Here is a 72,089-nt window from a genome sequence, read left to right as displayed (position 1 = left end):
CTCGTTTCCCGACACGGGTCTGCCTTGAATATTAGTTTTGGACTTGCATCCCCTAACCCAATGGTTTCCTTTCCTATACTTAGGACAGGTTCCTGGGGAGCAAACTGATTGCCCGCTTATAGCACTCCTGTTATCAGGGCAATCACTTTTAAAATGACCCAGACTACCACATTTAAAACACCTTTTATTTCCTCATCTCTGTGAAAGTATTCCCTGGATGGTTGTTCTCTGCAACGCTGCAGCCATTGCTAGACCCTGATTATAGGAGGGGCCAATTTCAGAACAGAGATGAATATAACCAGCCAAGTCTGTCTTCCCCCTGTGAGGTCTGATGTCCTCCCGGCAGGCTGCGTTAACATTTTCATAGGCTAGCTGAGTAACCAGCGGATTTTCTGCCTGAGAATTTCCAAAAATTCTATTAGCTGTTTTTAACAATCTGTCCACAAAATCCTGAAAAAGCTCATCAGGAGCCTGTTTGACACCTGTTAAGTTTCCTGCTAATATCTCCCTTTGATGGTAAAAGATTCCAAGCACGGTGGGCAGCCATCGCAATCTGCGCATACCCAATCTGATTAGTATTTCCTTCATATACACCTTCTCCCAGTAACATATCTGCATTCCATTCTGGATGGCCTGCCTGAGTATTTATGGTGGCAGTTCTTTTGCTAGCCTCATGCCATTCAGAACTCCAAAGCAAGAAATATCCTCCTGACAAAGTAGCCTTACACAAGGTTCTCCAATCCTGTGGAATTAAATTTGACTCTATCACAGTATCCAATAAAGCTTGTGTAAGAGGGTCTGTAGGGTCATATTGAGCTACAGCTGCCTTTAATTCTTTTATCACTTTAAATTCCAAAGTCTGATATTGTCTAATCACATTTTCCTGGTCTGCGATTTCAAGGACAGGAAAAGCTAAGAGTTCTGATGTATCCTGCCCTTCTCCACGAGCCTGGCTTATCGCTCTTTCTAGTGGCGATTGGCGTGTCTCAGGATCATTTTTCTCTCTAGTATTTGATACCCTTTTTAGCTCCTGTAATTCATTAGTCAATTTCTGCAATTTAATTTCAAACTCCAACTTTTGTAACTGTATATCTCTCTGGATCTCGTCTCCTGCCATCAAAGTCATAGGCGGAGCAGATGGCAAGATAGGGGCCCATTCTTCCCCATGAAATTCAGCTGTTCTCTTTTTAGGATGAGCTACCTTTTCTATAATTAGCTCATCAGCACTATCTCTGCATTTTTGTAACTTAGGGTGGGGAGTCAAACCCTTTCCCTTTCGCCGGAAGCAGCCCTAGGATGCTGCGGGGCACAAGTTTCTGCGCGAACTTTCCTATCCCATTTTCCCCTATCTATCTATCCCAAGCAGCCACTGTGTCGGGTCAGCACAATTTTACTTGCCTAACCATATCCCTCTGCACCCACAACAATAGTTTCAAAGGATAAAATTTTACACTAGCGCTAGCATTTGACTCCTAAAGTTGTTTACCGTGCGGAAACCATCTTCTTTTCACTTTTTCTGATGGCTTCGCCAGATAGGGTCACCTCAGGAAATTCTCCCGTATCAGGTCTGTCTGTGTTCAAGGCGGCCACATGTGAACCAGGGACCTGGAAGAGAATTCTGGGGGTGAACAGGAAGGGGACGAAAGAGAGATGAGTCAAGACGACAGTTGCCGATACTCACTTTACTATTATTTAGCCAATATATATAGTCTTTAGAAAACCACCCTGCCCCCCCCCAAATGGCCACGAATTCCTTGGATCTTCTTCTCAGCAGGGTTGCCTGCTTCCAGTCATGCAGGTTTTTGCTGGTCTCCAGGTGAGACTGCCCTGAGGCAGCCTTGGTAGTTAAGGTGAAAGTGGCTGTATTGTTCCCAAGGGAACAAGGGCCAGAGATAACACCAGGGGAAGGGTGGAGGCTGCAGGCCATGAAGGTCACAGCTAAATGCTGTGAGGGAAGGGACAGATGGAGAGAAGAAGGTTTATGGGACATATGGGGGAGGGGATCCAGGAAAGGGGAAATCATTTGGAATGTGAACAAAGAATATAGAAAATAAAAATATTAAAAATATATATAGTTTTTAAAAAAGAAACTTTCCCTAATTCAGCTGCTTTTATCCACTGGTTGGGTGCAAATATTTGCTTCTGACTCTTAGCTGCTTGATGGGTCTTCTGGAGTGCTGTCATGCTATGTCCATTTTTGTGAGCACTTCATAGCCTCAGTAATAATGTCAGGCCTTGTTATCTCCCCTTGAGCTGGAATTTGGGCCTGTCACTGGACCTTCTTTTTCTCAGGCTCCTCTCCATTCTTTCAGACAGGAAGAATAATGGGTCAGACTTGTGACTGTGAGATGGCCCCGCTCTCCCTCATTTGATGCCCTATCTTCCTGTTGGAGGTGGAGGTGTTAAATTGGGGAAGGCTGAAAGAAGCTGATGAACAGGGCATTCGTGTAGGAGGACTAGCAGTCTCAATTAATCTGGCCCCCAAGACCTCTCAAATACTGGATCACCAAACAGGAAGCCTACACCGGCAGCTATGAGGCCACCAACACACATACAGTAGAGGACTGCCAGGTTTGTGTTCATTCTGAGATGATATATCTAACCCTCAAGAGACTGGAGGCCCCAGGGAGGTTAGAGGTCATGTAGGGTAGGTGGTGGGGACATCCACATGGAGAGAAAGGGGTGGGGAGGAGGTATGGGATGTAGAACAATCTGAGGGTAGACAGGAAGGAGGGGAATAAAATATGGAGTGTAAAAATAAATAAAATAAGTAAAAATAAAAATCAAGCCAAGAATGATACCATATGATATAACAATATAAAATAGGAAAATCTCAGGGACTCAATTTCAAGATGAATAGATATGAGAAATTAATAATTGCTGAGAAGAAAATTAGACTTCCAATGTATATATATATATATATATATATATATATATATATATATATATGTGTGTGTGTGTGTGTGTGTGTGTGTGTGTGTGTGTGTGTGTGTGTTAAAGGAAAATAGGCCATTAACTTGAGAGAGAATAAGGAGAATAATGGGAGTGGTTGGAAAGAGATGAAGGAAATAACGTAATTAAAGCATTTACATGTAAAATCTCAAACAAAATTAAATGAATTAAAATGGTTCCTTGTATTATAAATAAAAATAAAGTTTATCATTTTAAAGTAATACCAAATATTAAGAAATATATATATCATAATGGAAAATCAACTATGGGAATAAAAATTCTTCTTATCCTTACTATTTGTTTATATTGTTCATTCAGAGAAAAATATGAGATATTAGGTGCTTAAAATTTAAAGTTGAAATTTGTAATACTAAAAATTATCAAGGGCTGGAGAGATCAGCAGTTAAAAGAATTGACTGCTCTTCCAAAGGTCTTGAGTTCAAATCCCAGCAACCACATGGTGGCTCACAACCATCCATTACGAGATCTGACACCCTCTTCTGGAGTGTCTAAAGATAGTTACAGTATACTTACATATAACAAATAAATTAAAAAAGACAATATTCCCCAAAACAAAACATAACAAAACAAAATATATAAAAATTATCAAATTGTCCTAGTAAATGAGTAATTATAATGATAGGTGAAGTACAATAAACAGTCAATTCAATAGATAACTTTAAATAACTTTGCACTAAGAAATAATCTTCATGTTACTTCTTATATGGGTTTTTTTCTTACAAGTATTTTCTTCAGTGCAACACTGACATCCTTATTCCTCAGGCTGTAGATCAAAGGGTTCAGCATGGGTACAACAGTATTGTAAAACACAGAGGTTACTTTCCCTTGGTCCATTGAACTCACTGATGAAGGCTGAAAGTACATGAATGCAGCAGAACCATAGAAGATAGCAACAACAGAGATGTGGGAACTGCAAGTACTGAAGGCTTTGGACCTGCCCTTCTTGGAGTGAATGCGGAGGATGCTGGTGAGGATGAAGATGTAGGAAGTAATAATGGTCAGCATTGGAACAAAGATATTCAGTGTACCAAAAAATAAAATCAATATTTCATTGATATAGGTATTAGAGGATGCAAGTTTCAAGAGGGGAAGAAGATCACAGAAATAATGATTAATCACATCTAATTTGCAGAACTGAATCTTAAACATGAAGCCTGTGTTTGCAGATGCACAGAACATAGCAAAAACATATACGCCTGAAACAAGACAACAGTACATCTGATAGGACATGATTACATTGTAAAGCAGGGGGTTACAGATGGCAACATAGCGGTCATATGCCATTACAGCTAATGTGTGACACTCTGCAGTCCCAAAAATGATGAAGAAGTAGAGTTGAGCCATGCATCCAGGGTAGGAGATGAGATTCTTCTCTGTCAGAAAGCTCACCAGCATTTTAGGCGTAACAATTGTAGACTGACAGAAGTCACTGAAGGATAGATTGCTGAGGAAATAGTACATGGGTGTGTGCAGGTGTGAACTGAGTCTGATCAGTGTGATCATACCCAGGTTCCCTGCCACTGTGATCAGATAGATGCCTGTGAAGAGGAGGAAGAGGGGCATCTGGAGTTCTGGCTTCTCTGAGAGCCCAGCCAAGAAGAACTCAGTCACTCTGCAGTGGTTTCCTGCTGCCATGTCCTCTATTCTGATCCTGCAGGAGTAAAACAATCATAAGCCTTTTTAAGTTTATTTTTCTTTTCCATGTATACAATGTACCTATATAAATAATTTCTGCTTTAATATACATTCATCATGTATATGATTACCTTAATTGGATCATCTTAGATAAATAAAATTTATTTATTTTATTTTAAAGATATGCTTAAAAGTTAAGGTTGTGCTTCATAAAATATACTCACACTAGATTTATGCTTTAAAATTTCTCATCACTGCAAAAGCAAGATCTCAAAATTAGTATTTAGAGTGAAAATAGTGAGGAAGATTGCAAGACTTGAGAAAGTAAGCTTTCCCTAAAAACAGTGAATTATTATCCAAAATCTAATTTCAATTGCAGATCTCCCAAGCTCTTATTTTTACACATTCCATTTTTTAATTCTTATGATATATAATATCTTTAACTACCCAAATTTGAAAGTCAACTAATATCTGGAGCATTCTTTGTATTAACTCCTGGACACATGATGCAACTAGGATTAAGTACTAAACACATGGTACTACTTGGAAGAGGATCTGTTTTGAGAACCAATTCTTGAATGGAACATTGTCAGTCAGTTGTGGTTACTTAGAGAGGTCATAAAGACAAGGTGCCCATATTCACTCCCATTATTTGCTAATGCAATGTATTTTTATAATTTATACTGTAAAGGAATCTCTCAGAAAGTCTTCAATATGATATTGCATTGTTAATTTGTATTGACATACTCTTAAATGGAAAATTGGATATTCCTTCATATTAAAATTAGGGAAACAGACTTTACTCAGTTGTTCCCTTTCCATTTAGATGTTTAGAACTAAGAAGTATTGTAATGAAGAAACACATTAACTAGTGGAAATTATTATCCTCTATCATTTTGGATTGATAACCAGGTTTATATTATGTTCACAAAGTACAATACTAACTGAATTAGAATTTAGTCATTAAAAAGTAAAGTGTTGAAATTTTCTTAAAATGAGAACATTTAACTCTTGCATAGATAACAACACAAACCTCAAGAAAGCTCACAGATTTAAGTAGACAATAAAATAGAAGAGCTTGGAGAGCTTGAGTAAATCATTTGCAGCTCTAGAAGAATTCAACTTCAAGATATTTTAGAAGTTCACACACAAACAAAGAAAAGTCAAAACATACCATGATTCTAAACATTAAATGGTAGGGGACAGACAGATTTTAGGAGCTATAAAATAATGTGAATATCAGTTAAAAACTCTGTTCTTACAATGACCCAACCAATGCAAACATGATTTTGCAGCAGCAATGGTTGGTTCAATAGTCCCTACTACATTGAGCATGTAAATAATTCATCATGTTTCAGTTTGATGGGGCAAATCTGAAAGGTACTCTTCCCCACTAATGTTTTTGCTACTAATAATCCTGACATGGTGCAGACATGGTTTAGAATTGTGTCCTTCTTAATATGACCCCTGTACTCCAATGTTTATTTCTAATTTAATGGTTACAGAGATGACACAATTGAAGCAAATAGGTTAAGAATAAAAAAGATGGCTGGGCAGTGATGTTGCACGCCTGTAATCCCAGCACTCTGGGAGGCAGAGGCAGGAGGATTTCTGAGTTCGAGGCCAGCCTGATCTACAGAGTGAGTTCCAGGACAGCCAGGGTTATACAGAGAAACCCTGTCTCAAAAAAACCAAATAAAAAAAAAAGAATAAAAAAGATGTTATTAATGGGGAAAGAGGAGGGTTTAGAATAAAAAATACTGTACAGAAGATGAAGAGGGTAATATCAGTCAGAATGTGCGTGTGTGTGTGTGTGTGTGTGTGTGTGTGTGTGTGTGTGTGTGTACATGTATAAAGTTGTTAAAAGTTTGGCAAAAGATAGAAATTAATTGACAAGTCATCTAAATGTAAAACTCCAGCCCTAGTCTCATACCTCAGGAATCACTGTGAAGAGGATTAGGAAGCATGTGAGGTCCAGAGATAGTGGGTGACTACAGGAAGGAGTGTATCTTAGCACAGCAGAGCGATGCTCCTAAGAATTACAACAATTGTGTCAGCAAACACAGGAGCTCTGTAATCCAAAGTAGACCAAGTGTCAGCATGGAGCAGGGAGATCCACACAAAGGTCACCTGAGCTGAGGAGCTTTTGGCATTCCATAACTGCTGAGAGATGGCATATGAATTTTCTCTCCAAATATACTGCCAGAGTAGTTTACAGTGTGACAGAGAGAAACCATATATTCAATAGGTACAGTATGTGGACAGAAAAATGGCTATAATGTGAAAACAGAAACAACATATAACAAAGGTGCTTTGAAAAAGAATGAGCATGGGTCTTGGGAGAGTTGGAGAATGGAGAGTGAATATATTCCAAGGATGTGTATAAGATTCTCATAGAATTATGTAAAAGATTTTAAAGTTTACACAATAAAAATGAGGTAACAACCTCACAAATGATTAAATAAATCTGCCAAAGAACTTAATGTGAAATGCCCAAAATATTTTCCACAGTGATACCATAATCTGTGCCATGCTCTAACATAAAATGAGAGTATTAGTGAAAAATAAACCTTATAGATAAAGACCTAAAAAGTCAGTATGGTAGTGTTAATAAGTATACAAACATATAATTATTATGATTAGGCATCAATGAAATAAAGTACACAAGAATTCCTTTTGAAAAGTTGTAGTCTTGCCACCTGTAGATGAAGAGCATCTAGATACATCAGATGTACTTTAAATATGTTTCTCATTTTTTCCAGGATAAAGGAGAACATTTTTATGCATAAAGATTGTGAAAAATATTCTGACAGCTTTATTCATTCGCTATTAAAGTTTTAATAAGAAGGAACCCAAATATTCAATTATATTTTTGTATACAAAATAATCCTAATTAGCACTTATAATGAAACAAATCACTGAGTCAAGCAATAGCATCTAATTCAAAAGTATGGTATTATTGGAATAGTCATGAAGTAGAATTTTCAGGCTGGTTGAATTTGCATAGTAATAATGTATATTGTCACAATCACTGTGAATTCATGTATGAAGATGTATCCTTGTGTCTACATTGCTCTCTTACAATCAACTACCATCTTGGGTAATATATTCTCTCTTTTGGTGTGGCTAGCTAGTAAGTTACCATAAACACATGCAAAAACATAGACTCTTCTCATTACTATTGGTTACACTCCAGAGCTCAATGGTCTGACTTGTTACTAAAGGCATCCTGTACTTGAAACATTGAGCACGAAAATATCAAGATATTTGGCTTGGACTGCAAGTTTCATTACTATTGAAGAGCTTTTATAGTGTTGCAGGCTACTATGGACACTAGTGAAGGAGACAACTGTTCAAAATTCATATAGATCTGTGAAACCTGTGACCTATATTAACATCTGGAGTAGAAGACATTCTCATCGCTACAGTGGTTTCATGAACATCATGGAAGTAGAGAAACATTTTCTTTATGTAAGATTAAACCTAATTCTGACACTAGTGTCAGACCAAAGACCTGTTGTATTTTTAAAATATTTCAAAATCAAAATATGTTAAATATTATACCGTGCCAAAACTTAGAATGACTATTTTGAAACATTACATGTACAGACATGGTTGCTTATTTTTTAATTTTATTGCATATTTATTTATGTGAATAAAGAAGTTTAAAACAGTTACCTCCAAAGTATTGAGCAAAGAACAGTAAAACCTGCACTAAATTTTTTAACTATATTTTACTTTCATTAATTTTTCAATCTTGGGTCACACCTGTTTTCAATAAACTATATTTTACTTTGCTGTTATACTGTTTTGTCTAGTCTCTGTATATCAAATTATGTATTTCAACTTTATGTTTGTCATATAAAACATTTCAATTGAGTTTCTAAAATTAAAAATTGAAATAGACATGACATAAAATATGAATAAACTTGCAGAAAATATTCAGAAGTAAATGTAATAAAATAAAAACAAACCACATATATTGTAGTTTTCTAGTATCCCTGAGAGAAAGGAAGGTCTGCAGAAGATGTCCTATTTAAAGTACCATAGCTGTAAACAAGTAGTTTCTATTTTATTTCAAGCCTCATGATTTTTAGTAGTATATCACCTGTCCACATTCTATACTCGGTTACATAAAGTTGGTGTCATTACCTTGTTCATTATTATGTTTGTAATATATATTTTATTGTAGATATACTGGGAGCTTCTATAACCATTTAAATATTCTTATAATTATTTATTTAGCTCTTAAAATGTGTTTAATATAGAACATTTAACTGTATGCCAAATGGTATTAATATAAATGATTTCTGGTAGCCTGTGGAAGTCTTAACTACCTAAAAAATTAAGAGCAAAACTGTAAAAGTATGGAACACAATCAAATAGAAAGACCTTATATTTAGTAAAATCATTTCAATACATTGCTTAAAAGATAGTTACCAACAACTTGCTACCCCTGTCCACATATCCTTCCATATATATATATAATCTGTATCTTAATTCCCATATCCCTCTAAATATTGTTGTATTTCACAAGAAATTACTATGAACTTAGTGTACTACAGTACTATAAACTAATCAGACACCTGCACTGCTTAAAAAAATCCACAATTAAATCTGCCTTACCAGCATATATTAATTAATAACTAGACTGCAAATATGTGATAACATTTTTGGACTAAATAAAACTAAGTGGAGATACAATAAAATTGTCTCATTTAATTACACTAAATAGAGAAGTGTAACAATCCTCACAGTACTGGTGCATAGTAAACAAATAATAGACTAAATTCACAACCATAAATTTTGAGTGTCATCAGTATTATCCAATGTGGCTAATATTCAATTATTCAAATGCCTAGATACTTAATACTATTTTTCTGAAAATTGACTTTGGTCCCCAACCATTATAAGAATATAATAAAAATAAAAATCATGTTACACTTAAGAATAGCAGTTGAAATTATTTAGCCCTCATTTAATGGGCTATAAATTCTATAGTATAGAACAGAAGATCTAATCTTGCAATTAAAATTAATTATTTGAATTACAGTCACCATAGTAGGAATTACAGATTAAGAATGTTTTACATAGTATAACCCAATGAAAGTTGCCCTTTTTGACTTAGATTTAATAGAAAATCACCCATTTAGTAAGGAAAGGAGTATCCCTTGTGGCCAACATGCCTCCAAAGTTACTACAGCATCATCCATGCAGGATAAAAATAATTTTAAATAATTATATATTAAAAGAGAAGTTCAATATCAAATCAGTTACAGTGATTTATTACATAAAAATCAGTGCATATAAATTAAAAAAGGACAAATTCATTAACCTGTAAATTGTTTTTAAGTCGCTACTAATATATAACATATATACATCATTCCAACTCATATGTAAAACTAAAGATATACTATAATTAAATGGAACAAATTCAAAGCATAAGAGTAAATGAATAAAAATGCAGAAATTTTCATGAAAAACATATCTTAGAATGTAGCAAATTGTACTATATTATTTTAGATTTCCTAGTACATTATTACACAGTGATTTTTGAAAGACCTCCAGTGTGGATTCTCAGCTCAGGAGCTGTTGAACTGGTGAACCCCCAGGAGGCCACACTGTTGCCTGATGATTGAACCTCTAAGCCTCTTAGTGCTCACCATTTACCACAGCTGTGCACTCTCTCAAGGCCTTCTTAAGACTTCCATTTCTTCTGTGTTCCATGAAGTTAAGAAACACTAATATAAAGCTATTATGCCAAAGTTTAGGCAGTGACATCCACTGTGGATGTTCTAACTAAGAAAAAGATATCGAAAAGATGAAACTCAGAAGGTGACAGATGCTTGGAAAACATTTAAAGGTGTATAATTCAGGGTGCATGTTGTATGATAGTTTGTGATGTTTGAAAGCATAAATTTTATACTTTAATAACAATATAGGAATATTATGTAAGTTGCTTATTTTAAAGGGGGATATGTTACCTATATGAGCTCATGTGCTATACTGAACCCTAAGTCACTTTCAAAGATCTAGAGAAATTATTCCTTCCCAATTTATTTGTAAATCCACAACTGTTCACTCTCTTGATCCTCCTAAATTCTTCATTCATACAAGCCTCTTCCTCTATGATAGACTTATTTCACTACTTAATGTTCCTAAACTATATTAGTTCATTGTCCACATTCTAGAAGGTTGTATATTCTACTTGAAAGAATGTCTCAAAACACTCTTTCCTTATAACCTGTCAGGGTGTAGATCCTTTTATAACTTAAAACTGTTGCTGACATGGTGTGATTCTCCAGTGTCTTGAAACTGATCCATCCTTTCTGCAATGTGCTTGAGATGTTGCAATTTCTGAACCTTGTAATTCTTTGTCAAATAATTATTCAGATAGGTAGATGAATAACTGGACTTATTTCTCAGTCTCCTCAGCAATATATGTCTGCCACATTACTGTTTTGTGGTTAAGAACAAGGCAATAATTAGAAGATTGAGGATATTCAGCTCTTTCAGTCTGACTTCGAACAGTGATTATTCCAGTCCTTATAGTCCTAATTAAGAAGTATGAATATGTGAGAAAACTACATTACTTCACTTGTCCTGAAATGCTTAATATAAACTTTTAATTTCTGCAACAAATTGTACTAATCCTGGAATTGAGAGAAGCAGGGACCCAACATTTTACAGTTAATATTTAGAAATCAAGGCCTAGCCCTCAATGGCAGCAGTACCTTTGTGCTTGTTCTGCATCTCCAGCTATCTTCTTCAAGTGCTCACGTACTTCTCAGTGTGTGTCTCTGAATTTTAGTTGCTCTCTCCTGAATGTGTCTCCTTCATGTACTCTATTTCAGGAAATAGACATTCCCTAAAGATTCCCAGTATTCTAAACGTATGCTAATGAGAAAAATTGGCAAGCATCAGTGCTAATTCCCAATTGTAAAGTTATTCTTCAAATAATTCCATGCCATTTCTAAACTTTCAACTCCTAATAAAGATTTTGAGTATGCAGTTTATTGCAAAGATATGTGAAAATATTTATTCTGACCCAGCAGGTATGGGTGGATGTGAGATTCTGTAGTTTTCTTAGGAGCCTCCGGCTATCATAACACACAGGGACCCAGTGGGGCAATCAGGTTTCAGATGAACAATGCCTTTACTCATAAATTATACAAAATCTATCATAAGCATATGATTGTATAAATAATAATATTCACATAAACATTATTAACATTTTTTCTAAGTACCAACATAACCTTAGTTTGATCCCAATTTAAGAAACCCAGGAGAAAAATAAATAGTCTAAATGAAAAGAATCAGGGCACCATTGTGACTATAGAATCAGGTGTGTTCTTTCTGGACTAAATAGTTAGAATACAGGACAGTCTAAACTCTTAAACTATCAAAATTATTTATAAGACTAAAGTATCTTTTACTCTTAACAATTTACTATGCTTTTTATAATTCATAACTTCCATTTTCTTCTATAAGCATTAAGCTGAGTAAATACAGAAAGTAATTGAGAGTATATAATATATAATCTAAACTTTTTAACATTCAACACAGCATTTTAATATTCTAATCAAATTCAAAATAGAGTTGATGTTAATTTTCATATAAAAGAATAATTAGAAACAATCATGCATTCACAGAATCACTGTACCTAGTGAGAATAAAAACATCTTGTGTGAAAACTTCTCAAAATTTCAGATAAAGTTTTGCATAATTTCATGTTAATGATAATGAAAGAATTAAAAGATGGCAAAGAATCATTTATTGAATGCACAGAAATTATCTTCATGTGTTCTGAATATCCTGTTTTTAATAAGTATTGGGATCTAGTTTTACATTTATTTGTTTTTACTTTCAATGGCACACTATAATTTATATACTTATATTTATGTGTGTGTATAATATATTTACATATCATTGGATTTGCATGTGTCTTTTCCACCCATGCCCTTACACTCAGATCCATGGACATCATGAATAATAAGGAGTATGCTAAGATAGTGATGTCCAACCTTATGCAGTGTGCATTTTGACACATGACATAATATTTACTCCCCCAGAGTCCTATCATGGAAAACTTTTTCCAGATACAACCACATCTTTAATAATCTTCCATTCATCTGTAGTTGTATACAAAATAATTATGAAATAAAAAAGAACCTGTGAATAACAATAATTGACTAATAGGAAAATAATCCTATTAGTTTTTAAGCACAGCAAACATAAATAAATGAATGCATGAATAAGTAAAAATAAATATCCAAATACAACAAAACATGTCTACTGGAAAGTCAGGTTATTATGCTTAATCATATGGTATTTTTTGTTTTGCCACCTTGAATATAGTATATTTTACTCACACACACACTCACACACACACACACACACACATACATACACATGCATACATATATATGTATATACATACATATAAACATATATAACATATATAAGAATATGTCTCACAATTATTCTGAGGTCATCATAGTTAGAATTATATTCTACTCATTCTAAGAAAAATTGCATAAATTTTCTGTTAGAACCATAAATGGACATTCTTACATACATTTAATTTTCCAAATTCTTGAACATCAAGAAAAATTGAGCATTGCTTTAAGAAATTCTTTATTAACATATTTAATGAACTCTGAAAACAATTATTCTCACATCACCACTCAGACTGTTTGCCAGGAAAAAAAAATCTAAAAATGTCTAAAATTTTAAATCCTTATGTGAAATAGATCAGAATTCCATTAGGATTTAACATATCATTAAAGTAAGGATACAATCAAAACTTAACATATGTGAGTTACAAAAATGTACTGAAATAAATTCAGTTTAAAAATAGACATATCTGTGGAAAGATAAAATAACCACTGACAGATATAAGCATGATGAATGTCAGAAGCCTTCCTTAAACATTTTATGAAAGACAAAAATGAAATAATTAAGGATTTAAGGATTTTTAAGAATTGTTCTAGGACATGGCCAGCAATACGTGTGAGAACAGAAAGTTCTGCTTATATATGTCAATCACAATGATTTTGGCTAAAATGCAGAAGTACCAAACTGAAGAATCAACTTCTCCATTGCTGGTGGGAGTACAAGCTGGTACAATCATCTGGAAATCAGTCTGGCAGTTCCTCAGAAAACTGGACATAGTATTACCTGAGGACCCAGATATTCCACTCCTGGGCATATACCTAAATAGATGCTCCAACATATAATAAGGACACAGGCTTACTATGTTCATAGCAGCCTTACTTATAATAGCCAGAATCTGGAAAGAGTGCAGATGTCCTTCAACAGAAGAATACATACAGAAAATGAGGTACATTACACAATGGAGTAGTACTCAGCTATTAAAAGTAATGATTATATGAAATTCTTAGGCAAATGGATGCAACTACAAAGTATCATCCTGAGTGAGGTAACCCAGTCACGAAAGAACACACATGATATGTACTAAATAAAAGTTGGATATTATCCCAAAAGCTCAGAATAGCCAAGATACAATTCAGACCACTTGAAGCTCATGAAGAAGACTAAAGTGTGAGTTCTTTGATCCTTCTTAGAAGGGGAAACAAAATATTCGTGAGGGCAAGTATTGAGACAAAGTGTAGTGCAAAAACTCCAAGGGTCTAAACCACCAAGCAAGGAGCACCCATCGAGGGACCCATGGCTCTAGATGCATATGTAGTAGAGGATGGCCTACTTGGAAATCAATGGGAGAAGAGGCCCATGGTCCTCTGAAGACTAGATGCCCCAGTGTGGGGGAGGTAGTGGGCAGAGAGGCAGGATTTGTTGGGTGGGTAGGGGAACACCCTTATAGAAGCACAGAGAGGGGGAATGGAATAGTAATTCCGGGGGCGGGGACTGAAAAAGAAGATAGCGCTTGAAATAAACAAAGAAGATAACGTTTGAAATAAACAAAGAAAATATCCAATAAAAAAAGGATCAACAGATATAACATGAGAATACTGGATGAGACACAGGCTCAATACATAAAAATGTCTATAACATTCAAATGACAGTAAAGTATCTGATATAATATAATAAGGAAGGAAGGCAAATATCAGATAAAGAGGCAGACAGGAAGTGGGTTTTTCCTGGATAGTTTTCAAACTAGCAATCTGCAGCTTCATAGCTTTAAGTCTAACATTCTTTCAAATGCATTGATGAGATTAGCAAAGCTTTTCAAAATATGTTCTTCACATTGATAATAAGCTAAACAGATGTTTTAAACAACTGTACAATCAAAGAGATATTAAGTTGATGGGGTTGGCATTATAAAATAAATATGTGGAATTTTTCCCCAACAATTTCATTTACTTTTGACTTTATGATTCTTTTGTTGTTGAGAATAGTTTTAGCTATCCTGGGTTTTTTGTTATTCCAGATGAATTAGAAAATTGCTCTTTCTAACTCTATGAAGAACTGAGTTGAGATTCTGATGGGTATTGCATTGAATCTGTATATTGCTTTTGGCAAAATGGCCATTTTAACTATATTAATCCTGCCGATCCATGAGCATGGAAGATTTTTCCATTTTTTGAGGTCTTCCTCCATTTCCTTCTTCAGAGTCTTGAAGTTCTTGTCATACAGATCTTTCACATGTTTGGTAAGAGTCACCCCAAGGTACTTTATACTGTTTGTGGCTATTGTGAAGGGTGTCAGTTCCCTATTTTCTTTCTCAGCCTGCTTATCCTTTGAGTATAGGAAGGCTACTGATATATGTAACTACTTTTATGTATAAAATAGTAATGGATATCAATTCCACTAAAGCTAGGGACAAGATAAAGCTATATACTTACTCCCTATCACTTTATATACTATTTGACCTATCTGGAGCAATATGACTAATAAAAGAGATCAAAAGGATACAAGGTAGAGAAGAATAAGTCAAAATATTCCTATTTGTAGATGATATGATAGTGTAAATAAGAAATTATAGGCATAGATTTTTCAAAACCTAGTTTAAGAAAGGTTTTCACATACTTCCTCCACAGGTAGGAGAGAAACAGAGGTAAATAGGACAAGGGAATATAGACTTGTTTAAAAGTAGTTCTTCGAGGCAATTCCAGTATCAGTTTGTCGGGGTACAAACTCAGTACAGTTTAGTACTTTCATGACAACAATTCACATCAAAAGTGTCACCAAACATGAATCAACAATGACAGCAAGGTCCAGAAGAAGCAACTAGAATTAGCCAAACCTGCACAAGTCAGCTAGTTAGCAAGAGTGACTAGCACTAGCTGGAATCCAAGGAAGTTTCTGCTATGCCTTTCTCAGAGAAGTGAAGATTTTCCAATTCATGAAAGCAAGAAAAAGTTACACAGTTTGCTATGAAAGTGCCCCATCACTCTCCATTAGAACCCAGTTATACTTACTCCAAACATTAAGTGTCCTACCTCAGTTCTTGTTTCAGCAAAACATCATGTGAGTCTGCCTCAGAGTATACATTTTTCTGTGTCACATCTAAAGAACATATCAGAGACCTGGGATAGGCAGGCTCCCAAGAATCTGTGGAGGGTGATGTTTGCCAAGACATACAACCGTAGGAGTATTGAAGCAAAATAACCCATTTACCATAGCCAGAAAGGAACCCCAGTGTAGCAACATCAACGTAAAATCACCCACAAAACTTTCAGTCCAAAATTTATCCCATCTACAAGAAATTCAGGACAGGGTATGGAACAGAGACTGAGGGAGTCACCAAGCAGTAAATGACACAACAACAGACCCGTAACATGGGCAAGCACCAATCCCTGACACTATTAATGATACTCTGTTATGTTTGCAGAAGGAGCCTATGATAGCATCCCTTTGAGTGGTTCCATCCTGCAGCTGACACAGACAATTGCAGAGACCCACATTCAAGCATTGGATGTAGCATGGGGACTCTATTATAAAGAGTTGAGGGAAGGTTTGAGGGCCCCAAAGGGGATAGGAACTCCACAGGAAGACCAGCACAGTTTACTAACCTGGAATTTTGGGAGACTGAACCAGCAATACAAGAGAATACATGAACTGGACATAGGAACCCAGACACAAAAGTTGGAAATATTCAGTTTAGTTTTCATATGGTTTCTGAACAACTGGGGAGGAGGGAATCCCTAAAGCTCTTACCTGTCTTCAGAATATGTTCTAGTGGGCTGCCTTGTCTGGTCTCTGTGCATAATATGTGCCTAGCCCTACATAGACTTAATCTGCCAGAGTTGGGGTTATCCAGGAAGGCCTCCACCCTCTCAGAGGAGAAGAGTATAAAGAATGAGTGACTGTGGGAATGATGTATCAAATGGGGGACAATCAGGATGTAAAGTGAATTAACAACAACAACAACAACAATAATGATAATAATAATAATAATAATAAAGTCAATAATAATGCAAATTATACACTGTCAGATTCTTATATAATCTGATGGAATTTTCAACACTTTTGCATATTCGATGAAATATTCATTTTTTAAATCACAGATTGCGATGTAACTTAAAACCAGGTTTGACTCTCTCTCTTAAATTACATGTTTCTTTAAGGATTGCTTTAGTTATCTGAGATCCTTTATCTTGCTTGTGCTTTATGAATTTTAAGACTGTCTTTCTATATCTGCATAAAAAAAACCCTATCATAAATATAGGTATAGCATTGAATCTTTAAATGGGTTTTGGTTGTATGCTCATTTATAAAATTTCAGGACTTGGTGTGTGTTGTGAATTTTGTTCCCAAAATTACAGACAACTCCTTATGTTGCCAAGTAAGATGCTGAGAGACCGTGATGCTAGTTAGTTATGGTTGGTAAATAAAGTTGTCAGCAGCCAGTGTCTGGGCAGGGAGACAGAGGCAAGACTTTAGGATTTCTGGGTAAGGAACTGGGGAGGAGAAGAAGGTGTAAAACCACCATTCAGGCAAAGAGTGGAGGCAAGGCTGGAGAGGTGGTGGACAGAGAACATAGCCATCATGTAGGTGCTGGGGAATTCAGCCAGATTGGGCTGCATGTCAACTTAGAAATTTCAGAGGAGAGTGGGTTAGCCACCTGTAGGCTTGGAAGAGGACCAGTCATTGAGCTGCTTAAGGCATAAAAAAATATTAAGGCTGTGTCTGGTGTGTGTGTGTGTGTGTGTGTGTGTGTGTGTGTGAGAGAGAGAGAGAGAGAGAGAGAGAGAGAGAGAGAGACAGAGAGAGAGAGAGACAGAGAGAGAGAGAGAGAGACAGAGAGAGAGAGAGAGAATGTTCATGCTTATATTTCATTCAGGAACCCAGAAAACTGCAGCTGGTATTGAGGGGTGCTGCCAGTGCCACAGGGATGAATTGAATAGAATAACGGGACTATTCAATGGCAGTGGGAGGTGGGCGTTCTTTCCAATATATACTACCTTCTTAAATATATTTATTCATAGGCTTAAATATTTCAATATAAAGAGCTTTCAATTCCTTTGTTTAACTTATAAAAAAAGTCTTGGGAGTTAGTTTTTTGTTTTTACTATACTTCTTTTGTTGTTTTTTATTGTTAAGAGAGTAGTAAGTAAGATGAAATCTTAGGGTTGTTTTGATTTGCATTTCCCTAATGACTAATGAAGTTGAGCATTTTTTAAGATGCTTCTCCGCCATCCGAAGTTCTTCAGGTGAGAATTCTTTTTTTAACTCTGTACCCCATTTTTTAATAGGGTTGTTCGGTTTTCTGGAGTCTAACTTCTTGAGTTCTTTATATGTATTGGATATTAGCCCTCTATCTGATGTAGGATTGGTGAAGATCTTTTCCCAATTTGTTGGTTGCCAATCTGTCCTCTTGATGGTGTCCTTTGCCTTACAGAAACTCTGTAACCTTATGAGGTCCCATTTGTCAATTCTTGCTCTTAGAGCATACGCTATTGGTGTTCTGTTCAGAAACTTTCTCCCTGTACCGATGTCCTCAAGGGTCTTCCCCAGTTTCTTTTCTATTAGCTTCAGAGTGTCTGGCTTTATGTGGAGGTCCTTGATCCATTTGGATTTGAGCTTAGTACAAGGAGACAAGGATGGATCAATTCGCATTCTTCTGCATGCTGACCTCCAGTTGAACCAGCACCATTTGTTGAAAAGGCTATCTTTTTTCCATTGGATGTTTTTAGCCTCTTTGTCAAGGATCAAGTGGCCATAGGTGTGTGGGTTCATTTCTGGATCTTCAATCCTGTTCCATTGATCCTCCTGCCTGTCACTGTACCAATACCATGCAGTTTTTAACACTATTGCTCTGTAGTATTGCTTGAGGTCAGGGATACTGATTCCCCCAGATTTTCTTTTGTTGCTGAGAATAGTTTTAGCTATCCTGGGTTTTTTGTTGTTCCAGATGAATTTGATAATTGCTCTTTCTAACTCTGTGAAGAATTGAGTTGGGATTTTGATGGGTATTGCATTGAATCTGTATAGTGCTTTAGGCAAAATGGCCATTTTAACTATATTGATTCTACCGATCCATGAGCATGGGAGGTTTTCCCATTTTTTGAGGTCTTCTTCCATTTCCTTCTTCAGAGTCTTGAAGTTCTTGTCATACAGATCTTTCGCATGTTTGGTAAGAATCACCCCAAGATACTTTATACTGTTTGTGGCTATTGTGAAGGGGGTCATTTCCCTAATTTCTTTCTCAGCCTGCTTATCCTTTGAGTATAGGAAGGCCACTGATTTGCTTGAGTTGATTTTATAACCTGCCACTTTGCTGAAGTTGTTTATCAGCTGTAGGAGCTCTCTAGTGGAGTTTTTTGGGTCACTTAGGTAGACTATCATGTCGTCTGCAAATAATGATCGTTTGACTTCCTCCTTTCCAATTTGTATCCCTTTGACCTCCTTATGTTGTCGAATTGCCCGAGCTAGTATCTCAAGTACAATATTGAAAAGATAAGGAGAAAGGGGGCAGCCTTGTCTGGTCCCTGATTTCAGTGGGATTGCTTCAAGTTTCTCTCCATTTAGTTTGATGCTGGCTACTGGTTTGCTGTATATTGCTTTTACTATGTTTAGGTATGGGCCTTGAATTCCTGTTCTCTCCAAGACTTTAAGCATGAAAGGATGCTGAATTTTGTCAAATGCTTTTTCAGCATCCAATGAAATGACCATGTGGTTTTGTTCTTTGAGTTTGTTTATGTAGTGGATTTTATTGATGGATTTCCGTATATTGAACCAACCCTGCATTCCCGGGATAAAGCCTACTTGATTACGGTGGATGATCGTTTTGATGTGTTCTTGGATTCGGTTGGCAAGAATTTTATTGAGTATTTTTGCATCGATGTTCATAAGGGAAATTGGTCTGAAGTTCTCTTTCTTTGTTGGATCTTTGTGTGGCTTTGGTATCAGCGTAATTGTGGCTTCGTAGAAGGAATTGGGTAGTGTTCCTTCTGTTTCTATTTTGTGGAATAGTTTGAAGAGTATTGGTGTTAACTCTTCTTTGAAGGTCTGGTAGAATTCTGCACTGAAACCATCTGGTCCTGTGCTTTTTTTGGTTGGAAGACTTTCTATGACTCCTTCTATTTCTTTACACCAGTCAGAATGGCTAAGATTAAAAATTCAGGAGACAGCAGGTGTTGGAGAGGGTGCGGAGAAAGAGGAACACTCCTCCACTGCTGGTGGGGTTGCAAATTGGTACAACCACTCTGGAAAGCAGTCTGGCGGTTCCTCCGAAAACTGGGCACCTCACTTCCAGAAGATCCTGCTATACCACTCCTGGGCATATACCCAGAGGATTCCCCACCATGTAATAAGGATACATGCTCTACTATGTTCATAGCAGCCCTGTTTATAATTGCCAGATGCTGGAAAGAACCCAGGTATCCCTCAACAGAAGAGTGGATGCAAAAAATGTGGTATATCTACACAATGGAGTACTATTCAGCCATTAGAAACAATGAATTCATGAAATTCTTAGGCAAATGAATGGAGCTAGAGAACATCATACTAAGTGAGGTAACCCAGACTCAAAAGGTGAATCATGGTATGCACTCACTAATAAGTGGTTATTAACCTAGAAAACTGGAATACCCAAAACATAATCCACACATCAAATGAGATACAAGAAGAAAGTAGGAGTGGTCCCTGGTTCTGGAAAGACTCAGTGAAACAGTATTTGGCAAAACCAGAACAGGGAACTGGGAAGGGGTGGGAGGGAGGACAGGGGAAGAGAAGGGGGCTTACGGGACTTTCGGGGAGTGTGGGGGGGCTAGAAAAGGGGAAATCATTTGAAATGTAAATAAATTATATCGAATAAAAAATAACAATAAAAAAAAGAAAAAAATAAATAAAATGGTGAGGGAAAGCAGTTGCAAAAAAAAAAAAAAAACCAAAAAAAAAACAAAGAGAGTAGTAAGTAGACATTCCTCCAGAAAAAAAAAGGTATTTAATCACCCTGAGAGGTGAGTATGGTACATTTGCTGCCATGAACAATCAAAAAACGTTTTAAAATCATAGACTGTCTCTTTCATCAAAGATAAGCAGTGGGTAGCCATGGGGACAGTGTTCTGCTACAGAGCTGTAGAAGGCCTGTCTGCTCTCCTAGACCAAAACATCACCAATCCAGCACCCATAAAGGTGAGGACAATCTGTCAGGAGCCGTCATAGGACAAGCTAATAACTAGCATGGAATCTTCCTAAGATGGCTGCCTTAGATTAATATCTAAAATGAAATTCATTTAGGAATGGCCCAGGAGCAAATGATTTTAGGAAACATTCCTGTCATTAATATACATTGTCTAATATTATGTCATCATATGACAATTTCTATGTATTAGACTACCCTTTGAGCCAATCTCTGCAGATCTATGAAGATGTATTATATTGTAATGATACATTCTAGACAATGAATCCTTACTTTTTGTTAATTTTATTGATTATTTTATTTATTTACATTTCAAATATTATCCACCCCTTCCCAGTTAAATCCCCCATCCCCTGACCCATCCCCTCTGCTCCAATGAGGGTTCTCCCACAATCACTCACCACATCCCACATCAGCACCCTAGCATTCTCCTACCCTGGATCATTTAGCCTCTACAGATGCAGTCATTAAAAGTCTCCCAACCAAAGAAAAGTGCATGATCTGGTAGTTTTAATGCAGAATTCTATCTGATCTTATTTCTTTTTAATTGAGTATCTTCTTCATTTACATTGCCAATGGTAAAACATTTCCCAATTTCTTCCCTTCCAAGGCCCCCCTCCCCAAATATTCCCAACCCCTCCTCTCACCCCCTGCCTCCATGTATATGCCTCTCTACCCTACACACTCCCAATTCCCCCCAGCACCCCCACACCTGTCCGTTTCCCTTTGTTGGGGCCTCTATTGAGCCTTTACCTGACCAAAGACCACTCCTCCCACTGATGCCCAGCAAGGCATTCCTCTGCCACATTTTTGGCTGGAATCATGTGTACCCCTTGGTTGATAGTTCAGTCTCTGGGAGTCTTGAGGTGTCTGGGTGTCCAAAGCCATTGTTCTTCCCATGGGCCTGTAAACCCCTTCAGCTCCTCCGGACCACCATCCAGATCCTCAATTGGGGACCCCAAACCTAGTCCAATAGTTGGTTGCTAGTTTCTGCCTCTGTATTTGTAGGGCTCTGGCAGGGATCCTCTGGAGACAGCCATGGCCTGCTCCTTTTGGTACACGCTTCTTGTTGTAGTGTCGGGGTTTGGTGACTGTTTATAGGATGAATCCCCAGGTAGGGCAGTCTCTGGGTGGCCTTTACTTCAGACTCTGCTCCACACATTGCCTCCCTTATTGCTCCTGTGAGTATTATGTTCCCTTTCTCAGAGGAACCATAGCACCCTCACTTAAGTCCTCCTACTTGAGCTTCCTGAGCTGGGTAAATTGTAAATTGTTTATTTTGAGCTTTTGGGCTAGCATCTGCTTATTAGTGAGTGCATACCATATGTGTTCTTTTGTGATTGGATTATGTCACTCAGGATGACACTTTCTAGTTCCATCCATTTGCCTAAGAATTTCCTGAATTCATTGTTTTTAATAGCTGAATAGTACTCCATTGTGTATATATACCACAGTTTCTGTATCCATTCCTCTGTTGACGGACATCTGGATTCTTTCCAGCTTCTGGCTATTATAAATAAGGCAGCTATGAACATAGTGGAGCATGTGTCCTTATTACATGTAGGAGCACCTTCTGAGAATATGCCCACAAATAGTATAGCTGGGTCCACAGGTCTATGTCTAATTATCTGAGGAATTGCCAAACTGATTTCCAGAGAGGTTTTACCAGCTTGCAATCCCACCAACAATGGAGAAGTGTTCCTCTTTCCCCACATCCTCTCCAGTATCTGCTGTCCCCTGAGTTTTTCATCTTAGCCATTCTGACTGGTGTAAGGTAGAATCTCAGTGTTGTTTTGATTTTCATTTCCCTGATAACTAAGTATGCTGAACATTTCTTTAGGTGCTTTAGAGTCATTTGAGTTTTCTCAGTTGAGAATTTCCTGTTTAGCTCTGGGCCCTATTTTTTTAATAGGGTTATTTAATTCTCTGGAGACTGACTCCTTGAGCTCTTTGTAAACGTTGGATATTAGCCCTCTATCGGATGTAGGGTTAGCAAAGATTTGTTCGTTGCTGTTTTGTCCTATTGACTATGTCCTTTGCCTTACAGAAGCTTTGCAGTTTTATGAGGTTCCATTTGTCGATTCTTGTTCTTTGAGCATAAGCCATTTGTGTTCTGTTCAGAAACTTTTCCCCTGTGCCCATGTGTTCAAGGTTTGTCCCCACTTTCTCCTCTATAAGCTTCAATGTGTTTGATTTTATGTGTAGATCTTTGATCCACTTGGACTTGAGCTTTGTACAAAGAGATAAGAATGGGTCGATTTGCATTTTTCTTTATGCAGACCTCCAGTTGATTCAGCACCACTAGTTAAAACACTGTATTTTTTCCCACTGGATGCTTTTAGCTCCTTTGTCAAATATCAAGTGACCTTATGAGTGTGGGTTGTTTTCTGGGTCTTCAATTCTATTCTATTGATCTTCCTGCCTGTCTGCATACCAATACCAAATAGTTGTTATCAGGATTGCTCTGTAGTAGAACTTGAGGTCAGGGATGGTGATTCCCTGAGAATATCTTTTGTTGTGGAGAATAGTTTTTGCTATTCTGGGTTTTTTGTTATTCCAGATGAATTTGAGAATTGATCTATCTAGATCTATAGAGAATTGATTTGGAATTTTGCTGGAGATTGTATTGAATATGTAAATTGCTTTCGGCAAGGTGGCAATTTTTACTATATTGATCTTGCCAATCCATGAACATGGGAGATCTTTCCATCTTCTGAGACTTTCTTCGATTTCTTTCTTCAGAGACTTAAAGTTCATGTCATATAGACCCTTCACTTGCTTCATCAGGGTCACATCTAGGTATGAAATATGATTTGGGACTATTGTAAAGGGTGTCATATCCCTAATTTCTTTCTCATCTTGTTTATCCTTTGAGTAGAGGAAGACTACTGCTTTGCTTGAGTTAATTTTATATCCAGCCACTTTGCTGAAGTTGTTTATCAGCTTTAGGAGTTCTCTGGTGGAAGTCTTAGGGTCACTTAGGTATACTATCAGATCATTTGCAAATGCTGATAGTTTGACTTCTTATTTCCAGTTTTTATACCTTTGACCTCTTTTTGCTGCCTGATTGCTCTGGCTGGACTTCAAGTACTATATTGGACAGGGAGAGAGTGGGCAGCCTTGTCTGGTCCCTGATTTTAGTGGGATTGCCTCAAGTTTCTCTCCATTTAGTTTGATGTTGGCTACCAGTTTGCAGTATATTGCTTTTACTATGTTTAGGTATGGGCCTTGGATTCCCAATCTCTCCAAGACTTTTATCATGAAGGGATGCTGAATTTTGTCAAAAGTCTTTTCAGCATCTAATGAAATTACCATGTGTTTTTTTTTCCTTTAGTTTGTTTATGTAGTGAATTACATTGATGAATTTCTATATATTGAACCATCCCTGCATCCCTGGGATGAAACCTACCTGATCATGAATTATAGTTCTGATGCATTCTTGGATTGGGTTGGCCAGGATTTTGATCAGTGTTTTTGCATCAATGTTCATGAGGGAAATTGGTCTGAAGTTCTCCTTCCTTGTTTGGTCTTTGATTGATTTAGGTATAAGCATGATTGTGGCTTCATAGAATGAGCTGAGTAGTGTTCCTTGAGTTTCTATTTTGTGGAAAAGTTTGAAGGGTATTGGTATTAACACTTATTTAAAGATTTTTTTTGGTAGGGAGACTATTAATGGCTGCTTCTATTTCCTCAGGGCTTATGTGACTATTTAGATGCTTTATCTGATCCTGTTTTAACATTGACAGTTGGTATGTATCTAGAAAGTTATCCATTTCATCCAGGTTTTCAATCTTTGTTGAGTATAAACTCTTGTAGTAGGATCTGATGATTTTTTGAATTTCCTCAGTTTCTGTTGTTGTCTCCCTTTTCATTTCTGATTTTATTAATTTGGATACTGTCTCCATGCCCCCTGGTTAGTCTGGCTAAGGGTTTATCTATCTTGTTGATTTTTTCAAAGAACCAGCTCTTTGTTTTGTTGATTCTTTGTATAGTTCTTTTTGTTTCTGCTTGGTTGATTTCAGCTCTAAGTTTAATTATTTCCTGCTGTCTACTCCTCTTAGGGGTATTTGCTTCCTTTTGTTCTAGAGCCTTCAAGTGCACTGTCAAGCTGTTAGTGCAAGCTCCCTTCAATCTCTTTTTGAAGGCACACAGAGCTATGAGTTTTCCTCTTATCACTGCTTTCATTGTGTCCTATAAATTTTGGTATGATGTGTCTTCATTTTCACTGAATTCTAAAAAGTCTTTAATTTCTTTCTTTATTTCTTCCTTGACCAAACTATCATTGAGAAAAGCATTGTTCAAAATCCATGTGTATGTGTGTTTTCTATTGCTTTTGTTTGAGCTTAAGACCAGCCTTAGGCTGTGGTGATCTGATAATATACATGGAATAATTTCAATATTTCTGTATCTGTTGAGGCCTGTTTTGTGACCAATTATGTGGTCAATTTTGGAGAAGGTACCATGAGGTGCTGAGAAGAAGGTATATTCTTTTGCTTTATGGTGGAATGTTCTATAAATATCTGTTAGATCCAGTTGGTCCATAACTTCATTTAGTTTCACTGGTTCTTTCTTTAGTTTTTGGTTCCATGATTTGTCCATTTTTGACAGTGGGGTGTTTAAGTCTCCCACTATTATTGTGTGGGGTGCAATGTGTGCTTTGAGCTTTAGTAAAGTTTCTTTTATGAATGTTGGTGCCCTTGCATTCGGAGCATAGATGTTGAGAATTGAGAATTCATCTTGGTAGACTTTTTCTTTGACGAGCATGAAGTGTCTCTCCTTTTCTTTTTTGACAGCTTTTGGTTGAAAGTCAATTTTATCTGATATAAGAATGGCCAAGCTTGTTTCTTGGGACCATTTTCTTGGAAAATTGTTTTCCACCCTTTGAATCTTAAATAGTGCCTGTCTTTGTCACTGAGGTAGGTTTCTTGTATGCAGCAAAATGTTGGGTCCTGTTTATGTATCCAGTCAGTTAGTCTATGTCTTTTTATAGGGGAATTGAGACAAAAAAAGAGAGATTGAGGAAAATGATTGTTCCTTACTGCTATGTTCTCAGTTAAAAGTGGCATTCTGGTTGTGTAGCTATCTTCTATTGGGTTTGATGAAAGATTACCTTATTGATTTTTCTACAATGTGGTTCACTGTCTTGTGTTGTTATTTTCCACACATTAACCTTTGAAGCACTGGATTTGTGGAAAAATACTGTGTAAATTTGCTTTTGTCATGGAATGTCTTGTTTTCACTATCTATGATAATTGAAAGTTTTGTTGGGTATAGTAGTCTGGGCTGACATTTATGTTCTCTTAGGGTCAGTATGATATCTGCCCAGGCTCTTCTGGCTTTCATAGCCTTTGGTGAGAAGTCTGGTACAATTCTGATAGGTCTGCCTTGATATGTTACTTGACCTTTTTCTCTCACTGCTTTTAATATTCTTTCTTTGTTTAGTGCATTTGGTGTTTTGATTATTATGTGACGAGAAGAATTTCTGTTCTGGTCCAATCTGTTTGGAGTTCTGGAGGCTTCCTGTATGTTCATGGTCATCTCTTTCTTTTGGTTACGGAAGTTTTCTTCTATAATTTTGTTGATGATATTTATTTGGTCTTTACGGTATAAATCCTCACTTTCTTCTATTCCTATAATCCTTAGGTTTGGTCTTCTCATTGTGTCCTAGAGTTCCTGTATGTTTTGGGTTACAAGCTTTTTGTATTTTGCATTTTCTTTCACTGTTGAGTCAACGTTTTATATGGAACATTCAGCATCGGAGATTCTTTCTTCTATCTCTTGTATTCTGCTGTTGATGCTTGCATCTATGACTCCTGAATTCTTTCTAAGGTTTTCTATTTTCAGAGATGTCTCACTTTGAGATTTCTTTGCTGATTCTATTTCCAGTTTTAGATCCTGGATAGTTTTGTTCAGTTCCTTCACTTGTTTGTAGTTTTTTTCCTGAAATTCTTAAAGGAATTTTTGTGTTTCCTCTTTAAGTGCTTCTACCTGTTGATCCATGTTCTCCTGTGTTTCTTTTAGGGATTTTTGTGATTCCTCTTTAAGGGTTTCTGCATGTTGAGCCATGTTCTCCCATAATTCCCTATGGGATTTTTTTATTGCCTCTTTAAGGGCTTCAACCTGTTCACCCATATTCTCCTGTATTTCTTTAAGGGATTTGTGTGTTTCCTCTTTAAGGGCTTCTACCTTTTGATCCATATTCTGTTGTCTTTCTTTAAGGGATTTTTGTGTTTCTACCTGTTGACCCATGTTTTCTTGTATTTCTTTAAGAGGGTTATTTATGTCCTCCATCAGTGATATGAGATGTGATTTTAAATCTGGTTCTTGCTTTTCTGATGTGATGGAGTACGCAGGATTTGCTGTTGTGGGAGAGCTGGGTTTTGATGGTGCCATGTTGCCTAGGTTTCTGTTGGTGATGATCTTGCATTTGCCTTTGGCCATCTCATTATCTCTGGTGTTAGCTGGTCTTGCTGACACTATCTTCTCTATCCTGCAGGCCTGTGTTTCTGTACTCCTGGGATTCTCTTTCTGTCCAATTCTCTGCAAACAGCTGATTCTCCAGCAAGTATCAGGAGATGGGGTCTCCCCTGTGGTATACTTGGCAATAGTTGAATGCCCTGCTCCTGCCAATTCTCAAATGCCCTGCTCCTGTAGGTTCTATAATACCCTGCTTCTGTTGGTTCTCTAGAGAGTACCAGAAAGTGGGGTCCTCTTTGTGCCAGATGTGGCACAAGTCTCCCACATCTGACAGAAAGGGGCAGTGATGGGGGAGGAGAGAGGTGTAGTAGGCAGAAGGGGATAGGCGAACTGGAGGTTGCTGGGTAGTGAGTTCCAGAGCAGAGGGATTCAGGGACACTCTGTGTTGGGCAGTGATTCTTACTTAATACCCTGCTTCTTTAGGTTCTCTAGAGAGTATCAGGAAGTGGTGTACTCTCCATGCCAGATGTGGCACAGGTCTTCCCTCTATCTGGCCTTCAAAGAAGACCTAATACCAATTCTTCTCCAACTATTCCATAAAATAGAACGGAAGGAATATTGCCCAATATGGTCTATGAAGCTACAATTATACTGATAACTAAACCACACAAAGACCAAACAAAAAAAAGAACATGATACCAATTTCCCTCATGAATATTGATGCAAAAATATACAATAAAATTCTTGCAAACTGAATTCAAGAACACATCAAAACAATCATGGGATGTTTCATCCCAAGAATGCAGGAATGGTTCAATAAACAGAACTCCATCAGCATAATCTATTTTATAAACAAACAAAAAGAAAAAAAAAACACATGATCATATCATTACAACCTGAAAAGCCTTTGACAAAATGCCACACCACTTCATGTTAAAAGTATTGGAGAGATCAGCAATTCAAGGTCCATACCTAAACATAAAAATATATATATATATATATACAGCAAACCAAGAGCCAACATCAAACTAAATAAAGAGAAATTTGAAGCAAACCCACTAAAATCAGGGACTAGATAAGGCTGCCCACTCTCTACTATATATTCAATATAGTACTAGTTTTAGCTAGAGCAATTAGGCAACAAAAGAAGATTACGGGGTTATGAATTCTAAAAGAGGAAGTCAAGATTTCACTATTTGTGGATGATATAATAGTACATATAAGGGACCCAAAAATTTATGAGAGAACATTTATAGTTGATAAACAACTTCAGCAACTGGCAGAATATAAAATTAACTTTAAAAAATCAGTAGGTTTCCTCTACTCAAAGGATAAATGGGCTGAGAAAGATTCCTTTACTCTAAATGATGATCCTATTAAACTTCCTAAACTTTTCAGTATTTTGTTAGCTCTTTTATACTGGGAGTGCTATTAGGTCCTTTTCTGATAGAATTCTGCAGTCTCCTATGTTCCACCTGTTAATTGCTTCTAAATAGTAACCAGATTTTCTACTATTTAGAACACCTTCCAAGAGGTTGGGAAAACACTAACGGTAATAAAAAGGGTACTAACAAATTATTACAGGTGCTAAGACAGAAGATAAAATGTTGACTTGGTTTTTCTTTACCATAACTTAGTTATGGTTTTTAATTTCGAATGAAACTGTGGAACAGTACAGATGATGAATGGTTAGCCAGGTAAATACTCCTAAAGGATATGCACGTACACATTAACTGTTGTAAATTTCTTATTTGACCTATGATTTGAATTTGTACAAGCTTTAAATGAATTTTATAACATCGAATCATGTATCCTGAAAGATGTATAAGTGCTGAAGACAAAGAGAAGAGTCAGAAATGAAATGAGAAGAATTTTTAGAAGGAACACTGTTCTGTTCAGTAACACTGACAGAACTGAAATCAAGAACTTATAAGTATATGGAGGAAAGGCAATGAGAGTAAGAACATTATTATGACATCAGGGCAGGAAAAAAGAGCAAGATTAGAATGAGAATGCAGAATAGAATAACTTAGAAAATATAGGTAACATGAAAAAACTAAGATCAATGTGCAGAATTCAGAGGGAAAAAGGAAAGAAAGAAGTTGCAGAGAGAGCAGAAGGAGAAGGCAGGCTTCTCCTTACCATGGTCTTTTCTTAAGAACAAGATAGGCTTAGTTGTATGAAGGAGAATAAACTTTTATACATACAGTCCTGGGTTTAATTCATTTAGCATTAAAAGTGTAGAAACTTGTTCTTTCTCTATGCAATAAAGACTGGAGCTCATTTTTCACCCAGAATGTGTGAATTCTTTCTGCACTGGTGTTTGGTCTTTTGTGACAAATGCATATATTAGTATGGATATGTGTGTGTTAGTATATAATTGTGAGAATGTATGCGAACTGAGCCAAACTGTATTGAATTGCAATGTATAAATGTGCATGTGTGAGCCTGTATATGAGTTCATGTGAGTTTATGCATATGTAAAAGTTTTTCCTTCTGTGAGTCTTATTCTTGTCTCCTGGTTCAATAGACATTCATTGCTCCAAACTTCCCTCAAGCCCAAGAAGCAAGATGCATTTGGTCAAAAGGAAAAAGGCTCTAACAATTAATCTTTTACTTAATCTCCTTCTGTTTTAGATTGAGGTGCTAAGTGACAGAGATTGCATTTTCTGGCCTCAGAGAAACACAAAAAGCAGGTTAACCATAGAAGCAAAGTAACTTAGACTTAGATAAGTAAACTTTTATTATTATAAAGAAACCCTAAATATATCTGGTTTTGGAAATAAATGGAGCAGTGAAGGGTTGGGCTAGAGAAGACATGTATGCTATATAAAGATCTTAATGTGCTGTTACTATATGTGCTAATAATACCAGAATGGCAATGGAAGCAAGGAGAGCAAACATTCTCCTGAATCCTCAAGTGAATATGATTATTCCACTGAGAATGAAACTGCAAGGCATTTATTTTATAGTCATTGGACTCCAATCATTTTCCTATTCTTGTATTTTGTAGGAGAGTGAATGTAAAGATTATCAACTAACTACTTCCAGCTAAGATGGTAAATTAGAAGCTGCCTTTGCACGATGCAGGAATGAGGAGTCTTTGTGAGATATAATTGTCTATATTGGAAGATAGACAAAAGACAGTCAGAATTAGAAATTTCCACAGTGATATACAGGATAGTGGGGAAAATATAGAAAAAAAAAACCAGAATGATGTCACAGTAAAAAGAAGTATTGTAAATTGAAACTGCTTTATAAAATACCCATCATACCTAATCCTATTTCTTACACCATCTCTAATTTATCAGACCTTATAGACTTGACACAGGACTGAGGCCTGTTGTTATTGTCATTAGGAATAACTACTGAAACTCTAATCCAAGGTATCACTGAAGCTCTAACTAGAGACATAAAAGAAACATAAAACGCCATGAAAATGCAAGAAGATAAAAATACGCAGGGGAAATCATCCCAGCGCAGCAATAGATGTAACACTTTCAATAGAATTGAAGTACTTAAAACTTATAGTAAGTCTCACTTGCTACCATTTTGTGGATGAATAATACTTACTCTCAGCTACTTTATTCAGAATCTCAGTGGAATTATGCCTTTAGCAGTGTCTATGTGTTGAGGGAGATTCCAGTCGAACAGCATGGGTATATTGAATAAAATACAGATACACGTGTGTTATACAACATTTATCTGAAATAATTTAATTGAAGTTAGTTTGAAAAAGGAAGCACCCATATTGGAAAGCAATGTCTAATTAAGCAGCATATTAAGTGAAAACACAAGTGTCACATTGGAGAAAAATTTGACTGGATAGGATAAACCCAACTCTCCTGGGAACAGAGAGGAAAGGAGAGGTGACTTAAGAGAAAATAGCACATAGACAAAGACACAAAGAGTCTCTGAGAGAGAGAGAGAAAGAGAGAGAGAGAGAGAGAGAGACAGAGACAGAGACAGAGACAGAGACAAAGAGATTGAGAGATAGAGAGACAGAGAGATAGCAGGCATTTGACCAGAAGAGTTTAACAAGGACAGATTGAATATATAACAAGTTAGACACAAGTGAAGGCAGGACTAGCCATATATTGAAAAGAAGCCAGATGAGAAAAGATTGCAAGATAGTTTGAGCACAAATTTTAAAGCTCCATCAGAAGTAAACAAAGACAGTTTGAATCAGTGAGTTTGGAGAAGAGTTTTTAGCCTGAAAGTTGAGTGAAACCCAGTTCAAAAAAAGCTAGAGAGTATGAATTTATTTAGCAGTAAGTCTCAGAGACCAAAATTGTCTAAGTGTAGAAAACATTGTACTGAGTCTGCAATCTTGCAGGGCTAGGCCTGGGTTGGAATATGGAGACAGTATGCCTTAGATACAATTATGTCTAGCACATAAAAGTTACTTTCACATATGAGCATGTTATTTGAAAGTTTTAACAGAGGGGCAAGAATATCAATATCCTCCTGAATGTTAAGAGAAACATCCAATTTTGGCAGAACCATCAAATTAGTAAAATAAATCTGCATCGAGGGGGTAACAGGACAATTGTGGGAAATGGGAGGAGAGGGTGAAAGGAGCCAGAAAGGAGAAGAAAATAAGGGTGGCATTATCAGGATCTGGAAAAGATGTGAGAGAGGTACAGAGGGTCAGGAACAAATAAAACTAGGTAATGGGGAGAAGAGTAACAGGGATAGCCAGTGGTGTGTCACAGACACCAGACAAATGTGAGGCTCATAGGACCCAATAGTATTGCAGACAAGTGGGGACACATAACCTGTGGAGATCACCTCCAGTAGATAAGCACAGCCCCTGGCTGAGGGATGGAGATACCCACCTCATCTCAAAGGATTTTCTTTTTAACCCAGAATTGTTCCTGTCCAGAGGAAGTACAGGGGCAAAAGAATGGAAATGAGACTGAATTAAAGGCCAAATGGGTAAGAGCCCCCCTGGGGTATACATTTTGTTTGTAAGCAGCAAACCCCACACTGTCGCTGTGGTCAAGAGCTACTTTTGGAGATGAACAAAGTATGGCGGTTCCTGGAACTGCAACTAACCAATGCAAAGAGGATGCTTGGAGCCAACCATCAGGCTGAACTCAGTGAACCTGGTAGGGGAGCTGGTGGAAGGGCTGGAGGAGCAAAGCAGGATTGCAAGCACCATTGAAAGAACAATATAGGCTTGCCTGACCACCCAGTTGTCCAGGGGAATATACCACCAACCACAGAGTGTACTGAGATGGATTTTTGGCTACAGATACACATGTGGCAGATGATGGCCTTGCCTGACAGCAACGGGAGGTTTGATGCACCAGAGTAGGGGGATGCTGGAGCTATGGGTCAGAAGAGTGTGGGTGGGTGGGACAGCACTCCCATACAGGCAAAAGGGAGGGAGTAGAGTAAATTTGAGATGGGGGTCATGGAGGAAGAGGTAACCAGGAAGATATCATTTAAGGTGTAAATGAATGGGATGATTAAAAAAATAAATAAATAAATAAATAAATAAATAAATAAATTTAAATGTGAAAAAGGAAAAAAGAAAAAAATTAATAAACCAATAAAAGCAAAAAATGAAACTCTGAGATTTCAAATTACTACAGCTTGAATAATCAAGAATACAAAAGAAAACTAACCTACAGAGGATATGTGGATGTAGAAAAGAACTCTCATTCACCATATATGAAATGCCAAACAGGTGTAGCTGCTTTTGAACCCAATGTGGTGACTTAAATAAGTAACTAAGAAAGGAAATAAATATGTAAGTGAGTAAGTAAATAAGTAAATAAACACATTTTGTACTACAGGGTCCTGCAATTCCACTGCTTGGCCTATGACCTAAGGACTTGATTTGGACAATAACTACTAAAGAATTCTGAAATTCCAATCAATAGAGAAACTTCATTCCTACTTCTATTAAGATAGTCAACTATGTGTTTCTGTTGAGGATTTGAAACCTAGAAGAGAATCTAATAGTGACAACTATACAAACTACTATAATCTCTAAATGAATACTTAGTATTTATCATGTCACCCACAGAAATGTAACTCTCTTTAAATCATATGAAGACAATTATAGAACTCCACAACTGTCTAAATAGAGGGAATAACTAACAGTGAGGAAACGGCCACAATTCATTTGTCAACAATAAAACCTTCCTGCATATAGCTCATGGAACATTTTGGAAGAGAATAAAAGAATATTCAAATACACAGAGTAGAAAGAAGGCTGTGTTTTTATTGTAATTTCTTTTGTTATTTTTTAGATTTGGTTTTTTCAAGACAGAGTTTCTCTGTATAGCCCTGGCTGTCCTGGAACTCACTTTGTAGACCAGGCTGGCCTAGAACTCAGAAATGCACCTGCCTCTGCCTCCCAGAGCTGGCACCACCACTGCCCTTTATTGTAATTTCTAAGTATAACAATAAAGAGGAAATGTAAACCTACACAATATAAATATTTAAAGAGAAAGCAAAAATGATACCAGATGATATACCAATACTGAACTAGGAAATCACAGGGACCCCATTCCTAGATGAAGAAATATTCAAATTAATGATTCCTGAAACCAAGATAAAACTTCTTATGGGTATGTATGCATGAAAGGAAAAGAGGACATTAATTTGAAAGAGAACAGGGGAAACATGGGAGTGTAGTTTTGGGAGTTGAAGGAAATCATGTAATTATAGCCCTTACATATATAATTGTCAAAAATGAAATAAAAATTAAGTTTTGTCATTATTAAAAATGTTTATCATTTCAAAAGCAATTTTATAAAATACAAAATTTTATGAAATATTCTACATTGTTAAGTATCTATATACATATATATGTGAGATAGACTATCAACTATGGCCAAAAATTCCATGTCTTCCTTACTATTTGTTTATATTGCTTATTCAGAGAAGTATATGAGATATTAGATGCTTAACATTTTAGTTAAAAATTGTAATACTAAAATGTATTAAAGATCCCTACCAACTGAATAATAATAATAATAGAAGTTCAGATAATATAAATTTTACTGATCCATCCTTGTTTTTTTTAAACACTTTGCTGTAATATATAATGTTCACATGACTTCTGCTTACATAAATTCTTTTCTTTCAAGTATTTTCTTCAATGCAACACTGACATCCTTATTCCTCAGACTGTAGATCAAGGGATTCAGCATAGGTACAACAACGGTATAAAACACAGAGGACACTTTCCTTTGATCCATTGAATTCACAGATGTTGGCTGTAAGTACATGAATGCAAGTGACCCGTAGAAGATAGCAACAGCAGACATGTGGGAACTGCAAGTACTGAAGGCTTTAGACCTGCCCTCACTGGAGCGAATGTGGAGGATGCTAGTAATGATGAAGATGTAGGAAGTAATAACAGTCAACATTGGAACACAGATATTCAGTGTACCAAAAAATAGAATCAACATTTCATTAATATAGGTATTAGAGCATGCAAGTTTCAAGAGGGGAAGAAGATCACAGAAATAGTGGTTGATCACATCTAATTTGCAGAACTGAATCCTAAACATGAAACTTATGTTTACTGTTGCACAGAACACAGCAAACATATATACCCCTGAAATCAGAAAGCAGCAAATCTGATAGGACATGGTTGCATTGTAAAGCAATGGGTTACCAATGGCAACATAACGGTCATATGCCATTGCAGCTAATGTGTAGCTCTCTGCAGTTCCAAAAATGATAGCAAAGTAGAGCTGAGAAAAGCATTCAGGGTAGGTGATGAGGTTCTTCTCTGTCAGAAAGCTAACCAGCATTTTAGGGGTAACAACTGTGGATTGAGAGAAGTCAATGAAGGACAGACTGCTGAGGAAAAAGTACATGGGTGTGTGCAGGTGTGAACTGAGCCTAATCAGTGTGATCATGCCCAGGTTCCCTGCTACAGTGATCAAATAGATTCCTATGAAGAGGAGGAAGAGGGGCAGCTGGAGTTCTGGCTTCTCTGAGAGCCCAGCCAAGAAGAACTCAGTCACTGTGCAGTGGTTTCTTGCTGTCATGTCTTCCATTCTTATCCTGCAGGAGTAAAACAATCATAGGCCTGTTAGACTAAGTTCATTATTTTTATCTAGGTAAACAACATACCTGTATAAAGTATTTCTCCTTTAGGACACCTTTGTCACGTATGCAATTACCTTAACTAGAACATTTTAGTTGAAAAAAATATCTCTAACTGTTTTTAAAGGTATTCTTAAAATTAAAATTGTACTTCATATAAAACTCTATCCCCGAATTCATGCAAAATCAAGATCTAAAAATTAAGATTTAGAGTGTATATTTGTGAGCAAAATTCCAAGACTCTAAAGGAAGTAAGTTTTGCAAAAATCTATTGAATGATTATCTAAAAATCTAATGTCACTAGGGTATCTTCAGAGCATTCATACTTAGACATTGCCATTTTTAATACTTATGATACATTATGTCTTTGAATATCCAAATTTGAAAATTAAATGATATCTGGAGTATTCCTCTATTAAATTGTGGATATATGATGCTACTATGATTAAGTACATTTCACATGGTGGGACTAGGATTAGGTGCTTGTCTCATGCTGCTACTAGATTTAAGTACTACATACTTGGTGCTATTTTGAAGGGTATCTATTTTGGGAATCAACTGTTGAAGGGAACATTGTCAGTGAGTTGTGGTTACTTAGAGAGGCCATAGTGACAAAATGTATATACTTACTCCCATTACTTATAAATGACAATGTTTGCTAATGCAATGTATTTTATCATTTACAGTGTAAAGGAATAAGTATTACTGGCATCTTATGTCTCAGAAAGTCTGTTTAATGATTTTGTGTTGTTAGGTTATATTGACATTTCACATGGAAATCTGGATATTCCTACATATTGAAATTAGAGAAATGCACTCAACTAAGTTCTTCCATAACCATTTAGATGTAGAGAACTAAGAACTATTGTAATGCAGAAACACATGAACTAAGGTAAAGTAGAATTATTATCCTTTATCCTTTTTAATTGTCAACCATGTTTTTATTATGTTCCAAAGTAAATTCCTAACTGAATTAGACTCTAATCATTAAAAATGAAATGTTGAAATGTTCTTAAAATGAAAATATTTGTGTTGCTTAGATAACAGAAAGCTTAAGAAAGTTCACTGATTTAAGTTGACAGTAACATAGAAAGATTGCAGACAGCATTGAGTAAATTATTGGCAGCTTTGGAAAAATTCAACTTCAAGATTTCTTAGAAATTCACACTGAAATAAAGAAAAGTCAAAACATACCATGATTCTAATCATTGAGTGAGAATGACCAGAAAGACAGACAGTAGAAGCCATAAAATAATGTGGATATCTGTGAAAAAACTCTGTTCTCACAATGACCCAGTCACTGCAATCATGATTTCACAGCAGCAGTGGCTGCCTGCATGGCCCACATTATATTGGGAATGCAAATAATTCATCATGATTCAGTTTGATGGAGGCAAACCTGAAAATTACTCTCCCCACTGAGCTATATGACATTGTTCCCTTGCAGTCATCCACCATCTTGGGTGAACCTCTTTTGGTGTTGCTGGCAAGTGAGATCCCATAAACCCATGCAAAAACCACAGGCTATTTTCATTACTATTGATTATACTCCAGAGCTCATTGATCTGACTTGTTGGTGAAGGCATCCTGTACTTGAAACAGAGCATGAAATATCAAGATATTTGACTTGTACTTTAAGTTTCATCACTGTTGAATAGATTTCATAGTGTCGCAGGCTACTATGGAAACTATTGAAGGAAGTAACAGTTCAACAATCTTATCCATCTCTAACAATTGTGAACTATATTAACATCTGGAGTGGAAGACATCCTTATAATGCAGTGGTATTATGAACATCATGGAAGTATTGAACAGTTTCTGTCTCCATAAGTTTACACTTATTCCAGACACTATTGTCAGAACAAAGACCTTTTGCATTTTAAATATTTTAGAAGTATTATCAAATATGTTAATGATTATACAGTTCACCAAAACTATATTTACTACTTTGAACCATTATGTATATATATATATATAGGTGCTTATTTTTTAATTATATTGTTCATTTATCCATATGCACAGTGTTATTGCAAACAGTGACCTAAGTATTGAGCAAAGCACAGTAAAACCTGCACTAAAATTTTGCTTATATTTTAATTTGTTTAATTTCTTGAGTTATCCCTGTTTTCAATAGACCATATTTTATTTTTGCTGTACTGTTTTGTATAGTTTTTGTATGTTAAATTTTTATTCTGTATTTCAACTTTATATTTATGTATCACTATTGAAAGGCTTTAACCTTTCAATGGAGTTCCTAAAATTAAAAATTAAATAGAAATGGAATAAAATAATAACAAACTTGCAAAGTATATTCAGAAGTCAATCTAATAAAACACAAATAATCCACATATACTGCATCTTTCAAGACTCCCTATGAAAACTGGATGACTTCAGGTGAGCTTCTGTCTAAAACTCCTTATCTGTAATAAGTAGTTCCTATTTTCTTTCAAGTCTCACTGATTTTAATAGCATATCAACTGACCAAATTCTGTACTCAATTATGTAAAACTTGTGGCATTACCTTGCCCAATATTATATTTGAAATTTATATTTTATTGTAAATAGGTTGGTATAGTCTATAATCATTTAAATATCCTTAAAATTATTTATTCGTTTCTCAAAATGTATTTAATATATAACATTTAAATCTTCGCCAAATTTCATAAATATAAATGACTTCTAGTAGCATGGAGATGTCTTAACTATCTAAAAAATTACAGAGCAAAATTGTAAAAGTGTGAAACACATTCAAATAAAAAGCCCTTACATAGAGTAAAACCATGCTAATACCATGCTTAAAAGAAAGGTTCCAGCAATTTCCACCCCCCATGCACATATCCTTCCTCCTAGACTTCTTTCTGTCTCTTAATCCCTCTAAATATTGTTGTAGTACATAGGAAATTACTTTGCACTTAGAGCACTACATAAACTAATATGATATCTACATTGCCTTAAAGAATCTACAACAGAATCTGCATTACTAGAATAATATACATTAATTAATAACTAGACTGTAAATGTGTTGCAAATACTCAATTATTCAAATGCCTAAATGCTTAATATTTTTGTCTGAAAATTCATTTTGTTTCCCAGTCATTATAAGAATAAAATAAGCATAAAAAAGATGTTATACTTACATATTGCAGGTAGGTTCAAATAATGTAACTTACCAAAATCATGTTTAATGGTCTATAAATTCTGCAGTGTAAAACTGAAGTTAAAAATCTTGTAATTGAGATTAATTATGTGAATTATAGTCATCATTGTAAGAATCATGGATTAAAAATGTTTTATATAGTCTAAACCTAAAAACGATTTATTTTTCAATTTAAATTTAATGGGACATCACTCATTTCTTATGGTAAGGAGTATATCTTGTGGGCAGCATGCCTCCAAAGGTACTACATATCATCCATGCAGGACAAAAATATTTTGAAATTATTACATATTGTAAGAAAAGTTCAATACCAAATCATTTACAGTGATTTATTATATAAAAATCATTGGCTATTAATTAAACAAGGACAAATTTATTAACCTGTAAATTGTTTTTAAGTGACTATTAATATGCCATAAATACATTATTCTAGTCCTTATGTAAACCTAAAGATATACTTTTAGTTAAATGAAACAATTTCAGAAAATAAGAGTAAATTAATAAAATGCAGAAATTTTCATGATAAATATATCTAAAAATGGAGCATATTGTACTATATTTAGATGATCCTAATACATTATTATACAGCGATTTCTGAAAGATCTCCACTGTGGCTTCCCAGCTCAGGAGCTGGTACACTGATGAAACCCTAGGAGGTCACAATGTTGTTTGATGATTGAACCCATAAGCCTCTTAGCGCTAACCATTTACCATGGCTGTAATCTCTCTCAAGGCCTTTTTAAGGCTTCCATTTCTTCTGTCATCCATGAAGTTAGGAAACACTTATATAAAGCTATTATGTTAAAGTTCAGGTAGTGACTTTCACTGTGAATGTTCTCACTAAGGAAAAGATACTGAAAAGATGAAACACTGAAGGTGACAGACACTTGGAAAACATATAAAGGTGATATAATTCCAGTTACATGTTGTAAGACAGTTTGTGATGTTTGAAAGCATAAAATGAACACTTTAGTAAACATAGAGGAATATTAGCTAAGCTGCTTTTTTTTTAAAAAAGAGAAAGTTACTTATTTGAGCTCATGTACTATGCTACATCCTAAGTCACTTTCAAAGGTCTAGAGAAATAATCCTTTTCCAATTAATGTATAAATCCAAAACTATTCCCTCTCTTGATCCTACTACATTCTTTATTCATACAACCCCTCTCCCTCAGAGACGGACACATTTAGCTACTTAAGTATTTTTAAACTATATTAATTTATTGTCCACATTTTAGAATGCTGTATATTCTACTTGAAATAACTTCACTAAACACTGTTTCTTTATTACCTGGTAAGAATGTATATCCTGTTATAACCTTTCTAAAACTGTTTCTGATGTGGTGTGATTTTTCCAACCACTTAAAACTAATTTATTCTTTCCACAAAGTGCTTAGGATGTTGTAATTTCAGAACCTTGTAATTCTTTGTCAATATACTACACTACTAGTCAGATGAATAGCTGGACTTATATCTCAGTCTCCTAAGTAATACCTGTCTGCCTCATTATTGTTTTTGTGGTTCTTTTAAGAATAAGGGAATAATTAGCAGAAAGATTGAGGATATTCAGCTGTATCAGTTTGATTTCTGACAGTGATTGATCCAGTCCTTATAGTCCTAAATAAGAAGTCTGAATTTGTGAGAAAATTACATTCCTACATTGTCTTGAAATCCTCAAAACTGACTTTTAATTGATTTAACAAATAGTATTAATCTTGAACGTGAGAGAAGCAGGCATTCTATAGGTGATATTTAGAAATCAAACTCTCTTCCTCAGTGGCAACAATACCTTTGAGCCTGGTCTGCACTCCAGTCATCTTCTTCTAGGAATGACTTAGTTCTTAGTTTGTGCCTCTGCATATCAATTACTCTGTCCTCAGTTTATCTTCTTTAAGTACTCTATTTCAGGAAATAAACATTCCCTAAAGATTCCCCCATTCTAAAAAAAATATGCTAATGAGAAAATTTAGCAAGTATCAGTGTTAATTCCCAATGGTAAAGTTATTCTTCAAATAATTCCCTGTCATATCTAAACTTTTGAAGCTTAATATAGATTTTGAGTACATAGATTACTGAAAAGATTTGTAAAAATACTTACTCTGACCCAGCAGGTGTGGGTTGATTTGAGATTCTATATTTTTCTTAGGAGCCTTTAGCTACATAACAGCCCAGGACCCCAGGGGGACAACCAGGTTTTAGAGGAGCAATGCCTTTCCTCATGAATTATATGATATTTATCATGAGTATATGAATGTTTAAATAATAATGTTCACATAAATACTATTAACAGTTTTTCCAAGTAGCAACATCGCCTTGGATTGGTTCTAAAATAAGAATTCCAGGAAAAAATAATTATCCTAAATGAAAAGAGTGGGGAAACCATTGTGACTATAGAATGAGGTGTGTTCTTTCTGGACTAAATAGTGAGGAAACAGGACAGTGTAAACTCCTAAAATATCAAAATTATTCATAAGACTAAAGTGTCTTCTACCCTAAACAATTTGCTTTTTGTAATTCATACCTTCCATTTTCATCTATAAGCATTAAAATAAGTAAATACAGAATGTAATTGGGAGCAAGTAATATATAATTTAAATTTCATGACATTCAATACAACCCAGAACTTTAATATTCTTAACAAATTCAAACCATACTTGATGCTATTTTTCAGAGAAAATAATAGTAAGAAACAGACATGTATTCACAGAATTGTACTTAGTGAGAATAGTAACTTATAGGGTATGAAAAGTTTTGAAAATTTCAGATAAAGTTTTGCATAATGTCATGTAAATAACAATGAAATAGTTTGAAAGATAGCAAAAAATGATTAATTGAATGCACAGAAGTTATCTTCATTTGTTTGCCTGTCCTGTTTTCGATATATGCTGGGCGCGAGTTTTACATTCATTTGTGTTTATTTTTAATAACACACCATAATTTATATGCTTGCATTCATATATTTCTGTATTATATATTTATATATCATTGGATTTGTGTGTGTCTTTTCCATCCATGCCCTTATGCTCGTATCCATGGAAATCATGAATAATAAGGATTGTCCTATGTTAGTTAGGTCCAACCTTACACAGTGTACATTTTGACACATGGCATAATATTTGAGTCCCCCAGAGTCCTATCATGGAAAACTCTGTACAGATACAACCACATAATTTATCTTTCATTCATCTGAAGCTGTACGCAAACTATTTATGAAATAGAAAAGCCTATGAATAACAATAATTAACCAATAGCAAAATAACCCTATTAGTTTTCAAGCCCAGCAAAAAATGGATGAATGAATGTATAAATAAATAAATAAATAAATAAATAGATAAATGTCTAAATATAACAAAACAGGTCTACTGGGTAGTCTGGATATTATTCTTAATAATATAGTGGTTTTTGTTTTGCCACATTGAATATATTGAATGTAGTATATTTTATACCCACAGATGCTCACATACATAGAGGCACACATACATCATATATATGTGTGTGTGTGTGTATATATATATATATATATATATATATATATTCATATATATATATTCATATATAACATATATAAGAATATGTGCAACAATTATTTTGAGGTCATTATATTTTGAATTATATTCTACTCATGCTATTAAAAATTTCATAAAATTTCAGTCAGAAACAGAAATTGACATTTTTCCATATTTTTAACATTCCAAATGCTTGAACATCAAGAAAAAAATGAGTTTTTCCTGTTTCTGACCATGACTGGAGACCATCTTCTGCCACAGGGCTACATTCCCAGGTGTCATAGGAAGATATCTAACCTCCCAGGAGTGTGGACTGGCCTGGGAATACAGGTTGGAAACCCCTGCTGCTCAGAGGTACCTACCTGGAAAATCTGTAGAAGAAAAGAACCGAGGGGCAGCCTCTGACAGGGGTCTTCTGATTTCCATCTGCTCCCAAAATTGAGCCTAGGCCATAGAGCTACACACACAAATGCTGCCATAAGGGAGTTGTCTCCCAGGAGTGCCTACACACCTGCATGGATAGGTAAGACCCCCACTTCTATTCAAATTTCTGGCCCAAGAGGGACCTACTCAGAGATATTATGACATGGGAACCAAGGATCAGCTGGGGACAGGATCCTACTGGTTTCTGTCTGCATATCTGAGCTGACCCTTTACTACAGCTCTTCATTCCTAAATTCCTCCCAGAGAGCACTGGTGTCCAGGAGTACTGATACAAAGCTTGAAGTACAAATAAGTGACAGTCAGAGACAGCAAGACCAGCTAACACCAGAGATTACCAGATGGGAAAAGGCAAATGCAAGAATATTACCAACAGAAACCAAGGCAACATGGCATCATCCAAATGCATTTCTCACACAACAGTGAGCCCTAGTTATCCCAGCATTTCAGAAAAGCAAGATTTGGATTTAAAATCGCATCTCAAGATGCTGATAGAGGACTTCAAGAAGGAGATAAATAACTCCCTTAAAGAAATACAGGAGAACACCAATAATCAGGTAGAATACCTTAAAGAGGAAATGCAAAAATTCCTTAAAATATTATAGGAAAACACAAACAAACAAGTAAATGAACTGAACAAAAGCATCAAGGATCTAAAAATGGAAGTGGAAAGAATAAATCATGAAGGGAAACAACTGTGAACATAGAAAACCTTAGAAAGAAATCAGGAGTCATAGGAGCAAGTATCAACAACAAAATACAAGAGATAGAAGAGAGAATCTCAGGTACTGAAGATACCAGAGAAAACATTGACAAAGTAGTCAAATAAAATGCAAACTGCAAAAAGCTTCTAACCCAAAACAACCAAGGAATTCAGGACACAATGAGAAGACCAAACCTAAGGATTATAGGTATAAAAAAGAACAAAGGTTTACTTAAAGGGCCTGTAAATATCTTCAACAAAATCATAGAAGAAAACTCCCTAACCGACAGAAAGAGATTCCCATGAACGTATAAGAAGCCTACAGAACTCTAAATAGATTGGGCTAGAAAAGAAATTAGTCCCATCACATAATAATCAAAACAGCAAATGCATTAAACAATGAAAGAATATTGAAAATAATGAGGGGAAAAAGGTCAGGTAACCTATACAGTCAGACCTATCAGAATTACACAAAATTTCTCACCAGAGCCCATGAAAGCTAGAAGATCCTGGGCAGATCTCACACAGACCATAAGAGACCACAAATGCCAGTCCCAGATATTATATCCAGCAAAACCCTCAATCACCATTGATGGATAAACCAAGATATTCCATGATTAAAAACAAATTCATACAATATCTTTCCACCACATCATACACCACAATAAGAGGGCCGGTCTCCTATGAGTGTCTACATACCTGTATGTCCATGTAAGACCACCACCTCTCTTGAAATTCCTGGTCTACGTAAGACCTGCTTAGAGCCATCAGGACACAGGACACAGGAACCAAGGATCAGCTAGGATAGAATCCTTCTGGTTTCTGTCTGTACACCTGAGCTGACCTTTTATCACAGTTTCCCATAAATTCCTTCCTGAGAGAACGGGTCTTCCAGGAATACAGATACACAGGCTTGCAGGACAGATAAGCCACAGTCAGAGACAGAAAGACAAGCTAACACTAGGGATAACCAGAGGGCAAAAGAAAAATGCAAGAACATTTCCAAGAGAAAACAATGCCAACATGGTACCATCAGAATCCAATTCTCCCACATCACCAAGTGAATTCCCCAACACACCGGAAAAGCAAGATCTTAAATTAAAGGCACATCTCATGATGCTGATAAAGGACTTCAAGAAGGATATAAATAAGTCCCTTAAAGAAATACAGGAGAACTTGGGTCAACAGATAGAAGCCCTTAAAGAGAAACTTAAAAATCCCTTAAAGAATTACAGGAAAACAAAAGCAAACTAGTGAGGGAACTGAACAAAACCATCCAGGATCTAAAAATGGAAGTAAAAACAATAAACAAATCACAAAGGGAGACAACTCTGGAGATTAAAAATATATGAAAGAAATGAGGAGTCATAAATGCAAGTATCAACAACAGAATACAAGAGATAGAAGAGAGAATATCAGGTGCAGAATATACCCAAAAAAACATTGACACAACAGTCAAAGAAAATGCAAAATGCAAATGCTTCTAATCCAAAACATCCAAGATATCCAGAAAACAATGACAAGACCAAACCTAAGGATTATAGGTTTAGAAGAGAACGAAGACTTCTAAAGTAAAGATCCAATAAATATTGTCAGCAAAAGTATAGAAGAAAACTTCCCTAGCCTAAAGGAAGAGATGCCCATGAACATACAAGAAGCCTACAGAACTCCAAACAGACTGAAGCAGAACATAAATTCTTTCAGTCACATAATAATCAAAACACCAAATGTATGAAACAAAGAAAGAATATTAAAACCAGTAAGGGAAAAAAGGTCAAGTAATATATAAAGGTAGAACTAGCAGAATTACACCAGACTTCTCAACAGAGACTCTAAAAGTTAGATCATGGACAGATATCACACAGACCCTAAGTGTTAGGGACCACCCCAGCCAGGTATGGAGGCTCCCTGGAATGAGGGTCATCAAAGTTCAGCTAGGTAAGAATATGATGGTGACAAACAAACATAAAAGCAGTTTGAATCTGAGTATATTTTGTAGCTCTCAAAAAGGATTTTATACAATATAAACCAAACATAACAACTCTTAGAAACTGTATCCAGTGAAACAATCACTAATACTAAAAAAAAAATCACTTGACACAGTAAAATACAAAAATCATCTAAACATTACAAGTTTGAAAGTACACGTTCAGTAAATCACAAACAGAACAGGTAACATCATTATTAATAATATAAATCATCAAAATACAACCATTCTAAAATAATGTATTCAATAGGGCAGCCATCTAAGCCTAGTGGCATATTCCCAAGAACAAGTTAATAAATCTTTATGTTCAGTGCTCTCAATCATTGAGCTAACTTTTCAGCCCTATATAGCTAATTATTATTTAACATCTAATGCCTGATTTTTTTTATAAATCTCTAACACATAAATTTAAACTCTTTTGATTCTTTACAATATACCAAAACCTACCTTGGATGACACATGTGTAGCCATATAAAATTTTGTTGTTGGGAAAGTTTTATCTATCATAATAATTTTGTAAATGATTTAAAAATAAAGTGTTGGTTTCCCCGGAGACAATGTTAGTGACCCCCACCTCAAGGAATGGTTTTGTACCTATTATTCTTGCTTAAGATCATGGTCTAGGGTACCAGGAACCTGTAACTAAGAAAATGAATGAAAGATAACAAAACAGAAAAATTGCAATGAGAACTGCAAATCAATATGTTTGCTCTGGCCAAGAGTTCCACAACTGGTTCCAGAAGACCTCCTTCTTTTGGAGAGTAATGCATCAGTCTGTGGAACTTGTCACACAGATTCTCCTGGGGTTTGTGTGACACCTAAGAGAACAAAATTGCCAGCACAAGGTACTATACTCAGAAACTTGCAATTAACACCAATGGAGAAACCAATGTATAACAAGACAAAAGCAAGCTTGAACAATATCTTTCCAATAATCTAGCCCTACTGAGAATAATAGAAAAAAAAGTCCAGCACAAGGAGGGAAACTACACCCAAGAAAAAGCAAAAAATTTAATCTTTTCACAACAAACCCAAATGAAAAGAAACACACAAACATAATTCTATTTCTAATAACAAAAATAACAGGAACTGACAATTACTGGTTTCTAATATCTCTCAATATCAGTTGACTCAATTCCCCAATAAAAAGACATGGACTAAAAGGCTGGATATGTAAGAAATATTAATATCTTGCTGCATATATGAAATACAACTCAGTGACAAAAACAGACATTACCTCAAAGTAAAAACGTGGAAAAAAATTTTCAGGCAAATGGTCCCTAGATACAAGCTGGAGTCACTATTCTAATATTCATCAAAAGATACTTTCAACTTAAAGTTATCAAAAATGCAGAAAGACACTACATACTTGAAAAAGGAAGAGTCCACCAAGATAAATTCTTAATTCTAAACAACTATGATCCAAGTGCAAGGGTACTCACATTTGTAAAAGAAACGTGACTAAAGCTCAAATCAATCACACATTGAACCTCACACAATAATAGTAAGAGATTTCAACATCCCATTCTCACCAACAGACAGATAACAGAAACAAAAACAAAGTAGAGACACAGTGAAACTAAAAGAAAATGTGAACCAAATGGATTTAACAGATCTCTACAGAACATTTCACACTTAAACAAAAGAATTTACCTTCTTCTCAGCAACACAAAGTATCTTCTCAAAAAAATCAACCATATATTCAGACACAAAACAAACCTCAACAGATACAAGACTATTGAATTAATCCCAAATATTTAATTGACCCACCATGGATAAAAGCCAGTCTTCAATAGCAATAAAAACAAGAGAAAGCCCATATCATGTAGAACTCAACAACTATCTACCCAATGGTAACTTGGTCAGGGAGGAATTAAAGAAAGGAATTAAAGAAGTTTTAGAACTCAATGAAAATGAAGACACAACATATTCCAACTTATGGGATACAATGAAAGTAGTGCTAAGAGGAAAACTCATAGCCCTGAGTGCCTCCATAAAGAAACGGGAGAGATCATATACTATCAGCTTAAGAGCTCATCGGAAAGCTCTAGAACATAAAGAAGCAAATACACACAAGAGGAATAGATAGCAGGAAATAATCCAATTCAGTCCTGAAATCAACCAAGTAGAAACAAAGAGAACTATATAAAGAATCAACAAAATTAGGAGCTGGTCCTTTGAGAAAATCAAAAAGATAGATAACCCCTTAGCAAGAATAACCAGTGGGCACAGAGACAGTATCTAAATTAACAAAATCAGGAATGAAAAGGGAGGCATAACAACAGAAACTGAGAAAATTCAAAAAATGATCAGATCCTACTACAAAAGTCTATACTCAACAACACTGGTAAACCTGAATGAAATGGATGATTTTCTAGACAGATGCCAGGTACCAAAGTTAAATCAGGATCAGATAAACCAGGAAAACAACCTCCAAACCCCCAAATAATGAGAAGCAGCCATTAGAAGTTTCTCAATCCAGAAAGTTCTGATTTTAGTGTAAAATTCAACCAGACCTTCAAAGAAGATCTAATACCAACACTTCTCAAATTATTCCATAATATATAAACAGAAGTATCACTACCCAATTCTTTCTAAGAAAGCCATAGTTACACTAATACCTAAACCACAAAAAGACACAACAAAGAAAGAGAAGTACAGACCAGTTTCCTTTATGAGTATTGATGCAAAAATAATCAATAAAATACTTGCAAAATGAATCTAAGAACACATCCAAATAATCATCCACCATAATCAAGTTGGCTTCACCCAGGAATTCATGGATGGTTCAATTTACAGAAATCCATAAATGTACTCTACTATATAAACAAACTCAAAGGAAAAATAAACACATGATCATCTCATTAGATGCTGAAACCCCTTTTGATAAAATACAAAAATACAAGACCCCATTATCTTAAAAATATTGGAGAGAAAAAGAATTCAAGGTTCATATCTAAATATAATAAAAGCAATATACACCAAATCAATAGCCAACATCAAACTAAATGGAGATAAACTCAAAGCTTTCCCATTAAAATCAGGGGAAAATTCAGGTCTGACCATTCTCTCCCTATATATTCAATATAGTACTTTAAGTTCTAGTCAGAGCAATTAGACAACAAAAGGAGTTCAAAGGAATACAAATTTTGAGGGAGGAAATCAAGACATCAGTATTTCCAGATGATATGATAGTACACACCACAATCTCAAGAACTTTACCAGAGAGCATATATACCTGTCCAGCAAAGTGGCTGGACATAAAATTAACTCTAATAAATCAGTGTCTTCCTCTATTTAAAGTATAAAATGGTTAAGATTGAAATTAGGGAAACAACACCTTTCACAAGTCACAAATAATATAAAATGTCTTGATGTCACTCTAACTGAGCAAGTGAAAGATCTGCACAACAAAAACTTCAAGTCACTGAAGAAACAAATAGATGACCTCAGAAATTGAAAGATTCCAATGCTCATGGATTGGAAGGATTAATATAGTAAAAATGGCCATCTTACCAATAGCAATCTATAGATTCAATGCAATCCCCATCAAAATTTCAACTCAGTTCTTCACAGTATTGGAAAGAGCAATTCCAAAATTCATTTGGACTGGCAAAAAACCCAAGAGAGCAAAAAACGTTTCTCAACAATAAAAGAATTCCTGAGGAAATCACCATCCCAGACCTCCAGCTATCCTACAGAGTAATAGTGATAAAAACTGCTTGGTATTGGTATAGAAACAGGCAAGTAGATCAATGGAATAGAATTAAAGGTCTACAGAACCATATTGGGGTGTTATGCCACATGGTTGGAACTTGACATTGGCCAAGGACAGGGATTCATTAGGGCATAATAGGGAAGTTGGTTACAGAAGAAATTTTTATCCTAGAGTGAAGTGCTCAGAGTGAACTTGACATTGATCAAGGTGAACTTCTCCTAACCTTTGTTGAGTAGGGAATACTGTGATAGTCAGGATGCTGCTCCACCTAGGGTGGAGTGCTCAGGGTGAAGGTGAAGTTCATTGTTCCTCCAGGTCTACAAATTCCTGAATTAAGCAGGTGACCCACCCAGCTGCCTGAGCAGTGGAGGCAAGAACCTCCAGAGACTTTTCCAGAACTCAGTCTGGAGTCTGGGGGGAGGGGCTTGGCCTGCCTTTTTATCTTGGAAGAGATGCATTAAAGGTTGAGACTTGAATCAGAAGTCATGTCTGTCGCCACGTGTTTTCTCTTGCCACCCTGTTCCTATTCCCATCTCTCCTTGCAGGGAATCTGCCATTAGAATGTAGCTACAGAGCCCTACATAAAGGCCCAGAAATTAACCCATACACCTATGGCCACTTGATCTTTGACAAAGGAGGTAAAACAATCCAGTTGGAAGAAAAGATAGCATTTTCAAAAAATGGAGTTGTTTCAACTGCCTGTGTACATGTAGAAGAAGGTAAATTGATCAATTCTTATCTCCTTGTATAAAGCTTAAGTACAAGTGAATCAAGGGACACCACATAAAACGAGATATGCTGAATCGAATAGGAGAAAAAGGTGGAAGAGAAACAAGTATTTGGGCACAGGGGAATACTTCCTGAAGAGAACACAATGATTTATGCTTTAAGATCAACAATTGACAAATGGGGCCACATGAAATTGCAAAGATTTTGTAAGGCAAAAGACACAGCAACCCACAGTTTGGGAAAATATATTTACCAAGCCTGTATCTGATAGAAGGATAATATCCAAAATATACAAAGAATTCTAGAAGGTAGATACTAGAGAATGAAATAATCTTATTCAAAAATGGAGTACAGAGATAAGTAGAGAGTTCTCAACTGAAGAATCTTAAATGGCTGAGAATCACTTAAAGAAATGTTCAAAGTCATTAGTGGTCAGAGAATTACAAATCAAAATGACCCTCTTCTACTTCACAACAATCAGAATGACTAAGACCTGAAACATTGGTGTCAACAGATGTTGGGGAGGATATAGAGAAAGAGGAACACTCTTCCATTACTGGTGGAACTGCAAGATACTAAAACCATTTAGGAAATCAGTTTGTTGGCTCCTGAGAAAATTGGAAATAAGTCTACATGAAGACCTAGCTATACCACTACTGAGTGTATACCCAAAAACATATAGTAAGAACACATGCAAAAATAAGCAGCCTTAATTTTTAATTAATTTTTAAAAAATTTTTATACTCCATATTTTATCCCCCCTCTCTACCTTCAGATTGTTCCACATACCATATCTCCTCCCCATGTCCTCTCCCCACACCCTAACCCACCTGAACTCTAAACTCCCTGGAGCCTCCAAGTTGAGCTCGGAAATGCTGAAAGAAGCTGAGGAGAAAGGCAACTCTATAGGAGGGCCAGCAGCCTCAATTAACCTAGACCCCTGAGATCACTCAAACATTGGGGCACCAAACAGGCACATACACCAGCTGACATGAGGCCCCCAACACACATACAGTAGAGGACTGTGGGTCTGTGTTCATTCAGAGATGATGCAATTAACCCTAAATAGTCTGAAGATGGAAACAACCCGGAATGGATTGAAGAATGGATACAGAGACCATAGTATGTTTGTACAATGGAGTATTACTCAGCTATTAAAAAAATTACTTCATGAAATCCACAGGCAAATTGCTGGAATTAGAAAATATCATGCTGATTGAAGGAACCCAGACACAAAAGAACACACAAGGTGGATATTAGCCCAAAAGCTCACAATGCCTATGCTACAACCCACAGAATATATGGAACTAAGGAGGAAGGAAGACCAGAGTACGGATGCTTCAGTCCTGCATTGAGGGAAGGACAGAATGATTATGGGAGGTGGAGAGAGAAAGTGGAGAAAGGACCTGAGAGAGAGAGGAGGGGAAGGAAATAAGGGGGCAGTATCAGAAATTGGAGATCTGTGAGAGAGGTACAGAGGGCCAGGAAATGGCACAAAAATATGTAGCAGGGGGGCGATGAAGAACTGGGAATAGCCACTGGACTGTCCCAGACATCAAGGAAACATGAGGCTCCCAGGACCCAATGGAGATAACATTAGAGGAATGTGCAGAGAATGGAGAGATAGAACCTATAGAGACCATCTCCAATAGATAGGCATGGCACCTAGTCAAGTGATTGGGCTACTCAGAAAATTACCGATCACAAAATTTTTAAAGCAGAAATATTCCTGTCCAAGGGAAGAACAGGAGGAAAAAATGGAACAAAGACTGAAGGAAGGGCCAACTATGGACTACCCACCCAGGGATCCATTATGTCTGCAGACACCAAACCTAACACTGTTGCTATGGTTAAGAGGTGGTTGCTGAGAGGATCTAGGTGTGGTACCCACTTGGGAAGTCTGGGCAGCAACTGACGAATACAGATGTGGATGCTTATAGCCAACCATCACACTGAGCTCAGGGAACCTGGTGAAGTAGCTGGCAGAAGGCCTGGAGGAGCAGAGGTGGGATTACAACCCAATTGGAAGAACAACATAGAGTGGTCTGACCTCCCAGGTCTCTTAAACACTAGACCTCCAACCAAAGTGTCTACCTGGAGCGATCCATGGCTCCAGATAAATATGTAGCAGAGGATAGCCTTGCCTGACAGCAATGGGAGGAGAGGCCCTTGTTCCCTGGGAGAGGTTTGATGCCCCAACATAGAGAGATGCTAGAGCTGTGGGGCAGGAGAGGATGGCAAGGGAGTACCCTCATACAGGCTATGGGGAGGGAGGATGCCAGATGTTGTTTGGCAGGTCCATGGAGGGGTAACCAGGAAGTGGGAGATCAATTAAGATGTAAAGGAATGGGATGATCAATAAAACAAATAAAAATTTTTCACACCTGAAGTGTGATAAATTTCTAGTTTTATGTCCAAAAAAAACCCCAAAAACCAAAAAGCACCTATTTTATGAATGCATGCCTGTTTTCTGAAATTCTTTTCTATGAAAATAAGCATCAAAGATATTTTCAATTCCTTTAGAACACCAAAGTGCTCTATTTTGTTGAATGATATAAATTTTAATTTTTATGTTATATGCTCTGTATTAACTTACATGTTTAATCTTTTAATCTTTACAGAATAATAAGTAAAGGACATGTTATAAGACCCCTAATTTAGTCTTACAAAATGGTTTGATGGTTTAAGATTTTAGATTTTTTTGTTTTCTGAGTATTTAGTCCTGATAGAACACACCTGATTCTGTAGTCACAATGGTGCACTCATCCTTTTCATGTAGAACATATATTGTTCTCCTGAGTTTCTTAAATTGGGAACAAACCAAAGCAGTTTTGATACTTGGAGAAACTGGTTACACCACTAGAGTCTCTGTTATGAACCCAGATCTTAAGAAATAGAAAGAATCTCACATCCACTCACACCTGCTAGATCAGAATAATCATTTCATACAACTTTTCAGTGATATACATAGTCAAAACCTTTATTAGGAGCTGAAAGTTTAGACATGTCATGGAATTAATTGAAAAATAACTAGACAATTGGGACTTAGCACTGATAATTGCTTATTTTCTTATTAGCATATCTTTAGAATAACAAGAGTCCTCAGGGAAAGTTTTCTGACACACAGCATCTGAAGTAGTTAAACTCAGGTTAGAGCTTTTCAACTGCTCAGTTGACCATGTATTTGAAATTGAATCTGCAGAGGCACAAAATCCTAGAAGACTTAGCACTCATAGTTGCTTATTTTCTTATTAGCATATCTTTAGAATAACAAGAGTCCTCAGGGAAAGTTTCCTGACATACAACATCTGAAGCAGTTAAACTCAGGATAGAGCTTCTCAACTGCTTAGTTGATTATGTATTTGAAATTGAATCTGCAGAGGCACAAAATCCTAGAAGATGACTGGAGATGAAGAACAGGTTCTAAGGTACTGTAGTCATTGTAGAACAACTTGGTCTTCTCAATCCTTACTGTGGAATTCTGGATGTCTGCTTCTTTCAATTTCAGGATTAGTACCATTGGCAAGCAACAATTAAAACGATATTTTGATTAAAAAACAATAACTTAGTATGTTTGTCTCACATACTCAAATGTGTTATTTAGGACTATAAGCAACCCTCAGATTGAGAAAAGATGATTGCCAATCCAACATCTGATATGCAATATATACAAAGAACTCAAGAAGTTAGACACCAGAGAACCAAATAACACTACTAAAAAAATGGGGTTTTAGTAGAATTTAAAATTCTTTGTTTACAGAGTTAAACAAAGAATTCTCGAATGTCTAAGAAGCATCTAAAAAATGTTGAACATCCTTTGTCATAAGATAAATGCAATTCAAAATAACCCTGAGATTCTGCCTCACACCAGTCAGAATGGCTAAGATTAAAAAATTCAGGTGACAGCAGATGCTGGCAAGGATGGGGAGAAAGAGAAACACTCCTCCATTGTTGGTAGGAATGCAAACTGGTACAACCACTCTGGAAACCAGTCTGACAGATTCTCAGAAAACTGGACACAATTTAAAGCAATAGAGGATAATTATTATACTTTCCCTTAATTAATGTGTTTCAACATTGTAACCCTTCTTAGTTCTCAACATCTAAATAGAAAAGGAAGAACTGAGTTGATTCTCTTTCTCTAATTTTAATATGTAGGAATATCCAATTTTCCATTTAAGAGAAGGTTAATACAACCTAGCAAAACAAAATCGTATTGTAGACTTTCTGAGAGAAAAGATGCTAGTAATAGTTATTCCCTTACAATGCAAATGATAAAAAAATGCATTAGCAAATAATGGAGTGAATGAGCACTTTGTCTTTATGGCCCTGCTAAGTAAACCCAACTTACTGACTATGTTCTGTTAAAGAATTGGTGCCTCTTCCAAGTAGCACCATGTATCTAGTACTTAATCCTAGTGGCAACATGTGTCCAGCATATAATCCTGGTAGCACCATGTGAAAAGTACTTAATCCAAGTAGCATCATGTGTCCAGGGCATCATACAATGAATGCCATGAATATCAATTAATTTTCAAATTTTGGTATTTAAAGATGTCATGTATCATAAGAATTTTTAAAAAATGGGGATTTCTGAAACTAAAAGGTCTGGAGATCCTCTAGTGAAATTAGATTTTCCACAATCATTCACTGTTTTTAGGGAAAGCTTACTTCCTCAACACAGTCATGCAATTTGTCTCACTAATATACACTAAATCTTAATTTTGAGTATTTTTTATGAAGCACAATCTTAATCTTAAGTATATCTTTGAAAATAATAATAAATACATTTTATTTATCTAAGATGATCCAGTTAAGGTAATTATATATGTGACAAATGTGTACTAAAGTAGGAATAATTTATACAGATATGTTGTATACATGGGAAAGAATAATAAACTCTAACAGGCTTATGATTATTTTTCTGTTGCAGGATCAGAATGGAGGATATGACATCAGGAAACCACTGCACAGTGACTGAGTTCTTCTTGGCTGGGCTCTCAGAGAAGCCAGAACTCCAGCTGCCCCTCTTCCTCCTCTTCCTTGGAATCTATTTGATCACTGTGGCAGGGAACCTGGGCATGATCACACTGATCGGACTCAGTTCCAACCTGCACACACCCATGTACTTTTTCTTGAGCAGTCTGTCTTTCATTGACTTCTGTCAATCAACTGTTGTTACCCCTAAAATGCTGGTGAGCTTTGTGAAAGAGAAGAATCCCATCTCCTACCCAGAATGCATGGCTCAGTTCTACTTCTTTACCACATTTGGCATTGCAGAGTGCTACACATTAGCTGTAATGGCATATGACCGCTATGTAGCCATCTGTAACCCCCTGCTTTACAATGTAATCATGTCCTGTCAGATGCACTCTTCTCTGGTTTCAGTGGTATATATTTTTGCTGTGTTCTGTGCCTCAGTGAACACAGGCTACATGAGTAGGGTTCAGTTCTGCAAATTAGATGTTATCAATCACTATTTCTGTGATATCCTTCCCCTCTTGAAGCTTTCATGCTCTGATACCTATATCAACGAAATGTTGATTCTGTTTTTTGGTACACTGAATGTCTTTGTTCCAGTGTTGACCATTGTTACTTCCTACATCTCCATTATTGCCAGCATACTGCACATTCGCTCCACTGATGGCAGGTTCAAAGCCTTCAGTACTTGCAGTTCCCACATCTCTGCTGTTGTTGTCTTCTTTGGATCTATAGCATTCATGTATCTACAACCATCTTCAGTCAGCTTCATGGATCAAGGGAAAGTGTCATCTGTGTTTTATACAATTATTGTACCCATGCTGAACCCCTTGATCTACAGCCTGAGAAATAAGGATGTCAGTGTTGCACTGAAGAAAATACTTGAAAGAAAGAAATCATGTTAGAAGAAGTACCATAAAGATTATTTCTTAAAGCAAAGTTATCCAAAGTACATAGATTGACTTGATACTATTTATTATACCTCACTTGTCATTATTATTACTTCTTGCTAGGACCCTCTGGTAAGTTTTAATATTATAAATTCTAACTTTGAATTTCAAGTACTTAGAATGGTGTATGTTTCTGAGAATCAATAATGCAAACAAATAGTAAGGATAACATGAATTTTTAATACCCATAGTTAATACTCCATCATGTTATGTATAGTTTTCTTCATATTTGATACTACTTTAAAATGATAAACTTCATTTTTATTTACAAAAAAGGATTCTTTTACATTCATTTTCTATTTTTGAGATTTTTATATGTGAGTGCTGTAATTATACTATTTGCCCCATCTCTCTCCAGCACCTCTAGTATGCTACCTATTCTCCCTCGACATATGGAAAGTCTGATTCTGTTCTAAGCAATCATTAATTTTCCATATCTATTCATCTAGGAATTGAATACCTGAGATTTTCCTGTTTTATATCGTTATGTCATGTGGTATTATTTTTGGCTCTATTTTAAAAAATGTATTGTTGAGATTTACAGTGACTTTTTCTTTTCATTCATAGGAGTTACAATATTACCATAGCATTACTTGTATTCTTGTTATTAGAATATACTTTTATTCCCTTCCAATGTATCCCCCAAACTTTAAGCAGAGAATAATGTAGGTGTATGAATTGAGGCTCTTATCCCACCATCAGCTGTTCCTTCTTTTAAAATGAGTTATAGATTTCTGTAATTGTCTCCATCTACTGTAAAAAGTTACATTTATCTATAGGCGATGCTATAAGTACTAACTGTGCCTTTAGAGATTATACTAGTTTGAGCAGTTGTGACGATTAGATTCTCTTTTTGAAACATAGGTGTTTCTGTTTATAGAATCAGGCATGAATTTCCCCTATTGATTGGGATTTCAGAACTATTTAGGTAATTGTTTATTGCCACAATGTAAGTAGCACTATTGCATTTTTATAGATAGCTTGACTTGCTGGTTATTGCTGTAAACCATGGGTGTGTCACAGGTAGATACAACCGTTTTCTACTGTTAGTAATTTAGATTGCACATTTCTATCTTACCAAAGCTAGTCCCCAGAAAGTAGTTTTCTAGGTCAAATCCAGGTCTTTTCTTCAAGTTCTATGTCATAATTTCATGTATCTTCATCAATAGTGATTTACTTTCAGTTTCTATGGAACAAGTAAGGGCAATAGTAAAAGGACATAATATCTTGTTCTCTCTGTGTGTGTATGTGTGTTTGCATAAACATAGAATTGTATAATTTCTGATGGCTTTTTCAAACATCAATATTGTATTTTTCCCTCTTCCCTACTCCTCACTCTACATTGATTCCCCATCCCCCTCTGTGAGCAAACAGCCTGCAATTATTTCTATTTCTCTCTTCATAACACCTGTACCCTCATATCCCCCCTCTATAGTAGACACCCACCACCACCATCTCCTTTTATTTATCTGGTTTATACATTAAAAAGAGCATGTGGTGTTTGTTTTTCTGTCTCTGAGTAAACTCAATATTTTCTAGTTCCATCTAATTGCATGAAAATTTCAAAATCATATTTTTCTTTACAGCTAAATAGAATTCCTCTGTGTTTTCATTATCAGCTCATCATTTGAAATTCATTTAGGTTTATTCAATATCTTAACTATTGTAAACAAAAAGGCATGAACATGGCTGAACAGTAAACTCTGGTGTAAAATATCAAGTCATTTAGTCGTAGGCAAAAGAATAGAATTGCACGATCATATGATAAATTATTCACTTATTTATGTATTTATTTATTTATTTTCTTGTTTTCTTATTTACTTTCCTAGTTACTTATTTAACTCTTTAGAGTCAGGAAATTGGAGGGGAGGATCAGGTGAAGGGGAATGGGATGAGGGTTTTCAGTGGGGTAACGTGGAAAGGGGTTAACATTTGAAATGTAAATAAAGCAAATATCTAATAAGTAAAAGAAAGTATCTGATTAAAAGCTTCAGTAATAAAAAATAAAATGATACAAATTTGGTTGCAATACAGATCCTATATTCATACAAATACACCTACAAAACGTTGGCATTCAATAAGCAAATGCCTTTTAGATTGGAATGCATGTTTTTATTATGTTAATGTGATTTTCTAGATCTAACAGTATTCTTGCTATTTGTTAAACAATTTGTTTATTCAATAAAGTTTTCCATTTTCTAAAGCTCAGATGCATCTAGCCTCTTTGAGCATGCAATGAAGGAAACATTGTTTGCTTTTAGTTAAAAGAATGTGGGGTGAATAAAGGTGAGTGCATGGATTTCACTGCACCAGATCTTTGGCTGCAGGCCTGATGCAGTCTTTCCAGAGCAGCTGGTCTCATTTCCCCTTCTATACACTGTCCTACCAAGTCAGTTTCTGTAGACTAGTGTCCACCTATTTGCAGACTCTACCCTCCTGGTACATCCATCACTTTATCTTAACCATTATAATATAAAAATTATTTTTGCTTGATTTCTCTTATAGCTATCACTTTATACAAAACAGCCCAATGGAGATCCAGCACTCACACATGCTTCGGAAACCTGGGTTGCAGGTCAGACTTGGGTACCACTGGTACCTAAATGACTATCTCCTTTGTGTCATGGTACCCTTTACTCTCTACCACCTTCTTTTCTGTGGTTCCTGATAATTAAATTCTATGGAACATCAATAAATAAAAAGTATATTATAAAATTTATAATAATAATTAAATTACTCAGAAAAGAATTCTATTTGATTTTGAGAACACCAAATTGTCCTTCATTTTCTTATAAGAAATAGTATTTTTTTAAAAAAAAGAACAAAACATCACAATTAACACTGATACTATGTAAATATCCAAATTTGCAATTAAACAAGCATTTATTTCTCCCACAAAAAAAATTTCAGGTAAAATTTTGCATAATATCATGTAAATTATAGTGAAATAATTAAAAGATAGCAAAGAATCGTTTGTTGAATGCACAGAAGTTATCTTCATGTGCTCTGCCTATCCTGTTTTCAAAATGTGTTGGGCTCTCATTTTATATTAATTTGTTTTTATTTTTAATAACACACCATAATTTATATATTAATAATTATATATGTCTATATTATATATTTATATATCATTGGATTTGTTTGTATCTTTTCCATCCATGAACCATAGGTTGATGGTAGAATGCCCTTATGCTCAGATTCATGGACATCATGAATAATAAGGATTATGATAAGTTAGTGAGGTCCAAACTTATGCAGTGTGCATTTTAACACATGGCGTATTATTTGAGTCCCCCAGAGTCCTATCACCGAAAACTCTGTACAGATACAACCACATCATTTATTCATCTTCCATTTATCTGAAGTTGTACACAAATTAATTATGAAATAGAAAAGAAGCTGTAAATATTAATAATTGACTAATAGAAAAATAATCCTATTAGTTTTCAAGCCCTGCAAAGATGAATGAGTGAATGTATAAATATAAATAAATAAATAAATAAATAAATAAATAAATAAATAAATAAATAAATAAAATCCAAATATAACAAAACAGGTCTACTGGCTAGTCAGGATATTATGCTTAATAACATGGTGTTTTTTGTTTTGTCACCTGGAATATAGTGTATTTTATACACACACACACACACACATGTTCACACACACACACACATACACATGCACACATACACACACACACATATATAATGTATATATACATATATAACATATATAAGAATATGTGCCACAATTATTTTGAGGTCATTATACTTAGAATTATATTCTACTCATGCTATGAAAGATTCCATAAATTTACAGTCAGAACCATAACTTGACATTTTTACATATTTTCAACTTTTCAAATGCTTGAATATCAAGAAAAATTGAGGCCTTCGAGTTTCTGACTGCATCTGGAGACCATCCTCTGCCACAGGGCTCAATATCCAGGTGGATCAGGGAGATAGCTAGCCTCCCAGAAGTGTGGACAGGCCTGAGAGTCCAGGTAGGACCACCCCTGCAGCTCAGAGGAACTCTCTGGTACCCAGAGGACACAAGAACCCAGGGAAGCCTGGGACAGGAGTCTTCCAATTTCCTTCTATGCCCAGAGTTGATAATCGGCCACAGAGCTACATATACAAATGCCTCTATAAGAGAAATGGACTCTCAAGAATGCCTACACATGAGTGCACAGGAAAGACCACCACTTCTCTTCAAATTCCTGGCCCAAGATGGAGCTACTCAGAGCCATCAGGACACAGGATTAGCTGGGGACAGGATCCATTTGGCTTCTGTCTGCACACCTGAGCTGACCCTGTAACACAGCTCTCCATACCTAAATTGTTCCCAGAGAGTGCTGGTCTCCCAGGAGTACTGATTCAAAGGTTTGCAGGACAGATAATCCACAGTCGGATAGAGCAAGGCCAGCTAACACAAGAAATAAGCTGATGGCAAAAGGCAAAAGCTTAAAAATTATAAACAGAAACCAAGGCAACATGGCATCATCTGAATGCAGTTCTCCCACAACAGCAAGCACTCCTTATGACAACACACCGAAAAAAAAGCAAGACTTGGATTTAAAATCACATCTCAAGATGCTGAGAGAGGACTTCAAAAAGGACATAAATAACTCACTTAAAGAAATACAGGGGAAAACATAGGATCCCATTACAGATGTTTCTGAGCCACCATATGGATGCTGGAAATTGAACTCAGGACCTCTGGAAGAGCACTCAGTGCTGTTAACAACTGAACCATCTATCTCCTTGTACTAAGCTCAACTCCAAATGGATCAAGGAACTCTACATAAAGCCAGGCATTCTGAAGCTAATAGAAAAGAAACTGGTGAAGACCCTTGAGGATATCGGTACAGGGGGAAAGTTCCTGAACAGAACACCAAGATACGCTTGATCTTAGCGTATGCTCTAAGATCAAGAATTGACAAATGGGACCTAATAAAATTACAAAGTTTCTGTAAGGCAAAGGACACCATCAAAAGGACAAATCAGAAACCAACAAATTGGGAAAAGATCTTCACCAACCCTACATCAGATAGAGGGCTAATATCTAATATATACAAAGAACTCAAGAAATTAGACCCCAGAAAGCCAAATAACCCTATTAAAAATGGGGTGCAGCTGGGCAGTGGTGGCACTCACCTGTAATCCCAGCACTCTGGGAGGCAGAGGCAGGCGGATTTTTGAGTTCAAGCCCAGCCTGGTCTACAGAGTGAGTTCCAGGACAGCCAGGGCTATACAGAGAAACCCTGTCTCAAAAAAACCAAAACCAAAAAACCAAAAAAAAATGGGGTACAGAGCTAAACAAAGAATTTTCACCTGAAGAATTACAGATTGCTGAGAAGTGTCTTAAAAATGTTCAACTTCATTAGTGGGTGGATGGGAGAGCAGGGGGAGGGAAGGGGGCTTATTTGACTTTTGGGGAGTGGGGGGCCTGAAAAGGGGAAATCATTTGAAATGTAAATAAAAATATATCAAATAAAAAACTATTCCATTTGGAAATATAAGATTTTTTCTGATAAATATACAAGGTTTTAAAATATTTAATGTAGAAAGAGTGGAATATTCACAAAGATTGCAGTGTTTGTGGCAGAATACCTTAGCAAGTCTTAAAATGATTTCTGTGTGACAGATGAGATATTATTTTAGGTTACATCCTTTGAAAATATATGAGTCAGCTATAGAGGGAAGGAGCTAAATGAGTTAAAGTCTGTGTGTGAGAGCTGTGAGGGGTGTGTGTGTGTGTGTGTGTGTGTGTGTGTGTGTGTTAGATGAAACTTTGTTAGATTTGAATCCCAGTTTTGTAAGTTCCAGGCAAGAAATGAGAAGACTGACAGTGATCACTTCTTTCATAGAAGTCTAGACAGAGTATAGGGGTTCCCAAAATAGATGGGGCAGTAAGATAGAGCAAATAGGGGCTGGAGAGATGGTTCAGCGGGTAGGAGCACTGACTGCTCTTCCAAAGGTCATGAGTTCAAATCCCAGCATCCACATGGTGGCTCACAACCATCCGTAAGGAAATCTGACTCCCTCTTCTGGCATCTAAAGATAGCTACAGTGTACTTACATATAATAAATAAATATTTAAAAAAAAAGATAGAGCAAATAGATGCAGGAATAGCAATATGGACAAAACAAAAGCCAAGATAGAATGATAGCGACAGCATCCTTGGAAGGCAGAAGGCACTCAATCCTGTGACCCCAGACTTTCCACTATGCCTGGCTTAATGATGTTTCTATTCTGCCTATGGAATTGATGTTCAGGGATTTTAGTTTGCATTCTCTTTCTTCTGTTTTGTTTCTGGCTTTGTTATTGGAATATGTATCCATCTTTGCCTTTATGCAAATGGATGTTTTCTGGTAAAAACTCAACAATGACAAAGATGTTTATTTTGACAAAATTATATCCACTGAAGAACTATGTATACCATAAATTAAATTTGTATTTTTCCACTGTGAAAAAAAAAAAAACAAAATGGTATCTCTTAGGTATTCTCATGGGTACTATAATCATAATAGATAAATTCTGACTAGCACTGAAAGCAAGTACCATTTTCAGATTTATTGCTTTTATCTTTGTGCCTCAGGTGATTATCAAGACTCTACAACAGGTTTTGGAAATAAATGGATCAGTGAATGGGTGGGCTAGAGAAGACATGTATGCTATACGAACAACTTAATGTGCAGTTATCATATATACTCATAAAATCAGAATGACAATGGAAACTGGGAGAGTAAAAATTCCACTGAATCCTCAGATGAACATGAGTATTCCACTGAGAATTGAACTGCAAAGCATTCATTTTATATTCATTCAATTCCAAATATTTCCCTATCCTTATATTCTGCAGGAGAGTGGGTGTAAAGATAATCAGCTACGTCCAGCTAAGATGGTAAAATAGAAACTGCCTTTGCACTATGCAGGAATGGGGAATCTTTGTGAGATATAACTGTCTATATTGGACAGAGATAGACAAAAGACAATAAGTATTAAAAATTTATGCAGTGACAAACAGGAAGTGTGAAAAATATAGAAAAAGAAGGAAAACAGAAAGATGTCACAATAAAAAGAAGTATTGTGAAGGAAAACTGCTTTATAAAATGCTGCACTCATACCTGATCCAATTCCTTACACCCTAATTAGTCAGACCTTGTAGACATAAGAGAAAACAGAGGCCTGTTATTATTGTAATTTTGAATAGCCGCTGAATCTCTAACTAGAGAAATTAAAAAAAAAAAAACATGAAAATGGAAGAAGATAAAACTACCCAGGAGAAAATCATCCCAGGGTAGCTATAGATGTATAAATTATAATAGAATTGAAGTACTGAAAATTTGTAGTCTCATTTGCTACCTTTATTGCGATATTTACTCTCAACTACTTTATTCAGAATCTCAATGGAATTATACTTTTAACAGTGGCTGTGTGTCTAGGGATATTCGAGTCGAACAGCATGACTACATTGAATAAAATACAGATACACCCATATTATACACCATTCATCTGAAATAATTAGGTTAAAGTTATTTGAAGAAGAAAGCACCCTTATTGGAAAGCAATTTCTAATTAAGTGGTATAATAAATAACAACTCAGAGAAAAATTTGACTAAACAGGATACTCCAAACTCTCCTGGGAACAATGAGGAAAGAAGAAAGGTGACTCAAGAGAGGGTAGCACACTGACACACAGACTGAGAAAGGGAGAACAGGCAGTTTGAACACAGGAGTTCTACAGAGGTAGATTGAAGATACAACAAGCTAGACACAGGTGAAGACAGAACCGGCCATATATTGAAAAGGAGACAGGTTAGAACAGAGTGCTAGATAGTTTGAGGACAAATGTAAAAATTCAATGGGAAGTAAAAGAAGCCAGTTTGAATCAGTGAAAGAAGGCAGGCTGAATAGCGAGTCTGGAGAGGAGTTTTCAGGCAGGTATCTGAGTTAAACCCAGTAGCCAGAGTTCAGAAAGATCTAGAAAGTGTGAATTTATTTAACAATGAGTCTCAGAGATCAAAATTTTCTAGTTCTAGATAAGAATAATTTCAGTCTACAATCTTGCAGGGCTAGGCCTAGATTAGAAGTTGGAGGCAGGAAGGAAAGAAGCCCCACGGCCATATTTGCTGCCTGCCGGGGACGGAAAAGGATCACTAGGTACTGTACCACCCTGAGCTTTAGATTTCTGGTGGTGGAAACCGCCAGGGGTCTGCCTGCACTCAGGAACTGAGCAAGTAGGCTGGTTTTGTCTGCCAGTCCGCCAGGCTTGGAGCCCGTGTCCTGCCCAGGGAGCTTGGAAGGGGAGAAGCCCCGCAGCCATATTTGCTGCCTGCCTGGGACAGAAAAAGATCACTAGGTACTGTGTCACCCTGAGCTTTAGATTTCTGGTGGTGCAAACTTCCAGGGGTCTGCCGGCACTCAGGAACTAAGCACATAGGCGGTTCATCTTCAAGCCAGTCCATCGCAGGAGCTGTGTCCTATGTGAGAATCAACAGAGGGAGTGACCCCTACCACAACATCTTTGCTCCATAATAGAGCACACAGAGAACATGTGGTTGACCTTGACAACCTAAGTATAACATTGCTTGAGGTAAGACAGAGAAGGGCTCCAAAGGCACAAAAGAGGAAGGGAGCATATCAATAATCTGTGCCAGAAGAAACCCAGTCATCCAGTGTTGCAGAGATAACCTTAAAAATCCACAGTAGGTTGAAGCACCAGCCAGTGACAATAAGACCATCTAACACCTGGGAGAACCAGATGGCTAAAGGCAAGCGTAGGAACGTTACTAACAAAAACCAAGGCTTTATGGCAGCATCTGAACCCAATTCTCCAACATTAGCAAGTCCTAGATACCCCAACACACCAGAAAAACAAGATTTGGATTTAAAATCACTGGTCATGATGTTGGTACAGTAACACATAAAGGACATACTTAAAGAAATTCAGGATAAAATGGATAAAAAATTAGAAGCCCTTACAAGGGAAACACAAAAATCATTGAAAGAAATTCAGGAGAATACAAAAGCCAATAAGGAGGAAATGCAAAAATCACTTAAAGAAATACATGAGAACCTTGATCAACAGGCAGAAATCATGAAAGAGGAAACACAAAGATCTCTTAAAGAATTAGAGGAAAACACAAACAAGCAAATGACAGAACTGAGCAAAAACTTCCAGGATCTAAAAACAGAAGTAGAAACAACTAAGAAAGCACAAAGGGAGACAACTTTGGAGATAGAAAACCTTGGGAAGAAATCAGGGACCATAGATGCAAATATCAACAACAGAATGCAAGATATAGAAGAAAGAATCTCAGATGCCGAAGATACCATAGAAACCATGGACTCAAAAGTAAAAGAAAATGTAAAATGCAAAAAGTTTGTAACCCAAAATATCCAAGAAATCCAGGACACAATGAGAAAGCCAAATCTAAGGATTATAGGCATTGATGAGAGTGAAGATTTACAACTTAAAGGGCCAGCAAATATCTTCAACAAAATTATGGAAGAAAACTTCCCTAACCTAAAGAGAGAGATGCCCATGAATATACAAGAAGCCTACAGAACTCCAAACAGACTGGACCAGAACAGAAATACATCCCGTCACATAGTAATCAAAACGCCAAATGTACTAAACAAAGAAAGAATACTTAGGGCAGTAAGAGAAAAAGGGCAAGTGACATATAAAGGAAGACCTATCAGAATTACACCAGATTTCTCACCAGAGATCATGAGAGCTAGAAGATCCTGGGCAGATCTCATGCAGATTCTAAGAGAACACAAATGCCAGCCAAGATTACTATACACAGCAAAACTCTCAATTACTATAGATGGAGAAACCAAGATATTCCATGACAAAACCAAATTTACACAATATGTTTCTACAAACCCAGCCCTACAAAGGATAATAGGGGGAAAATACCATTACAACGAAGGAAACTATACCCTGGAAAGAACAGGATATTGAGCTTCTTTCATCAAACCCCAAGAAGATAACCATACACATATAAAATTAAAATCAAAAATGATAGGAAGCAATAACCACTACTCCTTGATATCTCTTAACATCAATGGACTCAATTCCCCAATAAAAAGACATAGACTAACAGACTGGTTATGTAAACAGGATCCTACATTTTGCTGCATACAGGAAACACACCTCAGTGTCAAAGACAAAAACTACCTTAGAGTAAAAGGCTGGAAGACAATTCTACAAGCAAATGGTCCCAGGAAACAAGCCGGAGTTGCCATTCTAATTTCAGATAAAATTGACTTCCAACCTAATGTCATCAAAAGAGACATGGAAGGTCACTACTTGCTGGTCAAAGAAAAAATCCAATAAGAAGAACTCTCAATCTTGAACATATATGCCCCAAACACAAGGGCACCCTCATTCATAAGAGAAACTTTACTAAAGCTCAAAGTACACATTGCACCTAACACAATAATTGTGGGTGACTTCAACACTCCACTCTCACCAATGGACCGATCAGGAAAACAGAAACTAAACAGGGAGACAATGAAACTAATTGAAGCTTTGAACCAATTGGAGTTAACAGATATATATATAGAACTTTTCATCCCAAAGCAAAAGAATATACCTTTTTCTCAGCACCTCATGGTACCTTCTTTAAAACAGATCATATAGTTGGTCACAAGACAGACCTCAGCAAATATAAGAAGACTGAAATAATCCCATGCCTCCTATCAGATCACTATGGAGTAAAAGTGGTCTTTAGTAACAGTAAAAACAACAGAAAGCACACATACACATGGAAACTGAACAATACTCTATTCAATGATACCTTGGTCAACGAAGAAATAAAGAAAGAAATCAATGATTTCTTAGAATTTAATGAAAATGAAGGCACAACATACACAAATCTATGGGACACAATGAAAGCAGTGCTAAGAGGAAAACTCATAGCTTTGAGTGCCTCCAAAAAGAAATTCAAGAGAGCATACACTTGAAGATTAACAGAACAACGGAAATCCCTGGAACAAGAAGAAGCTAATTCACCCAGGCGGAGAAAAGACAGGAAATGATCAAACTCAGGGCTGAAATCAATCAAGTAGAAACCAAGAGAACCATACAAAGAATCAACAAGACCAAAAGCTGGTTCTTTGAAAAAATCAACTAGATAGATAAACCCTTAGCCATACTAACCAAAGGGCACAGAGAAGGCATCCAAATTAGCAAAATTAGAAATTAAAATGGAGATATTACAACAGAAACCGAGGAAATTCAAAAAAATCATCAGACCCTAATACAAAACCCTGTACTCAACACAACTGGAGAATCTGGAGGAAATGGATATTTTCTTAGACAGATACCAATTACCAAAATTAAACCAGGATCAAATAGACCATTTAAACAAATCCATAACCCCTAAAGAAATAGAAGGGGTCATAGATAGCCTTCCGACCAAAAAAGCACAGGACCAGATGGCTTCAGTGCAGAATTCTATCAGACCTTCAAAGAAGACTTAACACCAATACTCTTCAAACATTTCCACCAAATAGAAACAGAACGAACACTACCCAACTCCTTCTTCGAAGCCACTATTACACTGATACCAAAACCACACAAAGATCCAACTAAGAAAGAGAATTTCAGGCCAATTTCCCTTATGAATATCAATGCAAAAATACTAAATAAAATTCTTGCCCACCAAATCCAAAAACACATCAAAACGATCATCCACCATGTTCAAGTAGGTTTCATCCCAGGGCTGCAGGGATGGTTCAATATAAGGAAATCCATAAATGCTATCCACTACATAAACAAACTCAAAGAAAAAAACCACATGATCATTTCATTAGATGCTGAAAAAGCATTTGACAAAATTCAGCATCCTTTCATGCTAAAAGTCTTGGAAAGGATAGGAATAAAAGGCCCATATCTACACATAGTAAAAGCAATATACAGCAAACCGGTAGCCAACATCAAACTAAATGGAGAGAAACTTGAAGCAATCCCACTAAAATCAGGGACTAGACAAGGCTAGTCTCTCCATATCTTTTCAATATAGTTCTTGAAGTCCTAGCTAGAGCAATTAGACAACATAAGAAAGTCAAAGGGATTCAAATTGGAAAGGAAGAAGTCAAACTATCACTATTTGCAGATGATATGATCGTATACTTAAGTGACCCCAAAAACTCTACTAAGAGAACTCCTATAGCTGATAAACAACTTCAGCAAAGTGGCTGGCTACAAAATCAATGCAAGCAAATCAGTAGCCTTTATATATTCAAAGGATAAGCAGACTGAGAAAGAAATTAGGGAAATGACCCCCTTCACAATAGCTACAAACAGCATAAAGTATCTTGGGGTGACTCTAACCAAACAAGTGAAAGACCTATATGACAAGAACTTCAGATCTCTGAAGAAGGAAATCGAAGAAGATCTCAGAAAATGGAAAAATCTTCCATGCTCGTGGATTGGCAGGATTAATATAGTTGAAATGGCCATCTTGCCAAAGGCAATCTACATATTCAATGCTATCCCCATAAAAATCCAAACCCAGTTCTTCATAGAGCTAGTAAGAGCAATTCTCAAATTCATCTGGAATAACAAAAAACCCAGGATAGCTAAAACTATTCTCAACAGTAAAAGAACTTCAGGGGATTCAGTATGCCAGACTTTAAACTCTACTACAGAGCAATAATGATAAAAACTGCATGGTATTGGTACAATATCAGGCAAGCGGATCAATGGAATAGGATTGAAGTCCCAGAAATGAACCAACGCACCTATGGTCACTTGGTCTTCGACAAAGGAGCTGAAAGCATCCAGTGGAAAAAAGATAGTCTTTTCAACAAATGGTGCTGGTCAATTGGAGGTCAACATGCAGAAGAATGTGCATCGATCCATTCTTATCTCCTTGTACCAAGCTCAACTCCAAATGGATCAAGGACCTCCACATAAAACCTGACACACTGAAACTAATCGAAAAGAAACTGGGGAAGACCCTGGAGGAAATGGGCACACGGGAAAAGTTCTAATAAGTGGATATTAGCCTAGAAACTTTGAAATACCCAGGACATAATCCGCAAATTAAATGATGTCCAAAAAGAATGGAGGAGTGGCCCCTGGTTCTGGAAAGACTCAGTGCAAGAGTATAGGGGAATTCCAGAACAGGGAAATGGGAAGGGGTGGATGGAAGAACAGGGGGACGGAAGAGGGCTTATGGGACTTGTGGGGAGTGGGGACCCAGAAAAGGGGAAATCATTTGAAATGTAAATAGAAATATATCAATAAAAAAAAGTTGGAGGCAGTATGCCTTAGATGCAACAATGACTTATAACACATAAAATTACTTTCACATATGAGCATGTTATTTGAAAGTTTTAAAAGCGGGGCAAGAACATCAATAGCCTCCTGAATGTGAAGAGGAACATTCCATTTGATACTGGTAAAAATATCAAATTAGAAAAATAAATCTGCATTGAGGGGGAACCAGAACAATTGTTGGAAATGGAAGGAGAAAATGGAAGGAGAAATGAGGAGAAAATAAGGGTGGCAGAATCAGAATCTGAAAGAGATTTGAGAGAGGTAAAAATGGTCAGCAAATCGAATAAAAGTAGGTAGCAGGGAGGATCAGGAATTGGTGATAGCCACCGGTGTGTCACAGACACCAGAGTAATGTGAGGGTCACAGAACACAATGGGATTAACTTTAGACAAAATGCACAGAGAAGGGGGAGACAGAACCTGTGGAGAATACCTCAGTAGATCGGAACAGCTTTTGACCAAGGAAAGCAGCCACCACTCATCTCAAAGTTTTTTTTTTTTTTAAAACCCAGTAATACCCTTGTCCAAATGAAGTACAAGGATATAAAATGGCACAAAGACCGAAGGAAGGGCCAACCTGGTAACGGACCAACATGGAGATTATATCATGTCTGCAGACACCAAATCCAACACTGTTGCTGTGGCCAAGAGGCACTTGTGGTGAAGAACCAAGTGTGGCAGTAGCTAATCTACAGTGGATATGTGGATATGGAAAAAAGCTCTCATTCACTGTGGATGGAATTGCAAACAGATGCAGCTGCTTTCAAACTCACTATTGTGATTTAAAGAAGTAAATAGGAATGGAAATTCATATGTAACTGAGTAAATAAACCAATAAACAAATAAAAAATGAAACTGAGGTTTCAAATTTCAACAGCAGGAATAATCGAGAATGAAAAGAAAACTAATCTACAGAGGATATGTGGATATAGAAAAGAACTCTCCTCATACAGATCTTTCACTTGTTTGGTTAAAGTCACAACAAGGTACTTTATATGGTTTGTGACTATTGTGAAGGGTGTTTTTTTTTCCCCTAATTTCATTATCAGCCTGTTTATCCTTTGAGTATAGGAAGGCTAATCATTTGTTTGAGTCAATTATATATCCAGCCACTTTGCTGAAGATTTTATCAGCTGTAGGAGTTCTCTGGTGGAGGTTTTTGGGTATCTTAAGAATACTATCATATTGTCTGCAGCTAGTGATAATTTGAATTCTTCCAATAGTACAAAACGCAACCAAGAAATTGGGAAAAGGTCTTTTCCAATGCTCCATCTGACAGAGGGGTAATATCCAATATATACAAAGAGTTCAAGAAGTTAGATTCCAGAAAAACAAATTACCCTATTTAAAAATGGGGTACAGAGCTAAACAAAGAATTTTCACCTGAGGAATATTGAAAGGCTGAAAAGCATCTAAAAATGGTCAATATCCTTAGTCATTAGGAAAATGCAAATAAAAACAACCCTGAGATTTCACCTCACATGAGTCAGAATGGCTGAAATCAAAAGCTCAGGAGACAGCAGGTGCTAGCGAGGATGTGGAGAAAGAGGAACACATCTCCACGCTGGTGAGATTGCAAGCTGTAGGACCACTCTGGAAATAAGTTTGGTGGTTCCTCAGAAAATTGGGCATAATACTACCAGAGGACCCTTCTATACTAGTCCTGGGCATATACCTGAAGGATTCCCCAGCATGTAATAAAAACACATGCTTTACTGTGTTTATAGCAGCCCTATTTATAATAACCAGAATCTGTAAAGAGCCCAGATACCCTTCAATGGAGGAATGGATACAGTAAAATGTGGGGTATTTACACAATGGAATACTACTCAGCTATTAAAAACAATGAATTCATGAAACTCTTATGCAAATGGATGGAACTGGAAAATATCATCCTGAGTGAGGTAACCCAATCATAAAAGAACACACATGGTATGCACTCACTAATAAGTGGATATTAGCCCAGAAATTGGAATACCCAAGACACAATTCACAGATCAAAAGAAGCTCAAGAAGAAGGAAGAACAAAGTATGGATATTTGGTCCTTCTTAGAAGGGGGAACAAAATGCCTCCAGAAGGAGTTACAGAGACAAAGTGTGGAGCTGAGTCTGAGGGAAAGACTATCCAGAGACTAACCCACCTAGGGATCCATCCCATATACAGTTACAAAACCCAGACGCTATTATCAATGCACACAAGTGCTTGCTGACTGGAGCCAGATCTAGCTGTCACCTGAATGGCTCTGCTACTGCATGACAAATACAAAGGGGAACACTCTTACCCAGCCATTGAACTGAGTACAGGGTCCCCAATGGAGGAGTTAGAGAAAGGACCCAAGGAGCTGAAGGCATTTGCAGAGCCATAGGAGGAAAACCAATAAGAGCCACCCATTTCTCTTAGAGCTTTCAGAGTCAAAACCATCAACCAAAGAGGACACATGGAATTACCCATGGCTCCAGACGCATAGGCAGCAGAGGATGGCCTTGTTGGACATCAAAGGAAGAAGAGGCTCTTGGTCCTGGAAAGGCTCAATGCCACAGTGTAGGAGAATACCAGGACAGGGAAGAGGGAGAGAGTTGTTTGGAGAACAGGAGGAGGAGAGGTGGCTTATGGGATTTTGGGGGGGAGACCAGGAAAAGGGGCAATATTTGAAATGTAAATAAAGAATAAATCTAATAAAAATAATATTTAAAAAAGGAACTCTCATTTACTATAGATGAAATTGCAAACTGGTGTAGCTGCTTTGGAACTCAGTGTGGTGAGTTAAATAAGTAATTAGGAAAGGAAACACATATGTAAATAAATAAATAAATAAACAAACAAACAAATTTTGTACCATAGGGTCCTGCAAATCAACTCTTTGGCATGTGACCAAAGAACTTGATTTGGACAATAACTACCATGAGTTCTTCCTTCCCAACCAATAGGGAAACTTCATGCCTAGT

General features: G+C 36.3%; 3 protein-coding genes across 3 annotated transcripts; 1 reads left to right on the top strand and 2 right to left on the bottom strand.

The window, feature by feature from the left end:
• Positions 1-3,672: 3,672 nt before the first annotated feature.
• On the bottom strand, positions 3,673-4,611 carry LOC127689983 (olfactory receptor 1537-like). Its single transcript, XM_052189555.1, has one exon. The coding sequence runs from the start codon at positions 4,606-4,608 to the stop codon at positions 3,673-3,675; it is 936 nt and encodes a 311-aa protein (XP_052045515.1). The 5' UTR covers positions 4,609-4,611.
• Positions 4,612-34,677: 30,066 nt separating this feature from the next.
• Positions 34,678-35,622, bottom strand: LOC127689982 (olfactory receptor 1537-like). The gene has a single exon (XM_052189553.1). The coding sequence runs from the start codon at positions 35,620-35,622 to the stop codon at positions 34,678-34,680; it is 945 nt and encodes a 314-aa protein (XP_052045513.1).
• A 19,229-nt stretch (positions 35,623-54,851) lies between these two features.
• On the top strand, positions 54,852-55,796 carry LOC127689981 (olfactory receptor 1537-like). The gene has a single exon (XM_052189552.1). It carries the CDS (start codon positions 54,852-54,854, stop codon positions 55,794-55,796), a length of 945 nt encoding a protein of 314 aa, XP_052045512.1.
• The last annotated feature ends 16,293 nt before the right edge of the window (positions 55,797-72,089 follow it).

This window comes from Apodemus sylvaticus, chromosome 7 (assembly GCF_947179515.1).
Source record: "Apodemus sylvaticus chromosome 7, mApoSyl1.1, whole genome shotgun sequence".
NCBI classification, from domain to species: Eukaryota; Metazoa; Chordata; class Mammalia; order Rodentia; family Muridae; genus Apodemus; species Apodemus sylvaticus.
This window is presented reverse-complemented; position numbering and strand designations above follow the sequence as displayed.

Coding starts and splice junctions, on each gene's coding strand:
- LOC127689983 (XM_052189555.1), bottom strand. CDS start 4,608: ATGGCAGCAGGAAACCACTGCAGAGTGACTGAGTTCTTCTTGGCTGGG.
- LOC127689982 (XM_052189553.1), bottom strand. CDS start 35,622: ATGGAAGACATGACAGCAAGAAACCACTGCACAGTGACTGAGTTCTTC.
- LOC127689981 (XM_052189552.1), top strand. CDS start 54,852: ATGGAGGATATGACATCAGGAAACCACTGCACAGTGACTGAGTTCTTC.